This window comes from Sphaeramia orbicularis, chromosome 19 (genome assembly GCF_902148855.1).
Source record: "Sphaeramia orbicularis chromosome 19, fSphaOr1.1, whole genome shotgun sequence".
Taxonomy (NCBI): domain Eukaryota; kingdom Metazoa; phylum Chordata; class Actinopteri; order Kurtiformes; family Apogonidae; genus Sphaeramia; species Sphaeramia orbicularis.
In genome coordinates this window covers 46,730,875-46,802,963 of record NC_043975.1, presented here as the reverse complement: position 1 = coordinate 46,802,963, position 72,089 = coordinate 46,730,875, and the positions used below count along the sequence as shown (strand labels likewise).

The window sequence follows — 72,089 nt, the reverse complement described above, 5'->3', positions numbered from 1 at the left end:
ACACACACACACACGCAGTCAAACCTAGTCGCACACATATTGGAAAAATACCCATGACATCAGCATCACTTTACCTACCATTAACATGCTCCTATTTATGCGGCTCCTGCGTGCCACCGGGACATAAACACACACTTTTACCTACCACACCCTCACACACGCCTTCATAGACATTCAGCTACATACACACACACAATCACTCCACCCAATACACACCCATGCCACCACCTATATACCCACCCAACACCACAAATACACTCAGCGAGCCCTCCCCTCCTTCTGCAGAACACGTACACACACCTCTGAACCTGCATGACAAACACACTGCAAACTAAACACTAGTGTGTGTGTGTGTGTGTGTGTGTGTGTGTGTGTGTGTGTGTGTGTGTAGTGGAAAATGTGATTGGTCCAGAGGTGTCGCCCTCCAGACTGACGTCACACACTCGCTCTCCTGACATTTACTGGAGGTTTCCTACTTGTTGCTGGTCTTTCCCCTCCTCTTTCTGTCTAACACTTTCTCTTTTTCATTCTTTCCTGCTGTTATTCTCTCTGCTTACACCTCTCTCACACCAGGACCTTTTCCTTTTTTTTTTGTTCATTTTCTATTTTTAGATGCAGAATATCACAACACACACTAACCAAAATTAGAAACATATCCAACAGATTGCATTATATTCCTGGTTTATTAAATGATGTGGAAACCCAGAATAAAAATGCATCAAATGTCCAACATAATATCATGACACATGTAAATATTCACGTCACTTTTAATGGGTGTGTTATCTGTACGCATTATAAGCTTTCCACATGTATGTTCATGCTGTTATTAGCCTCCTGTCCAACCTGAATCGATGCGTCAAATATCACGCACTGAGGGTTAGAGTTAGGGTTCCACATCTGAATGAGATAAACTGACTTGAATTTGGAATGTTAATCTGATAGATCATTTTTTAGATTTATTTACTTATTGAGACTTAACCCTTTCAGGCACGAATTATGAGAACCTTAATCAATTTTTTTTCCTGAGTGTTTTTATTCCTCTTTAGGCATGAAAAAAACAATGTGATTGAAAAATTTCCTATGAAAAATAAATTTTAAAAAAATTGATAAAATAAAAATAATTGTTATTTTTTGAATACATAAAAAAAAATAATAATGAAAAAATAAATTCTTATGAACTTATTTTTCATGAAGTTGCAAAAATGTTCACTCAGCAGGACACCACACGTTTAATTTTTGACGCACAGAAACATGAATTTACTGATGAATTGTGTGAAAACTATGGGGAGGGCTTGTGATTCTGGGGGTTTATGCTCAGGAGAGATCTACATAATGTTACCAATTCATGTCAGAAAAGATATGTAGTGTCTTAAAACTTTAATAAAGATATGTTAAAAAAAACAACAACAACAAAAAGAACAACAAAATCCATGAATATACAAGAGAACAGCTGTAGAATAACTGTCCACTGTAGTGACCACTGTGCATGAAAGAGTTAATCTTGTTAAGATTATTTGACTTGTTCCAAGAATTTTCATCTTGAGCCACTTAGATATTTCAACTAATTTTAAGCAATATTTATACAAAACAAGCTCCATTCTTGGAGGATGAGGATGGAGGAACTGTTTACCCTCAAGAAATTTTGAATTGTTTTATGTAGTTTTGTCTATACATATATATTGAGTCATTACATCTTCATATGGTCATATACGCCATAGTTTTTAAAAAAAAGTCTTACTATGAAGACTTGAAACAAGTATATTCTGCTGAAAATAAGAATTTATCATTCTATAATCCTTAGAATTTTTCTTTTTTATTTTAAGAAAACTTGAAAAGTGCAGTTTTCTTACTGCACTGGCAGATAATTTTACTTAAAATAATGCATTTTAACCCAATAATGAGTTTAATTCTTCTTTTTGTACAGGCCTTTTTTGCAGTGTAGGGGTTAGGGTTATGTGAACCGGAGATCTTGGGGTAAATTCACACTTGATCAGATGGCTCTGAATAACATGTGGAAGGTCGAAAGTCTGTACCTATAGCACACCAAATACCATAAGAACTGATGTGACATACACCTCCTTTACATGGGATCAGTCTCAAATGTCCAGTATGACAGCTTTAGAGCAGGGGATCTTATTGGTCTGAATGTGGAACCTGAACTAAAATGATTTAGCATCCTTCATTGTTAATACCTTCAGTGTCATTTTTGCATTTCACAAATTCAGCCCACAAGCCAGACTGGACTCTTAGATGGGCCTTTTTTTCCCCACAGGCCGTATGTTTGACACCTGTGCTGTAGAGGGAATTTGGAGGACCTCGTAACAGAACTGGAATACAATATTCATAATAAGGTTTTCATTAGAGTACACTCACATAGAATGATGAGAATGATGCATCTGATGCCTTCAGAGTGATTTGTTCATGCCTCCATGTTGCGTTGTCATGAACAGACTTCTGGCAAACTATCTGGCAAAACAGGGGACTCCTGTTTTTTTGGGGCATTTCATGTTTGATGTGGGTTCCTGTGTTGGTGTGGTGTCATAATCCGATTATCCCCTAACCCTAAGAGGTAGGATTTAACCCCGGACTGGGCAAAATGTCCCCAAAAATAGGAGTGCCGGCAAAATGAATATTTTTCTCTGTGTTTGAGCCTTTGGCTTACATGACAACAATGGCCATGCCCACCAAAAACAATGGTTTCTGAAAACTCTGGCCAAAGTGGAGATTTCAGCAAATCTCAGTTTGCATGTAAATGGAAACAAAGTTTTCAGAAAGGACACCAAGTGTCACTTGTGTCACATGTGCGAAGTGATAGAAGTAACATTTTTTTGTGATTCTTTTCAGGATTCTGATTGGTTAATGGTACTCCACGGTGTCACCACACTGCCATCTACAGGCTTGGTGTGTAGATCTACGGGACCACAGAAACCAAGATTTTTCTGAAAACGGTCACATGTGCATGAGGGTTTTTTGAAAATGGACAGGGGGAAATATCTGTTTTCCAAAATACCCGACTTATTGTTTTCCAAAATTAGGTGATGATGTCATTAACCCTTTCATGCACAGTGGTCACTACAGTGGACAGTTATTCTACAGTTATTCAAGGATTTTGTTGTTCTTTTCGTTGTTGTTGTTGTTTTTTTTAACACATATCTTTATTAAAGTTTTAAGACACTACATATCTTTTCTGACATGAATTAGTAACATTATGTAGATCTCTCCTGAGCATAAACCCCAGAATCACAAGCCTTCCCCATAGTTTTCACACAATTTATCACTAAATTCATGTTTCTATGCATCAAAAATTAAACGTGTGGTTCCAGCTGAGTGGACATTTTTGCAATTTAATGAAAAATTGGTTCATAAGATTTTTTTTTTTTTCATTATTATTATTTTTTAAATGTATTTTGGGATTTTTAAAAAAATATATATTTTTATTTTATTTTATTTTATTTATCTTTTTTTATTTTTCAGAAGAAATTTTTCAATTGCATTGTTTTTTTCATGCCTAAAGAGGAATAAAAACACTTAGGAAAAAAAAAAAATCTTTATTAAGGTTCTCATAATTCATCCATGAAAGGGTTAAGTAACTTCCAGAGACTTTTGGGACAGACAGTAGATACTTTTCTTCCTGAAGAGTTGGAATCACTGATCTGCTGCTTTGACCATGTTTAATATAGACTTCCTCAATCACAACATAGTTATTCTTTACACAAGTCTGAGTAAATATAATAAAAACCATAACATGTGACTTGTGATTCTTCTTCTATGGTGGACTCTTCCACAGGTCCAGGCGGTGTGCTTCCTGTCTGACTGGTTTGTGTCTGCTTCTCTTTCTCCTTCTCTTTCTACCTGGGCTGGAGCTTTATTGGTGTCCTGGTTTTGGGCCAACCGCTGTGCGTTTTTTAAAGTGCGGTCAGCAAAGTTCACAATAAAGTAGGAACATGTGTAGAGACAAACACTCCCCCCATCTACTCCCTGCTACTGTTGCCGCACACTGACGCCGTCTAATTAAATTGAAAGCGTCAACATTGATTCATGTCAAAACCAAGTTTACTGTGCAGTAAATGTTTTTGACGCTTTCCAAATATCACAGAGAAATGTGTTTCGCTTTAACTGGGTTTCAGTGACAAGCAATTGATGTGCTGTAGCAAACCCATATCGTAACAGCAAGAACTAATGCAAATATTAATTCATTCAATCATTCAAACATTCATTTATTCATTCAATCATTCAAACATTCATTTATTCATTCAGCCATTCACTCATTCATTCATTCATTCATTCAATATCCTTAAATGCAGTTTGTGGAGAGTATTTAAGTTTAGAAACATCTTACAAGTCACTTTTACTCTGAAACCTCTGCATAATAATTCCTATGTAGCTGAATATGTACAAATAAAAAAATCTTATCTTATCATAGATAGATAGATAGATAGATAGATAGATAGATAGATAGATAGATAGATAGATAGACTGCATGATGGTTTGTTTTTTGTTTTTTTTTCCTAATTGTTTTTAAATTACCACACACACACACACACACACACACACACACACACACTTGTTAAATGTGGAATAGTACTTAATTCTTGCACCAATTTTACCATCTTTTGATTGTGATTAATTATTAATATTAATGTTTCTGTGTCAAATCCTCATGAACAGGACATCTTACAATGTGTCCCAATATTTTTGTCCATATAGTTTAGAAACATCAATATTTCCTTAAAGTTTAAGGGCAGATTTTTCTTCCTCAGTGAGATGTGAAGAAAGTAGATGGTTAGATGTGGTAGGAAATGATTAGTCAGAGCATGAAAAAATATTTTAGAAATTTAGAGGTAGAACATTTAAAATCATAGTTGTAAAAAATAAAATAAATCAGTGTTGAGTGAAATTAAGTAAAAGCCATCTCTGAGGCATTTTGGAAGCAAAGATAACAATTTAACCCAAACTAACCAATGCAATGATATTTATCCTAATATAAAACTATATTATGACATTAGTCATTATTGTTTTTTTATCCCAAACCCCTGTTAGAAAAGAAACACCTGAATTCAACGTGTCCACATACTTTTGTCCATTTGTGTATGACTTAGGCAATTACGCTATGAGGCTAACGTTATGTAGTGTAAAGTCAAATTAATGCAGATTTTAACAAAAAGAGCATCGCATCACTTTGTAGCCTTTGAGGCTCCATTCAGACTGCGGGCAAATGTGGTTCAAATCCGATTTTTGGCCCATATGTCACCAGTATCCGATCTGTTAGAGACAGTTTGAACAGCACTAAACCAACCCAGGCCACTTTCATATGTGGTCCTAAATCCGATACATATCTAATATTTTGCAATACGACTTCAGTCTGAACGGCAAGGTCGCATTTATCTGACCTTTACGTCATTCAAAGGCGACAAACGTCACAATTCTGCGTCCTAAGAGGAGCAGCGGAAGAAAACCATATTTACCTCCATAAACACAGTGTGTGTCTGTGTGGTCACGTATTACGTCAGGACCTCTTTTTTGCATGCGGGTCACTTCAGGGTCACATTCAGTTCATACTCAGAACCAGTGGCGGCTGCTCGTCTTTCAGACAGGGGAAGCTCATTGTCGGCTTACATCAAAAAAAAAAAAAAAAATTGTCAAGTTATTTAAGTATAAATTTGGCCCTCCGTTCCTTTTTAAGAAAATGCTCAGTGACCTTATCGTACCAAGTAGGCGTCTTTTCCAGGGACTGGACCAGTGTCCTCTGAATGTCCAGCAGAGCTGGGCTGCTTAGGTTGCCTTGGCCCATTGTGTTGTGGGTGTAAGACTTCAGCCTTTTTAAACTACAGATGCTCCTTTCACTCCGACCTAGCCGACAGTTTGATTAATTTAACTATCTACAAAATGATATTAAACTCGAACAAGAAATAATTATGTAACTGAAACAAGAAAACGCTGAAATTATGTTAAACTGAAACAAGGAAGTACAATGAGTGTGTTTTATTTACAGTGCAAGAAATGAATGAATAATTTGGTAGTGGTTTCTCTGATTTCACAGCAGAATGTGTGACGGTATTAAACTGAACTGTGTCAGTGAAGGAGCAGATTTCAAACTAGCTGTCAGTCAAATGGGATTCAGCCTTCTGACTGATCCTCCAATCAGCATGTGGGATTCTGGCGTCCAGCCCAGCCGAGCTCCGCCCACAGCTCCATTCACCCCCAGAGACGCCCGGCGTCCGGGGGCGGGACAACATCGTAGCATTTATCCAATTACCGTCCAGTTTTGACGCAATGAAAAAAACTGTTCCACTCAGTCCTATTGAAGCCCAGAGACGCCCACAGTCTACGGACAAATGCACTGAGCAGAGATCGAATGAGGAAACAGAGACACGGGAATGTATGAGAAGTGAACAACATCGAGTCCGTTGATTTGTGATAAAGCTGATTCTGAACGAACTCGTCTGTGAGATGAACATGTTCTAACACATTTGGAGTCAATGAAATGTCAACACAACCAAACAGATTTAACCATTTAATTTTCATAATTTTAGGGGAAGCAGGGCTTCCCTTGCAGTCTATGAGAAATCGCCACTGCTCAAAACTGATAGAAGTCGAATTTAATGTGTAATATGAACAAACACACAAAAAAATCGTATTTCACCCAAAAAATTGCTGCTGTGTGAACATGGCCTTTACAGAAGTAATGCTCGACCACAAGTCAGACACAAGGCTTAACTCCACCAGCCTTAAAAACAATCAGTGCTCGATCATGTGTATGTTTTGGACTGTGGACTTCTACAGCCCTCTGCATTCTAAGGGAAGAAGGCATGGGAGGAGCTAGAAAGCGGGGGGGTGGGGGGGGCACTGGAGTCATCACTCATAACCTCGGGGCAGACGGATGTGTGATGTGATTGACAAGGTTGATTCTTTCCGACAGTACATCGATGCAGATTTAAAAAAAAAAAAACCTCGGCCACAAGTGGACATTTATTTAGACAAGGCTCCTTCTGGACTGAGAATAGAATGGAAACCAGCAGATGTCTGACACACAAGTATTAACCGTGTTGGGTCTGACATGTAAATATTCACAGTCCACCTTCTCAGAGGAGTTTGAAACAGCAAAGGATCAACAGGAGATGGCCAGAACAGATTAGGATCTCGTGAATATGCGCTGCTTCTGGTTTGGTTTGGTCCGGTCGTGATGATGGTGTGTGTTTGTGTGTGCTTTGGACATGGATGAAAAGTCAACTAAGATGTAATAAACTAGCTGTGAGAGAGTCTTAAAGTCTTTGGTGGCGAGCCGGGGTCTTGTTTCAAAGTGCAGAATCTGCTGTAAGCCTCCGCAGACGCAGACTAAACACAGCATCGGCCCTATTGTTGTTCTGCACTGTTACAGCCCTCCCCGGAGATTTAGCAGGAGCCATAACCTTCTGCTGCTGCCACGGCCCAGCCAATAGCCACACTGCTTCGTTACGACCCCAACGCCGAGGTCACGCCACAGCCTGATCGGGAGCATTTATACAGCACTAGATTGGAAAATAATGGGATTTGGGTTGTTGTTTTTTTTTTTTTTTCCCGACAGTTCAGATATGACAGTGAAACCAAACCTGACTGACTTCAATTCCCAGCATTAATACGACTGAGGCCTGATTATGGCACTGCCTCCTCATGTGGCAGAACTACAATTGGTGATAATCAATTCAACATGTTCAGCATTTCAAACCATTGTATTTTAAGACTCGGGCAAAATGTTTCTCATGTAATTTTTTTTCCAGTTAATACATGACTAGTCACTCCATCTTCAATTTTTTTTTCTTTTTCATCAGTTTCCGTCACGTGCCGTTCTGTGGTTTGAGGACCATGTATACACAAAGTAGCCATTCCGGGAAGGAAAAGGAGAGAGTTTACTGGAAGAGGAGGGCTTTGCTAAAACTGTGGAGGTAGATCAGCAGATAGGCTGAAGGTCATGCAAACTTTACACATTTGTTCCATCCATTACGGTGAAGGTACAGCACGGTTGCATATGGATTTGGACTTGTTTGCATTTGTATGTATGCTCGGTGTGTGTGTCATCTCCACCTAGCTCTGGTGTTTCCTCGCCATCCACTGGCGCCTGTGATTCATGTTAACTCAGTGATTACCTATCATTACATGGAGAGGTCCGGTTTCAGCGACACGTTTCAATCCAACGTCCAGAAATGGTGTTTGCAACGTGTCAGCGCCGACTTCTCTTTTCCGTGCACCAAGCGAAGATGAAAATAAACATGTTCTATTTACCCAGAGGACAAAGTAACATTGACTTCAGGCCCAGGCAGATAGTGGACATGGGATAGGGACAGTTTATTGGTCAGAATGAGGCTTTACGTTGACCAGACAGTCAATGGTGCATTTTTTAACTTGTGTAACTTCATGTATGGTTGGGACAAATTATTGTAAAAACCTGTTTGGAGTCAAGAAAAATCTGCATTAATGTGCAAGATTTTAAAAAAATATTCCAAGGCACACTGTAGGATTTGTGTAAAAATAAAATGCCTTTCTTTCTCCATGGTGCTCATTTAATCTACAGCCAACGCATTGCGACCTCTGGGCTTCATCAGGGCTTTCTTCACCAGTGAGTTACACACCTTCACACAATCAATCAATCAATCAATCAATCTTTATTTATATAACACTTTTCATACATTAAGGCTGTAGCACAAAGTGCTTTACATATAAGTTTAAAAATCAGTACCACCCCACCCCACACACACACACATGCAAGCCCACAAGCTTACACATACTTAAAAAGACACAATCACTTTAATGAACTGAAGGAGGGAGGTGTGTGTGTGTGTGTGTGTGTGTGTGTGTGTGTGTGTGTGTGTGTGTGTGTGTGTGTGGGATTTAAAAAGAGAGAAAAAAAAAAAATCATACATTTAAAAAAAAAAGTCACACTTCTGAAGTTAGGTCTTACTATTAGTGCCACATGTTCAGATACAGTATACTTTAAATTCTTATTTAATTTTTGTTTTCATGCTTACTCATTATTAGTCCCACATAACAAAATACCCCTCATGAAATATCTACAAAAACACTTTGAGAGCCCCCCCCATCACCACCAAAGTTTAACCATTTGTTCCTTGTGCCAGTATCAACATTTCCTGAAAATTTCATCCAAATCGTTCCATAACTTTTTGAGTTATCTTGTTAACAGACAGACAGACAGACAGACAGACAGACAAACCCTGATGAAAACACAACCTCCTTGGCGGAGGTAAACATGAGAGACATCCACATCTACACTGAGGCCTGATGAGTCCTGGTGTTGTCACCCTGGAATATACCGACGTCATCAGGGAAGAACAAACCCACTGATTAATTCATTGATTATTTTCAGGTTCAGCTGATCTCATTTATGGACACCAGTGTTGTGCAGGTTACTTCCAATCTGTAATCCATTACAGATTACTTGTTACTGTTATTTAAAAGTAATTCCTTACCTTACAATATTCCTGTATCAGAATTGTAATGTATTACATGACTCCTGTATTACTTTGTTACGTACAGACCCCCCCCCATGAATTTGTGTCCTGAAGTACATGTGGACAGATAGCTCAGTCAGTAATGCTATGGTCTATAATGTTTGAATCCCAGCAGGAGCGCTTGCATTTTTTAAAACATTTTACATGTTCAAACAGGGGGCGGGGCCGAGGATGCCGGTAGATAAATCCGCAATTGGTAAAGAATTCTAACTAGTCCTAGAAACGTTAGCTTACCTTGTCATTGCTGACCACAGGGCTCATGCTAACTAGCTTCTGTGAAGCAGGGTTAGGGTTAGTAATGAGCATACGTCCATGTGGACAATGGACTGTCTTCTGCCGTCTTCACCCATTGGCTGAACACCAACAGGAAATAGAACTTTACATAAGCATTTTTGATTCCTTAAGGTCTCAGGGTCTTGCTTTTTTTTTTTTTTTCATTTGAGCAATTAAATTATGGATGAAAAGTGTGTTGTAATGCAAGCACTATTGAACATGTACCGAGTAAAATATTTCTGAAAATGGATCAGTAATGCCTTACACTAGTGCGTTACAGCAAAAAGTAATCAGTTACTGTAATGCATTACTTTTGTAACACGCTTCTCCCAACACTGATGGACTCATAACCTGACCAACTAAATCAACCCCAGATGAAAACACTGCCCTCCCAAGCTTGTACTGTAGGCCCTAGGCATGATGGGTAATCACTTCATTCACCTCTCTTCTCACACTGATGCCCCCGTCAGTCTGTAACAGGGTCAATCTGAACTCATCAGGCCACATGAGCTGTGTCCATTAGTTTATTTATTTATTTATTTATTTTATTATTTTAGTTGAGTTTATTTCAGACACAAAGATAATACAAAACACAAGGAAAAAAAACAAAAAAAACAAAACAGAAACAAAAAATAGAATTAGAATAATAGAAAAAAGAACAACTGTTGTGCCTGAAAGGGAGTAGGAGGAAGCCAACACTTATCCAGTCCTACCCCTGATTCCAGTCCTCAAACTGCTGGTGCTGAATCACTTGATATACAACATAAGATTATGATTACCCATAAACACACCCCTACCAACCTGGACACCCATACACATACAGTCACATACACATATACATACACACCAGTTTTTATCTACATCTGTACACCAACCTACGTCTGCACCCTCATGTATACACACACACACACACACACACACAATACAATATAACAATCCATCGACACAATCCATTGAAACACAGTCCAGTCTTTATGCTCTTGATCTGAAACATATTATTTATATATACATATTATCATATCACCTCCAGAGTAAACTGACTGAATGTCTTAAAATTTGGCACAAACTTTCACTTAGATGGGAGGAAGATCTGGTGGCTGAAGGTCAAGATCACTGTTAGGGATGGGAATCGAGAACCGGTTCTTTTTTGAGAACCGGTTCCCAGTAGCTCGATTCCTTGGAATCGTTTGCCTGCCTGCTTAACGATTCTGCTTATCGATTCTGCCTTCGTTGTGCATGCGCGATGACGTCAAACGTACGTTGCATTGTTTAGGTCAGAACGTAGCCAACATGGCATTGAGGCAGAAACGGTCTAAACAGACCACACCAGGTCCACTTACTTGGAACACTGTTAAAGCTTCCATGTCTTCAAAAGGGTGGAATCCCTCCGATATCCTCAAACATTTGTCCACAGCATGTGAATCATTTACAGGAATGTCACATATTTGATACTCAGCGGCGCTTGTGAATGTAGCGGCAGAGTGAATGCCGGGCCGGTTCCGGTGTGGGCAACAAACATCGTAACTCCTCAAATACAAGTTTCCGAAGGTAAGAAGGGAAAGGAAATGAGGTGCACAACAACGGGAGACAAGCCGAGCCGAGTCGAACCGGTTCCACGTAGTAGAAATGCAGCAATAGATGAATTAGTAAAGCGTCTTTAGTTTCACTTTCACTGCACCTCCCCCCCACCCCCCCAACAGGGCTGCCGTCATCCGTTATTATTTGTTCATACTGTATATGTTATATTTTCTGTGCAGATGGAAATATAAAAGACAGTTAATGCAAACACACCTGTTTGTACTCTTTTATTCCCTCACCCAATGAGAATCGATAAGGAATCGGATCGATAAGCAATATCGACAATGGAATCGGAATTGTTAAATTCTTAACGATTCCCATCCCCAATCACTGTGACATCTAATGAATGTAATATCTGAGGAGGGCTTTGAGGTGGAACCAGCGTTGACTTGTGGACTTACAGATGAACTGGTTAGCTTTTTGTGGCCAAAGGTTAAATGTTAAGGTTGTCACTTAGAAGTCTGTTACTGATTGTTGGTAGATGGTTATAGAAAGAACTACAGGAAAAGATTATGATGAAAAGATGTTTGAGGTATCTGATTGAATTCATGGTACTTCACACAAGTCCACAGTTCAAGCCAACATGCTTTGAAGATGGACAGTTTAACTGGAAACACATGTCTTATATTTCTGTGTAACTTTATTTCTTCAAATTTATTCCAAGTTTGGGGAACATGATTTTACAAGATCAAAATGCAGAATTTCTATTAAATAAAATTCCATGTAACTCATTTTCTGTCCTATATCTACAAGAGATATTGAGTTTACAAATGACCTTGGATTGGAGTTTTTATTGAAATCAATTACAGTATGTCAGTTTTTCCCCCCTGGCAATTTCTGTAATCCCTGGAAATAATAATGCTTTGAATGGCCCTTAGGTCAAGTGCTGTAACTTGTCGTGAAATTTAATGAAATGCCTGCTGGAAGGGAGTGCAGCTCGGAATGTTTCTAAAGGATTTAGTTGGGTCAAACCGGTCCAATCTGAGTAGAATTTGTCATGGAATAAAGGAACAAGTGGACTTTTACAGCAGATGAATGGTGAATATTTACTTACAGTAAATGTAGATGTGTAATATTGGACAGTTTGTTTTTGAGGTTTGCTTTTCCCAGATCAGTATTGGCGATGATAAAAGAGCATATGTGCGTATATTATTGGACGACCAGCTAGGCCTTATGCAGGAGTCTGAACATAGCTGTTACCAGAAACGGTATTTGACTGAGAACGTCATACCTGCTCGGGTTTCTGGCTCTAGCGGGTGGTCGCTTGTCTGGATCCTCTTTAATACTCTGCGATATCCTGCCAGCTTATGTTCCACATGTGCGTGCACACTCCAATTAACAAACGTTAGAATAAAACACACATGCGCCCCCTGCTTCATTCAAGGTGTGAGTCAGTTATCGCTGAAAAAAATCATCAGGGGAAATCTGTACGTCTGCCACAAAATCCACTGCAGCCCCTCATGGCATGAAACCCACAACCCAGCACGAAGTAACAATATGAGTCAAAGGACGGATGGAGTTACAGCAGCAGACAGCGGATGGACACAGTGGTGATGTGTCGGACCTGTGTTAGAGGACGTACTTCCATGCATGGGTTTGCTCTGCAGTAGATTAAACATGGATGAAAAACTGAGCAAAGGAGCAGAGAGGTTCAGGTTGAGCTGCAGCTATTGACTATTTTCTTTGATTCAATTCAATTAAGTGATCGTTTGAATAGGAAAAAAAGTAGTAAAAATGTGAAAATAATAAAATCGTGAAAAAGACATGAAAATGAAAAACTTCATCCTTTGTTTCAGAACCAGCTGATACAATAACCACAAAAACTAAAACAGTAAAAGGATATAGAAAGTATAGTACAGTATGGTACAGTATAATATATACTGTACTTTCCGGGCTATTGAGGTTTTGCACACACGTCACATGATCATGTGGTTTTCTGTTTACAGCACCATATTGATAAGCAAGCTTTCCTTGGATCGTACAATTGCCCACTGTTGGTGATATTTATCTTTCTCCTGTGTAGATCTACAATAAGGTAAAGCTTTAAGCAGTGTGATCATGGTAACCACATAGATGAGTTTCATGTGACGTACACATACATTAAGTCTTGGAGGCGGAAATCCCGCCGAGTTCGTAGCGTGTTAAACGATGGACCTGCTAAACTCCTGTGTGCTGTTTATTACTTAGTTTTCACTAAGTATAAGTTTGGCATACAGACCACTCGGTTCCATTGGTGGCAGCGGTGGTTCTGTTCTGCCAACCGCTGTTTATAGTTATTACTGCGGTTAGCGTAGCTTCTCAGTATAGTTAGTCTGCGTGCCTGTTGCGCTTAGCGGCATGGAAAAAAAGAATTGTCATCTATCACCCTATAGAGACAGAGTGATTGTGGATCTACCTGCTCCCTTTGCTGGCGATGGCAGCCAGAGTTTCTTCAGCTGGGTGAAGCAGATGGAAGTGGCAGTCGGAGCTACGGCAGGTGACACTGGTGAGTTCAGCTGGAGCTGGTGACAATACTCCCCACCCATCTGTGCAAGTGTGCTTTTCTACTATGGGACAGCCTTCCCGACATGGTCAAGTCAAATTATGTGGCCGTGAAAGAGAAGATGGGATCGGCTTTTGGACCGTTCTAGAGCTAACATATCGGTACGTTCACAAGTTCCGGGGAAAGCCTGGAGGTGTAGGTGGCTGATGTGAGCCGGCTGGTAGCTGGTACTCGTGTTTTTGCCTCCGAGTTGCGCACATCACCGTTGTTAGTAAACACTGAAACTCATCTATGGTGCCTTTATCACAAGCAGACATACTCGCAAATAACAAAACACGCAAACACGAGTCCAAAGAAAAAACACAATATAAAGCAACAGTTCTGACTTTCTGGATCCAGATAGCGTGCCTACCAATATGGCGGTGTAAACAACAATCACATGACCAGTGACGTCAGCTGCAAGTCCTCAATAAGCCGCACCTGAATATAAGCCGCACCCACCAAATTTTAAAAGAAAAAAATATTTGTACATATATAGGCCGCACCTGACTATAAGCCACAGGTGTTCACGTTGTAACATGAGATATTTACACAGAAATATGGTAAACAGATAGATTATTTAAATATTTATTTCCATAGCTTAACTGCTTTTTTCCAAACAGTGCCTGTAACGCGGCAGTAAAACGGCAGGAACACGGCTGGTTCAAAAACCCAGAAAAGTCATTGATCGCTATCGTCATCCTCCTCCTGCTCACTGAAACCACTGCAGTCGTCTTCTTCAGTGTCGGAGTTGAACAGCCTCAGAAAGGCTCCGTCACACACCTTCTACGTCTCTCTTCTCACTTCCGTGCTGCAGCTCTATTTCCTTCTTAGACAGACACATCGAATGGTTTGAACTTAAAAGCTGCATCATATGCATTTCTTTGTGTGTTTTCCATGATAAGGGTTTGTGCAAAATGATTAAGTTGAGCTTAAAACTTCTCCTCTTCATCACCTCTTCCACCTGTCTGTCTAGCTTTTGCGCTTCCTGCTAGAGCGCCCCCTGGAGGCCGTTCTACACTCGAGCCGCATCATTGTATAAGCCGCAGGGTTCAAAGCATGAGAAAAAAGTAATGGCTTATAGTCCGGAAAGTACAGTGGATATACATATGAAAGCTTTAAAGTTTAATGGAGAAAATGATGCTGACAATGGAAAAAAAGTGAACATACAGACATTTACAACTTACTAACAACTTAAAGGTGGGGTCTGAGATCTTAGAAAAACAGTTCCAGCAGCTGCATTTTGAAAATACTCAGTTCAAAAGTCCAAGCCCCTTTCTTCAGACGTCCCTCCGAAGCCACGCCTCCAGAGTACTGGCACGCGCAATGCTTGTTCCCTAGGGTTCATGAGCACTGCACAGCAACAATTGGCCGGCTGAGGCTCTGCTCTGCTCCGTACCCGGGTTGGGCTCCAACGTCGTCTACGGTCCAGTCTGGTCCGGCTGAACCGTCTCCGACACCGGTTGAGGCTCTGTCCCCTGCTTCGCTCCCGTACACCTCGGGCTCCTACCACGACTACGGCCCCGGCTGAGGCTCCGGCTGACATATCCATGCATACCTCATTCAGTTTCCTCTAACACCCCCGCTCTTCCAGAACAGCCCCAGTTCAGACCTATGTGACTAATGTTACATTTCCTAGTGGTTTATGTTAGTGACTAAACAGTTTACCAGTGAACTTTCCATCCTAATATAACTGATACAACCAGGTTCTGGATACGCTTCCTGTACAAGTGCTCCAGCCTCTGGGAACGCGAAGGGGGGGAGGGGTGAATGGCAGTTGAGTTTGATAGACATATCACCATTCAATCATTTCGAGTGGGCGCTCAGAATGATTGGATGGTGTTTTTTCAGTCCTGTCCGTTCCACAGATGACTGATTTTTTAAATTGTTTTAGAGCATTTAATTGATTAGTTGTAATCAGGGTGTGAAGGGGATTTTAAGGAATATAATAAAAAGTGCTCCAGAAAAACATCTCAGACCCCACCTTTAAGTAGGAATTAACATACAACTGTGTGTTGATCCTGGCATCATATGTGTCACAATAAGCATCTGTGTGAAAACTTTTACCTGTCCATCAATGTCTCCAAAACCAAGGATATGACTATTGATTTCTGTAGGTCTCCGCACAGTGTATTACAAACTGTTATTCAAAATAACATTGTTGAAAATGTTGATGAAAACAAATACTTAGGGACCATTACTGACAGGAAATTACCCTTCGAGAGTAGTATAGAGGCGGTGTGTAAAAAGGCCCAACAGAGACCTTTCTTTTTCAGGAAGATGACATCATTTAATGTGTGCAGGACTCTGGTGACTTTGTTTTACCAGTGTTTTATTGAATCTGTTTTGACATTTTGTGTTGTGGTGTAGTATGGTGGTCTTTCAGTGGTCAGCAAGCATAAGATAACAAGGCTGGTAAATGTAGCGTCAGAGGTGTTTGGGGCACAGCTAACCCAGCCGCAGGACATACATGTTAAACGGGTCAGCAGTAAGGACAAACACATTTTAAAGTGCCCTGATCACTGACTCTTTGTGGAGTTTAATTTGCTCCCCTCTGGTCACCGTTTTAGGCTTCCTCAAATGAGAACTGGACGGGCTAGGGATTCTTTTTTTCCTGTGGGTATTGGGAATCTGAATTCACTGAGCTGATATCTACACATTTTTATGATGTGATTATTTATTCATCTTTTAATGCTCATGGTCGTTATGGGAATTAACTTGTGTACTGTCCCATTGGACCTTTGTCATTTGTGTTGGGGAGGCAGTGGCTCCAGTGTGTGTTGTCCTGTGTTGTGTAATTTTATTGCGATGGCATCTGGTGGTGCTGTTTCTGTGGATGTGTTTATGACAGTGTTGGGCAGTAGTGTCGCTACTTGTAGCGACGCTAGTAACTTACTACAATTTTCAGTAGCTTGGCGGTAACGTCACTATTTCCTGAATCAAGTAACGTTTCAGTAGCTTAACTCTTTTTTTGATCAAGTAGCATGGTAACGACCACAGACGCTATTTTTATATGGCTTAACACAGTGGAAAAGCAGTTTGCAGACTAGATAATGTAATTATATTATCCACAACACAACCACTGAAGATCGATCAGAACGGGACACACACACTGTCTGCACAGGATTCACTATGAACCAGGCATGTCTTACTGGAACGTCGTCGTGCACGTTCTTGGAAGCGCCGTGCCCGCACTTTTAAACCGCAGTGCAAACTCTGGGCAGTGATGGAGCTTTTCCCCACTTCCTGTTCTCCAACATCCTCCCCCGTCGTTGCTGGTGGTACCAGTGAGTGGACAGCAGATAGGGTATGGAGCGGACCAGGAGCATCATTTTCATGGCGGAGTTGGAGATGAGACCCGCACTCGCACCTGGTCTCACCTGGAGCACCTGTCAGATGACGGCGTCCACTTGAATGCAGAGGGAGCCGGTGTTCTGCAGAACATCCGATGGTTGTTGGCTGAGGTATGTGGACAGTGATCACCACAAAGGCTCTTTTCAGAGCCGCCAAACCTACAGTACAGAGCACTACAGCCGGTTTCCCTCTGAAAAATAATTTAGATTTTTGCTAAATAAACTCAACCAGACTGCTCACTGAGACGATATTTTTTCCAAATAAAAATGGGAAATGCACAATTATCTACAACTATGACAATAAAGCTACTTTTTTTAGACCAACAAACACATGTTGGTTCCACAGATGAACATGTGACCAATATCAGTGGGTCAGTGAGGCCGTTTCCATTGGACATCTGAGAACATTAAAGTCCAAACTGGTCCAAAACAGAAGCATGTCCCATGTGTCTTTTCCAGTCCAGTCCTTGTCCAGTGTCCAAACCTAAACTCTTTGTCTAGAGACAGATCACCATGGCAGTAGATTGGTTTGGTGTACGTCCCTAAAATGAGTCCTGGGTGCTCCAACGATCAAACATTAGTTCCACCTGATACATGTTCTAACCTGAAGAACAAAAAAAAACACCCAGGAGTGAACCCATGATCCCCCTAGAAAGACTTCACACCCCCAGTTTGACAAACACTGCATTAAAGGAACCAGTTTGTCAGTGGTGTAGTGGTCCCTGGAAAAGTGGGTATACTCTCAACTTTTGCTTTCTTTCTTTTCTAAACACATGTTTTAGAAATAGTGACATGTCAGACTACTCTATTTAGTTTGCCCAAAAATCTATTTGTGGTATTTCCTCACTATTATAAAATGATCCTGAATTAATCAGCAGTTTGTAGGTTTTACTGGTCACACAAGCAGCTGCATGAATGTAAATGTATTCAACATGTGGCGAACATAGGGTTACAGTTATTTTTGAACATTTGTTTAAATAAATTCTTAAATCTGAAGCAGACAATGCCTCCTCATTCATATTTCACCTGAAATAAATTATTCTGTTCTACACTTCAAACCCAATCAGATAAACTCAGAAGTGCCCTGTCCACGATGTCCACGATGTGTGTGACGCAGGATGTAGAGCCCCACCCCTGGGTGAAACGCCTGGTTTTTAGTCAGTCCCCTGCCTGCACAGCCATCCAAAGTATTCTGTTTACTGCCTTCCACTTCCACGTGACTTTAAACTCCAATTGGACCATATTGAGCATTGTTAATTACATCCTGGTCTGCAGATGTCAGTAACTGGCCAGTAATTGTTGGTCTTTCATTATAGTTACTCTGGCATATTGATAACCCAATGGAATTGACTTTGCATGTATTTGATAATTTAAACATGTAGTTTCTTCTGTTTATCGCCATGTAAGTTAGCGCAACTTAAAGTAGCTTCACATGTAGTGAGCTACTACTGTGGTGTTTGTGTAACTTAGCTTCCTACATTTGACTGGGTGGTAGCTTCTGTGTAGTGAAGCTTCATTTATAGCAGAGTAACTGGTAGCTTAACTCACTACATTTTCCAAGTAGCTTGCCCATCACTGGTTTATGACCTCTGCTGCAGACATAATTTCTTTTTCTAAGGATAAAAAAAGTTGAAAGTTGAACTTGAATCAATGTTTGGCAGCAGCGAGATTAGGGAAACGAACCTTTGATTCAGGAAAATTGTAATTTGAATTATTTTTGTAATCAATTTGAGCAGATTAATATTTTCAGCTGTAGTTTTGAGGAATCCTGATGTGCGCAGCTATAACGGATAAAAACACAATAAATTTAGATGCTTCTATCGCGTCTTCCCAGATAAATGTGGACCTGCCTGTGCCCTCAGCTCCTCACTGACTTCATTTCCAAACTCCTCCAGACCTGGATTCCCACCTCATATAATAGTATTTACACCGTCAGGAAGTTTTAGCTTTAATCTCCACTGGCCGCTCTTTTCTTGAGGCATGTCTGAAGTAGCCTTCTGGACTGTTCCTGCTGCTGCTGCTGCTGTTGTTGCCAAGCAAATATTGAAAGCTGCCTGAATGTGGTGCAGCACTTTCTTCCTCTCATTTCTTTTTTAAACATTGAAATATTTTTAACTAGTGCTTGGCTGGAAATAGCTGTAACTGAGTGCTATTTCCATTGAAAATAATGAGGCAAAATGAAGCCAGGGCTACAAAAACAAGGACAGGAATCAGTGTAAGAGGTTCAATACGTTTCAGGATTAGCTGTGACTTCCTACGTACAACTAATTTAACAGAGGTTGTAGCAGAGTTTACTGCAGTGTGACTTTACATCATCATGAGATAACATTCACTTCTGACAAGCGCTTTTTCTGCTGATCAAATTTGATCTGTATTAACCCATAAAGACCCAGTGGTACATTTGTGGCAGCTCCCAAATGAATGATTCTCTCTATCCAACCTATCTTAAGCTATTTCTCACCATTTATTATAATGTTATCCTTTGTATTTTGCCATTTTAAAGTGAAAATCAGGTATTTTCTTATATTTTATTTGCTGATCATGTAAATTTTCTTAAAAGCTCCGAATGATGTTGAAAGTTTTTGTATCAGAAACAGAAAAAAGTGGAGAAAAAGGGACTTTTTTTTTTTTTGCAAATATATCAATAACTGAATGTAAAACCATGTGTGTCCATCCACTGTCACTGATCCAACTCCATGGGTTTTACTGGTGAATCAATGTTGTAGAAGATGACGGTGTTTCCAGATTAGATAGAACTGTATTGATCCTTTGGACAGAGCCCTCAGGAAATTGAGGTTCCAAAAGCAGCGCAAACACAGAATATACATGCAAGAAATACCACAAACAAAAAAAAGCAATACAATAACATAAGTAAAAAAATTAATTAATTAATTAATTAATAGTGGGCGACACGGTGGTGCAGTGGTTAGCACTCGTGCCTCACAGCAAGAAGGTCCTGGGTTCAATTCCAACACCAGTCGACGGGAAGTGGGACCTTTCTGTGTGGAGTTTGCATGTTCTCCCCGTGTCTGCGTGGGTTCTCTCCGGGTACTCCGGCTTCCTCCCACCATCCAAACACATGCACTAATAGGTTAATTGGTTAATCTAAATTGCCCATAGGTGTGAATGTGAGAGTGATTGTTTGTCTCTATATGTTCAGCCCTGAGATGAACCGGTGACTTGTCCAGGGTGTACCCCGCCTTCGCCCCTATGTAGCTGGGACAGGCTCCAAGCGACCCCCGTGACCCTAGTGAGGATAAAGCAGGTTCAGAAAATGAATGAATAAATAAATAACAGTAGTGAAAAAAAACCCACAATTGCACATTGGAAAGTACTAGTACAAACAAGTGGCAAAGTAATAAATAAATACATACATACATACATACATAAAAATAAGTAGCTTAGTATGTTCTAATATTATAATATAGAATATTATAATCTATCTATCTATCTAGAAATAATTCATGTAAAATACAGTTTACGGCCTTTTCAGCAGCATCACGTCTTTTTCATACAGATCCACAGTCTCTGTACTGAAGATGGAAACACCACTGTCTCCTGCAAGACTGGTTCACCGATGAAATGCATGTAGTTTAACAAATGACAGTGATTGTAGATGCTAGTTGTTATGGAGAATTAATGATGTATTTTGAACAAACCTTAATGAGGAACATGTCATGGACCTCCAGGCAGTAATGAAAAATAGTAATGAAAAATGGTAAAAGAGGTGCTCTTTGGTGAAGGGACCGTCAATGCACAAAATTTTACAAAAAACAAGGCACTCTTACAATTATAAAATGCCTTTATTAATTAATAAATGTTGTCCCCCTGATGAAAGCCAGCAGGCTGAAATCCGTTAGGCCTCAGTGAGGTCCATTGAGACATGTTGTGATTAATAAAGGCATTTTAAAATTATAAGAGAGTACCTTGGTTTTCGGATTTTTGTGTAATGATATATTTTGCTGGAAAAGTAAAGTTTTCTTCAGTTTTGTCTGTTTTGATGTGATATCCTTTGACATTACTGAGCGTGTATCGACACCTTTAACACCCAAATTAAATGTAGGAATATACTTGATCATTGAAAAAATACAAAGGATAACACTGGGTTACAAAAAAATGTTTTTTGCAAGTTGTCTAGGTTTTTTTTCACTGAATTAGGACCATTTTGCACCGCTAAATCCAAAACTGACGTCTGTTTTTCTCAATCAGGTCAGGGTTTTTTTGCTAATTTGATTTTGAAAAATTTGATCTTCCCACAAAATATAATTATTAATACCAAAATAAGATTGGTAAGCACACTTATGAAACTTGTGACTTGATTCCTGTTAGGTACAATGGTGTATTCACCGCAGATGTAGCAGAATACGTCAGGCTTATTTTTGCAAGATCTTCTAGTCCAGTGGTTCTTAACCTGGGTTCGATCGAACTCTAGGGGTTCGGTGAGTCAGTCTCAGGGGTTCGGCGGAGGTCAAGACACACACTCGACTCATTAGTCGGGGGGGTGTGTCGGGCTAGGTCCGTGTATGTAAACAAACGGCTTCGGAGACTCTTTCTCTGATTGACATCCAATATACGCGCGTATTGTTGTTGCTTATAGCACTACAACACATCCGAACGTGTTTATAATCTCTTCCACTCGTCTGACGATGAATTATTTGAGTATTTTCCACATCGTTATGACTTTTGCTACTTCCTGTTAACCACAGAGGCAGCCATGTGTAGCGTTTGTTTGCATTTTTCGGCCACCGCACTGGTCAGTTACAATCATGTGACGACCGACACACTGTCACGGATGGAGAAATCGTAGTACACTAAAGCCGAGCTAGTGCCGAAATAAAACAACAATCACAAAAATACTGAAGGAGTACGATGAGAACTCTTTTTTTGATACACTACATGCAATTATCTTTTTTTTTATGTCAAAATCACGTGGTTCGGAAAGTTCAGAGCGAGATGAAACGAAAACCGGGTTGACCTTACGGCCTACATATGATTCGTGATGTCACGCCCCACGTGGCCATCACTAAAGAATGGTTCGGTGAATGCGCATATGAAACTGGTGGGGTTCAGTACCTCCAACAAGGTTAAGAACCACTGTTCTAGTCGAAGCCATTTCATTCACCTGTAATATTAAAAAAAAAACATTAATCATAAATTGGCAAAAGTAAAATCTTCAGAACTCGGTTATTGCGAGAAATATGAAAGAATTTTGTATCATATCATGTGAAAATGCCCATAAATGTAAGCAAAAATGTAAAAAGCCAATATGTAGCATAGTTCAGAAAGCTGACCTGATTGAGCAAAATTAATGTGATTTTTGGATTCAGCACACCAAAATTATCCTAAATCAGCTCAAAAAACTTAAACAATGAATTTGCTGTTGACCAGTGTAATAGTCTAATAAATGGTGATGAAACACTTGGTAATGGTTAAATATAGAGAGGGAAAAAAACTGTTGTGAGTCTTTATGGGATAAATTCAGATGCACATGTTGACCATCATGGCTGTGGTACTGGATGTGTTACCCATTTGTTTGACAGGTTGAATGGATTTCATTTGACTTTGGTGCTTAAGCTTTGAAATGTACAATGTTCACTTTTTAACTGCAATTTCCATTCTAAGCAAGAACACAAACAGTAAGGTATAATGATGTTGAAACTGAATGTTGTTAATAAAAAAATTCTGCTGTTTCTGCCTCCTCCAAAAAGAGAAATAGTACAACAGTTAATTTATTTGTCTCCATCTGAAACCTAAACCAACAGCCTTGTAGCAGATATTAAGCACTGTCTCTATCACAGGAAAAAAAAACAGATTAAAACAGTAAATCACACATTTACAGTTGAAGTCATTGTACTGGGGGTAATCCCCACTTTGTCTTTATTCGTCATTTACTGTAAATTATTAAAACACACACTGTGCTCTGGTTTCCAACACACATTCATAGTTGCACAACCACAGAATAAAGAATAGCAGCGAGGTCTCCTTTGGTTTCCTGAAGCTTCTGCAGAGAACAGTATTAATAATAATCCCATTAATGTTTGTATGTTTTGCCAAAGCAGGACGATTTAAAAGAAAACAGTTCCCGTCATAGTAACTTTAATTTGCATGAGGATTAAACTCTGCGTCAGGACAGTCCAATGTACTGTTTTACAAATGTGTGGAATTTAACCTTACCTGTACCAGAGGAAACTATGGTTTTTGTGAAATGATTAAAGTTCCAATTAACCTTAACACCACTAGGGAATCTGTTTATTAAAGCCCTTCTGAAATATAGGAGGGCATGAGATTAAAGTCATAAATCAACAGATGAACCTGGAGGTAAACTCTTATAGGACAGCATTATTAAGACAAAGGGGATGGAAATGAAGGCAAGAGGAAGAGTGAGACGACTTACATGTACAATAATTAAGTATGAGCCGGTAGTTCAGCTGTATTTTAGTGCAGTCGAACTGTTCACTGGCTGAGGTGTGATTATTTAACCCATAAAGACCCAGTGCTGCTTTTGTGTCAGTTCCCAAATGAATTTTTCTCTATTTTTAACCTTTCTTAAGTGATTTATCACCACTTACTCTACTATTATCCGCTGTATTTCGCAAATTTTAAGTGAAAATCTGGTATTGTTTTTTACTTTTCGCCCCCTCACCCCCTTCCCCTCAAGGAGCCATTGCTCTTTGATCAGGCTGCATTTGTAAATAAGATTGCTTAAATAATAATAATAATAATAATAATAATAATAATAATAATAATAATAATAATAAAAAATAATTGCTTAAATAAGATTGATTTCTTAATTGCTTGCCTGGGTAAATAAAGGTTAAATTAAAAGAAATAAAACACATTTTTTTTTTTTTTTTTATAAAAATAAATAAACAAATAAATAAAATAAAAAATAAAGTGAATAAAAATTAAATTAAATTAAATGTTAAAAAAAAAATTAAATTTAAAATAATAAATAAATAAATAAATAAATAAATAAATAAATAAATAATTAAATAAAATTTGAAATTAAAAAAAAATATTTCGTTTACTGAACCGATTTTATTATTTTATTGATTTATGTATGGTAGTAGAACTGACTTTTATTAGTATTATTTTATTTATTTATGTATTTATTCCGAATATGGAAATGGTACAAGCTTCCTGATTGCTACTAATTGACTTCTTTGCAGAACATAATATAGAAATGACAATTCAAGGAAGCAAAAATAATAATACACACAAAAAAAGAAAAGAGTCATATTTGAAAAGGAGTGAGAAGAAGCATAGTTTATTAACACTCACTCCTTTGTCTAAACCAGCAATATAGACATATAAATAATCTCAACCTGGCTTTTCTGCCTCCATCTATGATAATATACATTATATAGCCTAAATGTATAATAAAATTAACATGTATTTGCAACATAGTATAGCAAACTATTACATGATCAAAAACAAATAAATTTTTAGCAAAAAAAATGTCTCCGTTTTGAATGTTTGTGAAGTTAAAATGGAGTTATGAGCCAAAAAAGATTGGAACCACTGGGTTAGACTAAACAGTGCAGGACTGAACACAGCAGATGCAAAAAAAAAAAAAAAAGCCCAGCTCTCCAGTACGATGCTAATGTGTAATTATTTACAAGAGAATGCAGTTAAAATCAGACTGTTTGTCGACCCTTTTTTTTCTTTGTAAACTGAACGTGGCTCCATGCTATGTCCTGGCTCAAATCTGTCAGTACTGGACCACCACTGTGTTATATTTAGTGTGTGGAGCTGCTGGCTGCAGGCCAGTCACATTTACATCGCCAACGTTTGGTTCCATAAGCTACCGTCTGCATGTTTGCATATGTATTTACAGTCAGTGTAGCAACGCCAAGTTTTCAATGTATTTTCACCACAGAGTTTGGCTGTTGGCACCACTATTGTCTTTGATTTGGGCAAGAGATGCTGAAATGGTTGTGAAGTAAAAATTAATGATTAGTCTTTTTTTTTTTAACCCATAAAGACCCAAACCTCCACTGGCGACCAAAACCATCTACTGATCTAAAATACTGAATAACTTCTGAACCATTAATCCTTTCAATCCATGTAAATAATTGGTGTAAATACAGTTCTTCATCTTTTCATGGTCATCAGATATGACCCATTTGGATGTTCAGAGGCTCTGTAGTTACCATGGAAACACTGTCATCTTCTACAACATTGATTCACCAGTAAAACCCAAGGAGTTGGATCAATGACAGTGGATGGACACACTGCGTTTATGTTCAGTTATGGATATCTTTGCTGAAAAAGTCACTTTTTCTTCAGTTTTCTCTGTTTCTGATATAACTCTCAACTTGCTTTCATGTAGATGTGTAGTTTTTTTTTTTTGTGATTTCTTACTATCCGTTTTATTTCTAAAGACTAAGTAAGATTACTTTGTTTTGTTGCATATTTGAAATAAACTAAACTAAAAAAAAAAAACAAAAAAAAATGGTATCTAAGCTTCTATGCACATCTACATGATCAATGAATTAAATACAATTAAATAAAACATTTCATTGAAAAAAACACAAATACAGAGGATGGTATTATAATAAACAGTGATAATTTAAGAAAAGTGAAATCTAAAGAAACAAATTTTGGGGACTGACACAAAAGTAACACTGGGTCTTTATGGGTTAACATAAATATTACTGAATATGAATATGTATCTACTTTATCTACTGCATGTGTTGGATTTGTTAGTAAAAAATTAATTCTGTATACATTCAACAGTAGCTTAGTGAAGTGGCCAAGATTGTTCATTTGATCACTTTACTGGACATATCATACAATACAATAAATTCATGTGGAGAAACCGTCTGGACTAGTGCGCACACATAAAGCACCAGTAGTTGCCAGGATCTCTCTTGGATCCATGTAGAAATAAACTCATTTGATGACTTTATGAACCTTTAACTCTGTGTTTTATATCCAGGAAAGGTCTGATCAGGTAGTAAATAACAGATGAATGATGCAGTTAAATCCCACCACTGCACCTCAAGTGCCTCCTCCACAACTGGGGATCAAAGCCAGGTATGTGCAGAGCTTAGCCCCCGTCCATCCAAAAGCATTCACAGCTTGATATTTTTATGCTTCAGCGACTGGGATCCAGCCTAGATTTGTGCCGGTTAAGCCATAACTATGCGTCATTACAGGATGATAGTCCCTCAGCTGTTACTGTCTGTGCAACTGCTGGGGTAATATTCAAGACTTTCAAAACACTATGAAACTCAACTTAGCATATCTGAGTATCCACTGGTGGATGAGTGGGTCTGTGGGAAGGGGAGTCTGCTGGTGTTTCTGATGCCGTCTCGTCACTGTATTTGAGATGTGGTCTGTGTCTGCAGACACAAAGCCTCTGTCACCTTCAGTTTACAGCAAGGTTCTAATAGTTTTGGATTTTTCATTATAGTTTAGTTTTATTTAGTTTTGACTTTTTTTTCTCTCATTCAGTTAGTTTTAATTAGTTTTAGAGCAGCTTTGCTAGTTTTTATTAGTTTTTGTTATTTTCCAAATGCTTAGTTTTAGTTTAGTTTTAGTTTTTTTTAAAATATATTTTCTCTTCTTCTCCGTTGTATTCAAATAAATCCCAGACAGGACTCTGCTGCTTTCTCCCACCTTTAGTCTCCATGTTTCCAGGTAGAGCGGGGACCGGAAGACGACTGGAAACCACAAGTGAAAAGAACTGACGCACCGTTAAATATCATATGGTGTCAGCAGCTAAAACTGCCTGAGGGAAATAAATCGATTTTATATCAATCCGACACTGACAAAGACGAAAACGAAGGGAATTTTATCCAGAATTTTTAAGTGTTTTAGTTGTAAACACACAATACAGTTTCAGTTAGTTATGTTTTTTTTCTTTTAATTATAGTTTTTATTTATTTCAGTTAACGAAAATGTTTTTACAATCCTAGTTTTCGTCACGTCGTTAATTTTCGTTAATGATAATAACCTTGCATTGAACCCGTTTACATGACCATATGAATGATGATGATGATGATGATGATGATGACATCACATAATACAACCAGTGTCAACACTACAAAAAACATTATTACCATCAGTTTAGTGACTGAAAAGGCCCAGGCAGAAGCAGAATGCTTATATTAATGCTCATTCTACAAAACAAATTAAGCTACCCAGCGTTCAATATAGGAAAAAGAAAAATACAAAAATACAAACAAACAAACAAACAAGCAAAAACATAAAGAAGTGAAACTAAACCAGAAAAACAGAAAACATAACCAACCAAATTAATGATAATTTAATGTAGAGGAGAAAATAAATTATTTACTTTTATTAAATCTTAACAATTGTAGCCATCATAAATTGCTCTACATACCAGTTTTTTAAAAAAACAAAAATGAGCTCCACATTTTTAAATCCATGCTGGCCTCATTCCATAGTTGAACTCCAACAACACATATACATCTTCTTTTAGTCTCTTTTCTAGTTTTTTTGTTCAACACATTTACAAACATCTCGCAAATCATATTTAGACTCGTGTTCAGAAGAACCTTTGTGTACAGACAGGGAGGAACTTTAATTTTGCTTTATACATTATTTGTATTATTTTATAATAAACCAAATCATTAAATTTCATAAAATGGAATTTCATAAACAATTCATTAGTTTGTTCATAGTTACCGGCCTTATTAGTAATACGTATGCTCGTTTTTGTAGGAGGACTATAGTATTTACAGTTGTTTACAGTTTTTTTATACGTCTGATAACTGGGAGTAACCCGATAATCGCCATAATCAGATGTGACGAGTTTTCATGCACTTCAGAAATGCAATAATCGAAAAACCCTGATTTACATTTTTGAGTCCATTATTTGATTTCTTTCAGAGCACGTATGCACGTTATGACAGAAGACGTACACTTCCTGTCATTTTTAGAACATCTGGTCTTGTCTTGTTGCCCATGGCAACACCTACGGTGTCAGTATTAGGTGTCCTAATATGGGAGGAGCTAATAAGATGACAAAATAGGCCACATGTTGCTGCTATCCTTCATTCCATTTCATTATTTGTTTACCTTTTTTCTTAGGCTCATGTTGTTGCTGGTAACTTCTGTATATATAGATTTGTTTGGGTTTTTTACACATGCGCAGAAAAAAAAAAGTAAAATAAATAAATCAATAAATTAGATTAACCTGTATACATGTGTGAAGACATCAGAGTATTGGGGAGAAATCTAGGTGTGTTAATCCAATTTCCCATAATCAGATTACTGCCGGTATTGGATAAAACAGAACAGATTATCCTGTTTACAATATCAATAATAATCTGATAATTTAAGAAATCGGATAATAATGGAAATATCGGTGTGAATGTAAATGGGTTCACCATGATCAGGCCTGTTTTTATCTCAAACAGCCCCTGGCAAATAAAACCATCTACTGATCTAAAATGTGTAATAACTTCTGAACCACAAAACCTATTAATATGTTGAAATAATTAGTGTAAAATACAGTTATTCATCTTTTCATGGTCATCAGATATGACCCATTTGGATGTTCAGAGGCTCCGTAGTTACCGTGGAAACACTGTCATCTTCTACAACATTGATTCACCAGTAAAACCCATGGAGTTGGATCAGTGACAGTGGATGGACACACTTGTTTTTATGTTCAGTTAGTGATATCCTTGCTGAAAAAGTCACTTTTTCATCAGTTTTCTCTGTTTTTGATACAGTATCCCTCAGCTTTGAACTGGGCTTTTATGAACGTCTACATGATCAGGAAATTAAATATAGGAAAATACATGATTTTCACTGAGAAAATGCAAAATACAGAAGATAATATAATAGGAGATGGTGATAAATCACTCAGGAAAGGTTAAATATAGAGAAAACCCTACTTGGGAAGTACCACCAAAGTAGCTCTGGGTCTTTATGGGTTAATAAGTGCAAAAAACACACATGCAGTCCTCAGACGGGCTCAGATGTGAAAACAGGTTGGAGACGGTGGGGTCAGATTTTATACGCCGTCTAATGGCAAATCCAGCTGACAGTGAAACTGATCCACTTCACATAAATACCAACACACACTGCATGTTACATTATTAGATATAAACACATTACATAGTAGACTTATCTACACATACATGTACATGCATATAATTATACTGATGTTTGTCATCCTAACCCTAACTCCAATGCAGTCAAGAAAAAAAAGCACACTCTCATTGAATTCTGTGGTTTTATGTATCAGGACATTAACCCTTTCATGCATAGTGGTCACTACAGTGGACAGCTATTCTCCAGCTGTTCTATTGTTTATTCATGGGTTTTGTTGTTTTAGTTCCATATCAGCCAACACAGTGGACTCTTATGCATCATCCCAAACACTGCAATTCTGGAACTTTGCTGCTCTTGATAAACCTGATCTGCAATAACATGTTTTAGTGTAAATCAATTGCTAACTTTTATTAGACTGTCATTAATAGTTTTCTGAACCAAAAATTTTTTTCTTTTTTCTTTTTCTTTTATTTTTTTTGCATATCCTCCTGAGACCCAGCAATGCATTTTGTCCTCTATAGGGGACAAACGTTTGACAGTTTAACTTAAATGCTGTCCATTGCAAAGGACATTCCATTAAAAAAATCAATCAATAAATAAAAATGATTTTTAAAAATGTATCTGAAAAAACTTGCATAATGCAGTTTCCAATTAAGACAATTTTTTACTGTAAAAAAGCTAAAATGGTCAATTTCCTGGGTCTCAGGAGGATATTATCTTCATGAAATGAGTAATAACTAGTATTAGAGTATGATAAAATGTGTGAAAATGTCAGATTAGTGGCATTAAAACTGTTTTTATTTCATAGTTTTCACACAGTAGTAGTAGTTCTCACTTTCTGATGAGTTTTAAATACATGTTTCTTTGCTTAAAAAATAAACGCATGGTGTCCAGCTGAGTGGACATTTTTGGAACTCCACAAAAAATAGATTCATAAAAAAAACTTCAATTACATTGTTTTTTTTTTCATGCCTAAAGAGGAAGAAAAACACTTAGAAAAAAATATTGATTAAGGTTCTCATAATTCATGCATGAAAGGGTTAAAGAAAATCAACTGGGCCTAAAATGACTGAAATCCAATCCCAAGTCAAAAACAATACACAGCAGATTCCATCGTGCAATTATTTATTTAACCAGAGTGAAACATAAATGGAGTGTGAATGTGCGTGAAAAATTAAGTTATTGTTTCTGTAGGATTTAAGACGTAGCAGTCTGGTGTGTTTTTTATTTTTCATCTGGAAGTGTGATCAGCTCTGTAAAAGCAGAAATGGTAACAGTTTCCTGGTCTGGGGCTTTCAGGCATGTTCATACGACGGAGGAGATGGAGGAAAGACATGAACAGTGAGTTCAGAGAAGCAACCTGGGAATCTGTCCGTCAACCTGGGAATGGGTCTGAGGTCTTTTCAATTTGAAGTTCATCATCCTACAGTGACAATGTACATGTTAAATATTAAAGTTTATGAGAAATATGCCCTGTTTAGTCTTGTTTGGAAGGGTTGCCGGGAGAATGCCTCTTCTAAAAAAAACATGGACAGTTTAGATGTTTCTGAACAAACCACAAGACAACGTCCTTTGAATGGAGGAGACTAAAGCTTGGTTTGGTTTATTTTTTATTTCAAATATCAGCATTTAAACCAAAACAACAACTAGGGCTGTCAAAATTAACACATTAACACCAATTAATCTATTATCCTGATTAATCTGATTAAAAATTTTAACACAATTAACCCATCATATAAAGACACAAAGTATTATACACACTGTGCAGGAAGGAGTTTTCTTTTCACTGAAGCACTTCCATCTTAAAATACCACATTAACCCTTTCATGCATGAATTATGAGAACCTTAATCAAGATTTTTTTCCTGAGTGTTTTTATTCTTCTTTAGGCATGAAAAAAACAATGCGATTAATTTTTTTTTATTTTTTTAATGAATCTATTTTTCACAGAGTTACAAAAATGTCCACTCAGCTGGACACCATGTGTTTTAATTTTTGAAGCTCAGAAACATGCATTTACTGACAAACTGTGTGAAAACTATGACATAGAAGCATTTTTATCCTCCTGAGACCCAGCAATGCATTTTTGTCCTCTGTAGGGGACAAAAGTTTGACAGTTTTACTTGCTGTCCTTTGCAAAGAATATTCCATAAAAAAATAAAAATAATAATAATAATAAAAAAAATGTATCTGAAAAACAAACAAACAAAAAAAACCTGTTCCATTATGCAGTTTCCAATGAAGACAACTGTTTAATGGAAAAAAGCTAAAATATTCATTTCCCTGGGTCTCAGGAGGTTAATGCTGTTAATCTGACATTTTCTCACATTTTAACATACTATAATACTAGTTATTACTCACTCAGATAATATGCAAAAAAAACAAAAACAAAAAAACTTTTTGTTTAAAAAAAACAAAAACAAAACTCTGTTAATTACAGTCTAATAACAGTTAGTACTTGATTTAGATAAAAGAACAGGAAAGTTACAGGAATGTCAGCGTATGGGATGGTGCATTAGTGTCCACTGTAGTGGTTGATATTGAACTAAAACAACCAAACCCATGAATATACAAGAGTACAGGTGGAGAAGAACTGTCCACTGGAGTAACCACTGTGCATAAAAGGGTTAACATGAAGCATACGTGAGTTGGGGATTCTGCTAGCACTTTGGCTAATGCGTTGCTCAGTTTGAACAAAAACATTAAGCGCACATATAGTCCCTTCTTTCTTGAGTCTGTTTGCTCATGCAAAATGAAACATGACTAATATAGATTAAAAATGAATGATATTTAATTGTGGTTGATGGAAATTAATCCACAGCAACCCTGTGATTAATCTGATTGAACATTTTAATCATTTGACAGCCCTAAAAAAAAAAAACAGATTTGAAAAAAGGAGGCTGAAGTGCACCTTCTATACTCCCGCCCCCTTTTCTCCATCTAGTTCTACTGGACACAGAGTCCCATGTCAGCTCCACAAAATAATAAAAAAAATATGACACATATTAAAAATAAACTCTGTTCAAGCCTCCAGACAAAAGGCATATTATACATGTGTGCATACAAGCTACAGCAGGACAATAATGACACAAATACAACACAGTATAATAACCTCTGTCCTATCATGTTTCAGAGCAGTATTCTTGAAACTCTCCATTACTCCACATATTATATATTACGCTATATACATTGTATATCATAATACATTATTTATAATCATATAACCTACATGGTAACACTTTACTTGAAGGTCTAGTTTATTATCCATTAAGTGCACATTCATAAAACATTATAATGCATTTATAATGCATTATAAAAGTCATTACAACAGTTTATGATCACGTACAACAACTTCTACCATGGTTAATAAAGTATTATAAGTGTAGCATAATGTATTATAAATTCAGCTTTCATGTTTTATACATCCATACCAAAGCAGTGTGAAGGAATTTATTTTTTTAGGTGAGGAACTTTTGTTAGGTTTTGTCACTGGTCCATCCATCCATCCATCCATCCATCCATCCATCCATCCATCCATCCATCCATCCATCCATCCATCCATCCATCCATCCATCCATCCATTTTAGGGATTTCATATTTATTAAAAAAAAAAAAAAAGTATGTGAATTAACAAAGATTTAGAGCTGACACATTATTTTTTATTTATGTATAAAGCAACATGTAACACTTCTATTTACTGTCTCTGTTCTTTTAATGTTTTGTTTTTGCAAAATAAAGAGTTATTAAGAACACTCTGATGTATAATTTTTGACGTACACTTTAGTTAGAGCCAGCAGATACTGCTCGTAAATCATCATACTTGTGTTTTAATATCATCAGTCATCCTGTAACTTATTGATGTTTCTAAGGCATTATTCAGTTTCAGAAACTACATGTCAGAGCAGTTCTCTGTGTCTTTATAACTGGCTACAGTTATAATGGTTAGAATGCGTATTGTAACCCAGGACTTGAGATTCTTCCTTCAAACACTTGTCACTTTGGTCTGGATGTATAAAACATTATGAAAGCAGAATTTATAATACATTATGCCTACACTTATAATACTTTATTAACCTTGGTATAAGTTGTTTTACATGATCATAAACTGTTGTAATGACTTTTATAAATGCATTATAATGTCTTATGAATGTGCGCTTAATGCATTATAAACTAGACCTTCAAGTAAAGTGTTACCACATAGGGTTATATAATTATATCATAAGACATTATACAATGTTATAACAACATTATAAAATAATTATGTATACATTATATAATAATACACAGAATTTGGAGATGTTTAACCATAATGCACAGAAGCCAATGACAAACCAATGACATCATATCAGTACAAACACCTCATACCAATTTTCAAGGATGGTGGTGGTCGGGGTGATACTTCAGGCTTGTTCTGGGGACGCTGCAGTCACCAAGTCGACTGTGAAATCCTCTGTACACCACAGTATTTCAGTCAAATGTGAGAACATCTGTTTGATAGCTAAAAGTGTGTACTTTCTCATGGCTGTAGCTTACTTACTGATTGTTTACAATATTCCCTTTGCAATGAGAAAAATGTGCAAACCCCTAGTGGTATTGTGTGTACTGTTAATTTCATAGATGCTAATTAGCTGACCTTCCCAAAGTCTGAAGAACAGCAGTAGTTCCTATTTGAGTTTCTATATACAGTACTGCACAACAGCACAGAGCCACCTTTACCTTTGGTTTGTCTTTTTTTATTCTAAGGTGCAAAGACATTTATTTCTCAGTCTGTTTATAAAGATACAACAAGAATATACAGGAAACATGCTAACATGTAATAATGTTTGAAACGAATGAAACCCAAAGACTGGTGGATTAAACTGTAAGTCTCTCTGTTTACATGTTTAACATTATGTATTATATATGTAATATAATATTATAGTACATGTGGATGTATCTTGACATAATGTACTGTGATTCTAGGGGTGGAACAAAACTGATGGAGGTTTAAGGTGTTTGTACGATGGATGGATGGATGGATGGATGGATGGATGGATGGATGGATGGATGATAAATAATGGATGGATGGATGATAAATAATGGATGGATGGATGATGGACGGATGGATGGATGGATGGACAGATAGATATATGAATGGATGGATGAATGATAAATGATGGATGGATGGATGGATGATGGATGATAAATAATGGATGGATGGATGATAAATAATGGATGGATGGATGATGGACGGATGGATGGATGGATGGACAGATAGATATATGAATGGATGGATGAATGATAAATGATGGATGGATGGACGGATGGATGATAAATGATGGATGGATGGATGGATGGATGGATGGATGGATGGATGATGGATGATAAATGATGGATGGATGGATGGATGATAAAGGATGGATGGATGGACGGATGGATGGACGGACAGATGGATGATGGATGATGAATGATAAATGATGGATGGATGGACGGACGGACTGACGGATGGATGAATGGATGGATGGATGATAAATGATGGATGGACGGACGAACAGATGGATGATGGATGATGAATGTTAAATGATGGATGGACGGACGGACGGATGGACAGATGGATGACAGTGGAGCAGCAGGCTGACACAGTAAAATAAATGCCAGTCACTCTGTACAATAAACAGCACAAACAGACCTGGAAAAACCACCCTGATAATTAAACTGTAAGGTGAAAAAATTAACCTGTACTGTTCAACATGATGAAGGTGCAAAATGACATTTAATGACATTGGATGACATCGGTAATATGAACAGAACTGAACTGTATTAGACGTCATTTAAAAGCAAACCTCTAGTTTGTGTGTTTAACAGAACCTCCTAAACTGCATCAGCTTCAACATGGTTCAGATGAAACCCTAACCCTAACACGGGTCACCAGTGGACCGACGGGTGTATTTGGATTTACTTATCTGCTCTGTCTGTGGATGTGGATGACATTAGATGTGAGGGATCTTTGTTCCTTCCTTTACAGCTCTCCAGAAAACATAACAAAAAAAAAAAAAAAAGTAAAAAATATACTTTCCTGAACACTGTGACAAGCAGAATCCCGTTCATTTAACACTCATACTCACTTTCTGACACACACCGAAAAATCTACAGGGGCATTTAAACGTGACCACAGAAAAACACCAGCCATGTTGACGTGACAGATGGAAGCTAACTGATGTTGTCACTGGCCTCTACCGCCTGGACAAAGTGGTGTGTGTGACTGGGATTGTGTTTGTATTCATGTGTGTGTGTGTGTGAGCAGTAAGACCCATTAGTGTGCAGTAATGGGAGGGGATATTGGTGGTGTATAGGTGTAATTACCTCAAGCTAACATGGAGCTCAGGCCGCGTGGCGCCTCCAACACAAATATGAACTGCAGAACATAGATACCACTTTGTCCTCGTTCACCGCTTGACCTGGGGGAGAAAGTTCAACAGCGGCTGTGTTTCTGCAAGTGTGTGTGTGTGTGTGTGTGTGTGTGTATGTGTGTGTATGTGTGTGCGTGCAGGAGAAGAGGACCCTGGGAAATAAAGGTCTCTAAGAAAAAGCCAAAAGAGAAGCGAGACAGTGTAGGTGTGTTGGACAGTGTCTTCGCAGACCGTTATCGGCTGTTTCTGTTTTGACTGAACTCCCTCCTGTTGTTCTCTCTCGTCCGCGATAAACCACAGAGCTCACATTTTTCTAAATTGTCCGTTCCCATCATCTGTCCGTCCATCGATGTACTTCTCTGGCACTGCGCAGACGCCCCCCTCACTCTTCCTCCTCCTCCTCCGATCTTTTCCTTCCCTTCCACAATCCATCAATCTATCTCCACCTCCTCTCTGACAGAGGCTGGACATCTCACCATTGTGTTTGCTTTATGAGAACATCTGTTTAGCTTACTGGCTCAACCCCTGGCCTTGAAATCCTCCAGTAAAGCCTTAACTCAGCCTACATGTGGAGCTCCTACTACCACTCTGCTGACTGGGGACAGTTCACGCAATCGCTGGACACATGTGGGGGCGACCTTTAACCCTTTATAATGCACTCACTGAAATCCTACTATATAATGCACGTTGTCCGTCCAGTCGATGTTGCAGCACGGGAGGGCGTTTGTACGGATTTTCCTCAGCCTTCACAGGCCCGATCACCACCAAACTCGCCAAATGAATAGAAACATGACCTGACTATCTACTAGGCACAATTTTATGTGCCTATAGAGGGTATGCACGTGACGTCACCGCTAGCAGAAGTCACCACAGTTTCACCCACTGAGTGGCAGAAAGAGGGAGATGAGTAGTGGCTTTGGCTTGAATACTGCGAAAACTTTGGAACAGTCTAAAAAATGGGGAAGAGCTGTTGCGCCATTGATCGCATAAATAGCTTTAAAAAGCACTCGGAGCGTTCGTTTTAGCGGCGACCTAAAGCCAAAGACAGAAGAAGCAGATGGATCGCTGCAATTCGTAGAAATAACTGGAATCCAGACAACGAAACCTGGATTTGTGGTTGCCATTTCATGTCAGGTAATGTTAATTTATGCTGTATTCTCGTGTAAAATCATACCTTAAATTACATATTGTTTTGGCTAACGTTACTTCTTAGTAAAGCTCTTAATGTTAGCATCTGTCATTTAGTTCTATATTTCAGAACTGAAACGTTTTTGTCTTCAGTTGTGAGATTCTGAACCTTGTGCTCTACATGATTTAAAAACTAGCTTAAACTGAGGCTAACCTAGTTTTCCAAATAAGGGGGTACTCTAGCACAAAGCTGTTGTAGCTGTGTTGTATCAAGTATTTGATGTGAACTCTCCTTAAATCTCCACAGTACCAGTAGATCATCCACTCACTTGGGTCAGTACTAAGGGTTCAACTCCAGTAAATCAGTAGTGAACTGTGAGCACTACTGCTGGGCCTTTACCTTGGAAATCACCGCCAAGAAAATTCGTCTTCACTGACAGAAAACCTCAAAAACAATAGTATGTTGAATTGAAAGCACTCACCAGCTGGAATCCTCTAATTAACGATGACGAGGATGTCAACAACTCTTTGTCTTTTGGATGCTTTCAGCCTTTGCATTGTGGATTTTCCCGGTGTTGAAATCAGGTTCATATAAATGTCAGGATACGTGATTTCTGTCACAGATCAGTGTTCGTAGACCACTTGTTGTTTGGTAGCTTGTATGGATCCATGTCCAGTCCAGTTGTCTTTAAGTTCATGTTCTATTCCACATTTTTCCGGGTCTCGCTGTAGTTACTGCTATGCTCCGCCATGTTGAGCCGATTTGTTTTTGCCACTCAGTCTGACTTAGAGGGGCGTGGCCCAGGGGGGAAGTGACGTAGTGCATTCCCTCTATATTCAAATGTTGTGAGGTATTCTGTGCGATTTTAGCCTCTCATGCTATTGTACAATGACACCACGGGTACATTGCCGCTGTTGCACCACAGGGGGGAGTTTTAGCCTCTCATGCTATCTTACAATGGCGTCATGGGTACAATGCTGCTAGTACTCTGAAATCCAAAATTTGAAGGTCAGTGTCTAATTGGACATCATCATCTACCTCCTTGTCAGTTGCCATGACAACAGTCTCCCTCCTTTTGCCATAAAACATCCAATCTGCACTTTCTATCAAGTTTTTTCACTTTTATTAAATACTAGCGCGTTGACCAGTGGGGATCCACAGGTTGTTGATATGGTCATTTTTATGCTGTTGTGTATTTGTGCATGCTGTACCGCATTTGTCCAGCAGTCACCGCCAAAGTGTTCTGGCCATAGCAACGTGATTGTTTTTTTGGGTTTTTTTTTTTATTGTTATTTAAGATTTTATTGATTTTATCATATTTTCATGGATTTCATGCATCATATTTTCTAGTGAAAAAAAACAAAAACAAAAAAAAAACAACCCACAACTTAAATAGGCAGCCACCCCCCCCCCAACCCCCCCACAATTCTTATACTCATATATACACACATTTACAGCATGTACATAAACACAAACATATACACATACTGTCCACCAGCCCCCCTCCCACACCTTCTCTTTCTTAGAGAAACCAAAATGAATGTAAGGCGATTGTATTCCAAAATAACTAATATCTCCCAAAATATTGGTCCTATCAACTTGCAGTTTTCGCTACTGCCTTATTTGACCAAAAATACATTAGAATGCCAAACTGCAGCAGTCAGCTTTTTCTTGATTTTGTCTGAATCCCTGGACACACACACACACACACACACACACACACACACACACACACACACATAGAAGGCTTTTATAATATAGATTGAACCACTTGTATCATGCCTTCATTGGCTCTTGATAAATTATAAATTATTCCAAATTATTTTCCTGGTTTAATTTATTTATTTATTTATTTATTTATTTGCGGGGGGGGGGGGGGGGTAACCTGAATATTGAGGGGGACAGCATTTATAGACAACAGACTAGTGTCAAATAGAATCAAATAAGTCGCATCGCTGCACCTGCCACAAATTTGGAGCACTTCCGTTGTAGTCAGTGGTTCTGCAGCGTTTTTCATTTGCAGATGTTTTCTTGCTTTGAATCGTTTTTTTATTTGCAGAGCATTTGATGATTATGCATTTGTTTTTGTCTCTTGCAGTGCATTTTTTTCATTTGCACCACATTCCTCTTTTAGTACCTCATTTAGACTTGTGTTTGAGTTTGTGAGTTTGCATCGTTTCTGTACTTGCAGCTGTTTTCTTTAACTGAAATGCATTGGGCCGTTGAAATGTGTTTGGTCCTTGTCGGCCACCGTACGTTACTCCCACCACTGAATGTAAGTGAAATCAATAATTATGTTGAAGGTGACCCTCATATCTTAACAAATATGACATGATGGACACAGATGCTATACCTGTTTGAAAGATGCTTGAACCACTATCTTGCTGTTTTTTTATACAATGATAAAAAAGTTTTGAATTGAACTGAACTGGAATGAAAAACCAAATCGTTAAATATCCTGGTCCAGATGTAATTTTTACCGTAAGTGGGACATGACGTAAACATGTTCTGGGTCTTTGCGCAAGACACAAATACTGTAAAGGATGAAGTTTACGCAAAAAATCTTGCCAAATAACAACTACTACAATAACAACTACGAGAAAAGGCATGTGTTCTTGGCTCTGAGTCAGTGTTACCAGAGACTGAAGCCAAACGGTTACTGTAAGCTTCATTAAAACAGCTGTTTACGTCTGTACAGAGAACACTGACGACCAGTGCTTGTTCCTTCATCAGCTGGAGCTCATTGGATGTTTCTGCGTTCACATTGACGCATATGTTTAACAGGATGTACTGCTGCATCTCTGGCTGCTTAATCTGATGCTAATTGGTTCCACTCCAAGACAACGTGGCCTGTTACCAGGTGTGAAACTACGCAACCGTGATGCAGCAAAATATAGACGGTGAACATGTGCACAGAGCAGCCGGGTTTGGTGAGAGAGGAGGAAAGAGGGGAAGTGGTCCAGAGATTTTCTGCATCTCTTAGAGTCTGGTGATGTCATGCTGTGGGTCTGGGACGGTTTATCGCACATGTTTCTGTAGCTGTGGGCCACAACTTGGGTCAAATTATCAGAGTGGAAGAGATAAGCCACAACCTCCACCAGGAATCACATCTGCACATACTGACCACAGGCTGCTGGGAGGTGTTTACTGCTCACAGGAATTACAACAATGTGTGTACATTTGAATTTTTATTTGCACATCGTTAGCCTCATAGGATAATTACCGAATTCATATACATACGAACAAAAGTTTGTGGACATGTTGAATTCAGGTGTTTCTTTTTTAACAGGGGTCTGGGATACAAAACAATAATGACTAATGTCAGAATATAGTTTTATATTGGGATATATATCATATTGATTATTAATATTGATGTTTCTATTAGTGATGTCCTGATCTGGATTTTTTGGCTTCCGATCCGATCCGATTTTTTTAGGATTAGTTTTGCCGATACTGATCTGATACAGACTTTTTACAATAAAATTTTGATTTAAATTTGACTCATTCATAGGTTATACGATTATTTTACATTCATTGTTTGTTTATTTTGAGCATTTATAGAATACAAACAAATTCACACTCAAAAAAAGAAAAAAAAAATCATTCATTTATTCTCGAAAAGGAGTGGGAAGAAGAAAAACTTATTTAATCCCACCCCCATTCTCATCATCAAATAACTGAACATAATATTTTAAAAACTCACTCCTGTCCTTCGACTTCACTACATGAGATCACAGTTGGGCTGAATGTGGAACCTGAACTAAAACAAGTATGACACCTCTGACTCTTCATAACTTTAGAAGAATTTTTTCACTCTCCAAATTCATACTGTGGCCAAATTAGAACCTTTGGTGGGCCGGTTTAGGCCTGTGGGCCAAATGTTTACCACTGCTGTAGTACGTCTATGGACAGGTCCGTCCAGGGATTATATGGGGGTGCATTCTGCACTGTACGTTCGTGATGTGCAGATCAGTGGGTTACTTGCGGGTCAGGTTGGGGCAGGTCAAAAGAATGTAAGTTTATTTGTCCCTAGTATATCCCTAGTTTCCCTAGTTTCTATGTTAAATCATCATGAACAGGACATCTTACTGCTGTAGACATGATTTGTCCCAATATTTTTGTCCATATAGTTTATAACAGCCAAACAGCCACTGGTGACCGAACCTATCTACTGATCAAAAATGTTTAATACCTGGTGATCCACTAATTCTATCAATACATGTAAATAATTGGTGTAAAATACAGTTCGTCATCTTTTCATGGTCATCAGATATGACCATTTGGATGTTCTGTAGTTAGGTAGACTCCGTAGTTACCGTGGAAACACCATCATCTTCTACAACATGGATTCACAAGTAAAACCCATGGAGTTGGATCAATGACAGTGGATGGACACACTGAGTTTGTGTGTGTCTGAGGATTCACACAAAATCTGTCCAGAGCTGACTCCTGCAGATTGTCAGACTTATGTATTTTTGGTCAAGGAACACACAACTGAAAATGGCTAATTGATGGACCAATATTTTGTGAGATATTAGTAATTTTGGAATACAATAGCCTTATGATCACGTTGCTATGCCCATGACAGTTGACGGGAAGCGCAGTACCACACTGCATGATGGGAAAGGAAGTTAAAAACAGGAATGACGCATTTTTTAACTTCAGTGCCTACATATCGGTACTAATATATTAATTGTCATTTAAATTTTGAAGAATGATTTACCAAACAATTTTTATGCCAGTACTAATAAAATATAAACTAACGTCTTTTCCCAAATGTCAGCTCTTCCCAGCATAAAACACTACCACATTTAGAATTGTCAACATGCTGGTCAGCCTTTATTCCCTCTTAGTTCACATCTTCAACAACAATAATAATAATAATAATAATAATAATAATAATAATAATACATTTTATTTATAAGCACCTTTCAGGACACCCAAGGACACTATATAGCAGAGGATAAAACAGACAATGCACAAAATACTACGAAGAAAACAAGTAGATAAAAGAAAAATTCTAAATACACTTCCATGTCAGTCTAATTAAAGACAGTGATAGCATCTGAAATTCTGGGTTTTTCCAAACATATAATAAAAACGTACAGGTTCAACAAAACCATAAAGTCTTGTTGGTGGCCCTTAATATAAACCAGGCTTGGAAAACACTCCTGTTTACTAATTGGACCAGTAGCCGTGGCAACATCACGTCATCATTAACAGGTGCCTCATCCGGTGGGTGTTCATGGGAAAGTTTTAATTAAAACTTCCCAGTCACCCGTCCACACCAGCGGAGGACGGCATTAAGCTGCCAGTTAAAGGCTGTTGTCAATGTTTATGACGTGTTGGAGCGAAGGGAGGCAGGACCGCTGCTGCTTCAGGGGTCAAAGTCCGAGGTCAGCGAGAGGGGGATGACCAGAGAACAGCCCAGTAAACAGGAGGAAATGATGCTAACTACGCTAATTACTGTTTACCTGGGTTTTTTATATTTGGAACTTGTGTTTTCAATCATATGTGGAAAAAAATAAGGCAAGGAGACAAGAAGGAGCCCAGGAGTTCTTAGTCATTGTTGTCTGTGGAATATTCACTACTGAAAATAGGGGTTTTTTTTTTAATCAGAGAACTATCGTTTTTTTTATACTTCACACATAATTTTTATAATTATTCTATGTATATCTAGTGCCAGTTTTATTTGGTGCTTCTCCCTGCTGAGCCAAATGCATCGAAATTTCCTTTTTGATGTAAAATCTGGAATGACAAATAAAGTATGTGTCTGGTGCTACTGTGTGAAGTTTTTTTTTTTTTTCCTGGAATCATCAATCCCACAACCAACCTAAGAAATTATTAATATTCTACATATTTAGAACAGTCAATTCCTTATCAAATACTTAATAACTGTTTATGTTTATCATGTCTAAGCATGTTATACTATTGATTAATTCTATTTGTCCAACTGTGGAGCTTTACCCTCTCTCTTTCTCACTGGTGTTATGCTTTTCTGTTGTTTCTTTTTTTTCCTTTTAATTTTTTTCACTTATAAATTGAACGGATTAAACAATAATCAGAAAAAAAGATCAATATTTTCTTAAAGTTTAATGGTAGATTTTTCTTCCTCAGTGAGATGCGAAGAAATTAGATGTTTAATTGTGGTAGAAAATTGTTATTTACAGTCAGAGTACAAAAAGTATTGTTGAAATTTAGAGGAAGAACATTAAATATCATAGTCATGGATAAAAAAAAAATGAAAAATCAGTGTTGAGAGAAATTAAGTCCAAACCATCTCTGAGGCATTTTGGAAGCAAAGATAACAATTTAAACCAAAATGCAATGATATTTATCCCATAATATAAAACTTTATTCTGACCTTAGTCATTATTGTTTTATATCCCAGACCCCTGTTAGAAAAGAAACACCTGAATTAATGACTTAGATCACAGGTGTCAAACATGCAGCCCGGCCCACTAGAGGGTCCAATCCGGCCCCTGGGATGAATTTGTGAAATGCAAAAATTACACTGAAGATATTAACAATCAGGGAAGTTAAAATCATTTTAATTCAGGTTCCACATATGACCAATTAGATCTCAATTGGGTCAGACCAGGAAAATAATATCATAATAACCTAGAAATAATGAAAACTGCAGAGTTCATCATTGTTTTAGTGTTAAAAAGGAAAATTACATGAAAAGGTTTGTATTAAAAAACTACCCTTTTACAAAAAATGCAAATAACCTGAACAAATATGAACAACCTGAAATGTCTTAAGAGAAGTAAATGCTATTTTACCAATATTATACCTGTTATTAAATGTTATTTGTAATTGTAATGTAAGTTGTAATGCACATGTGTAAAGGATGAACTGAGGCAGAATATCGTTAAAATTGCACTTGTTTTTCTTAAGACATTTCAAGTTGTTCATGTTATTTGTTATTTTTAAGGAAACTTTATAGATGTAAATATTATCATAATGTCATTTTTCTTTTCTCAGTTATTCCTTTACTGGTCCAGCCCTCCTGAGATCATGTTGGGGTGAATGTGGCCCCTGAAATAAAATGAGTTTGACACCCCTGACTTAGGCAATTATGCTATGAGGATAACAATGTATAAAAATATATAAAATAATGACTTTACATAGAACTAACATACAACTGAAAAAAATACTGACTAATATTTGTAATGTTTGTGTTAAAGCTTCAAAGTTTAAAGGAGTGATGGTTCCACTGTAGAAAAGTCAACATATAGATATTTTCTGCCTTTTTGTCCTTGTTTCTTATGTTGTTTGTGTTGATCTTGGCATCATGTGCGTCATAATAAGCGTCCGTGTGAAACACAACAGTGGAACCAATGTTTAACGGCAGCAAAATTAACCCTTTCATGCATGAATTACGAGAACTATAGTAAAGATCTTTTTTTTCCTGAGTGTTTTTATTCCTCTTTTGGCATGAAAAAAACCCAATGTGATTTTTGTATTTATTTATTTTTAATTAACCTATTTTTCATGGAGTTACAAAAATGTCCACTCAGCTGGACACCATCTGTCTAATTTTTGAAGCAAAGACACATGTATTTAAAATACAATATCAGAAAGTGATAAACTGTGGGAAAACTATGAAATAAAAACATTTTTAATGCAGCTAATATGATGTTTTTTTTCTCCACATTTTTTCCTACTCTAATACTAGTTACTACTCACTTCATGCAAATAATATACAAAAAAAATCTGATGTCTTCTCACATTCTATCATACTCTAATACTAGTTATTACTCACTTCATGCAGATGATAGATAGATAGATAGATAGATAGATAGATAGATAGATAGATAGATAGATAGATAGATAGATAGATAGATAGATAGATAGATAGATAGATAGATAGATAGATAGATAGATAGATAGATAGATAGATAGATAGATAGATAGAAACCCTTTTTGTTTCAGAAAATGTTAATTGCAGTCTAATAACCACCAGCAATTGGTATGATAGGTTTCTGAAGAACAGCAAAGTTACAGTAATGGTCTGAATGTCAGTGTTTAGGATGATGCATGAGTGTCCACTGTGTTGGCTGATATGGAACTAAAACAGAAAACCCATGAACATACAAGAGAACAGCTGGAGAGTAGATGTCCACTGTAGTGACCACTATGCATGAAAGGGTTAAGGAAAAGAAGTTTCAGTTCGGGAAAATTGTAATCATTTTTTTAATCACTTCAGTTCAGTTAATCAGTTATCATAAATTTCAGTTCTAATTTGCTTAGGTCCAGATAGGTGTGCATTCACATGGTTTTATTTCGCTCAAACAACCGTCAGCAGACTTTGAAGCTGCCATGAAAAGCCTTGTGCGATGCAAAATCAGCAAATGGTACCGCGCTGAAAGACTTTAAAGAGCCTCTGCAACCAGCACAGCGGTTTAAACCATCTACAGTGAATGGGGCATCCTCGGGGATCTATTTGGCAACACGTCTGTCCACAACGAAGCAGAAGAGAAAGCATATTTTCTCTGTAATTTGTCCTCTCGCTGTCCGTCTTTCTTTCAGTCTGCATCTTAGTTTACTCTGAACTGCAGTCTAGACAGAGAAGAGAACAGAGGAGGAAGAGACGCTGCTGCCAAGTCATGTGCTGTCGAGAGTGGAGGTGACATACACACACACACACACACACGCACACACACACACACACCCAGAGCTGCAGAGGTCTGCTGGAGTAGTAGAAACAAACAAAGGTGGATTATGACAATTAGTGGCCTGGTCCGAACCCCATGTTTCCAGAGCTTAGTGGATATAAGACAAATTAATCAGAACTCAAATGTCTCAAACACACACACACACACACACACACACAGCTAATGAACACACTAATATTCAGACATGTGGGAACCATTTGTCCACCTACCTCCTGCTTTCTCTATGACAACAGAGAGGAACACAGCAACAATTTGAGAAGGAAAACATGCCACTGAACTGACTGTGATTAGCGAGAAACCCACGGCTGCACTGACGGCTGTAATGAGTCTACGAGGTAAACGTCAAAAAAGACAGGAAGGAACAGAAATGGTAAAAGTGCACGCTTTCTTTAGTCAAGCACAAAGACTTGTGTTTGATGGGTAACAGTGGAAATACTCGTTTAACTTTAACTGCGGTGAAATTGAAGTTTGTTTTATTATAAAACACAACAAGGACATGGAAGTCATTTAGAATAGAAAAGTCAAAGAATGGTAAGGACAGACCTGCGTGGGGCTCTAGCAGCCCTCCTACCCAAACTTACAAATACAAGCTTTTTCTTTAAAGGTGCCGTATGTAGGATTGTGGCCAAAACTGGTACTGCAATCACATTCAAATACTGTAGAGCATGGTATCCTCTCCTCCTCCCCCCAGACTAGGGGTTGCCAGATCCAACATGAGCGTCTACTAATAGTGTTTCCAGTAATCCTTACCACCACACCATAAATTTCACACAAAAAAATCATCACCAGACTGACTCTACATAAGTATAATAAATAATAGAACAGAACAAATGTCCTGCCCCCTCCAATGAACGTTTGCGAAGATTCAGGAGATAGAGAAAAGGGAATTGAGCCTTAAGTTTACCTTTTACTTCTGCAAAGTACAAGCAGTATGGACCACAAACCTGGATACTGAAAAGCTACTGACTCTGTGATTGGCAGACAGGTGATGGGCGGAGCATCAGACCAAAACACACAATGACAACAGAAACATCATTTTGGGGCTGACACTGAGCTTTTCAAACGTGAATATTCTGTCTGGACTACTGCTGTCAGTGAGATCAGGATTTGAAATGAACATGACTTTTCAAAGTCCTAAATTATTTATCCATTGTGGGTTTATCTGGAAGGAAACCACGCAGTTAGTATCAGGAAAGATTGAATTTAATGTATGCCAAGTTTCATTGCTGTGCAATAACTCCTTCTTAGTCAGGCTATGAACTTTTCAGCCCCCCCTCATATTGTTTTGTCCTGTTTTCTATGGTCTATTATAACCTGAACTCTTTATCAGTAACTTCATGCTGACCTGTTCGTTTTTATGGACTGTATATATTAGTTATGTAAAACTGGGGTAGGACAATATAAGCTTCTTCCCACTCCACTTCGGACATAAAGTGTTGTTGAGGAGCCACAATGTGGCAGTTATACATTGTGTTCTTTTTTTTGGTTGGCTTATTCCCTTTGATATTCTACAATATTCTGTTTAAATTATTGGTTTCTCTTCTCCTTTCGTTCACCTTTGTATTTTGTTCCTACTTATGTTCGAAATAAAGTCCATCATAAAAAACCTTACAGATGTGTTCTACCTATTTACAGTGAAATCAGTGCTGATAATGTGAGGGCCAACAATGAAAAACAAACGAACAAACAAAAAAAAAAGAAGTATCAAGGTACACCAAATCCAGATTTGCACCAGGAACCATGACTGACAGTGTAGGCCAAGCATCTCCTCTTATATTATTATTACACCTTACCTCATCCCTTTGTAAAACTGGTTGTCATCAGTGAATTTGTTCTAAAACTTTTTTTCTTTTGGTATCAATCATTTGTTGGCCTGTCCTTTTAAAAATGATCAAACACTGGGATCTTTGTCTTTTCCCTGTCACTGCTTATCTGTACAGCTACAGCTCTCTTCATATATATATCAAACATTAAGACGTTTAGTGTCCTTGGACTCCTGCTCTCATTTCCCTCAGCTTTCATCTATCATTTCATTCTAAGATCGATATGACGTATCAGAACATTTATTATCTCTGAGTATCTCCAGCAAGTATCACCTCAAATGCTCTTTATTCAACTGAACTCACAGCAGTTGGATAGGCAGTGTTTCCAACTCCTCCGTAGTGAAAGTATCTATTGTTTGTCCTAAAAGTCACCAGAAGTTGCTAAATGACATCATCACCCAATTTGCATAATTGTAAATGTTCATATCATTTTAATGAACGATGTAGGACAGAGGAATAACACTGTGTTAGAGACAAAAAGTGAGAATAAAAACAGCCTAAATATGTTTAAAACTACAAATGAACTATAGTCTGTCTATTCTAGCTTTTTTTTTTTTAATGTTCCAATTCCAACCGTCCTCCTTTATCTGGGCTTGGTGACCGGCTAAAGTGACCCAAAAGAGACACTCTGGACCAATTTCTGAGGTTAGTTATTTATTGGTTTGTTTAGTTTTTCTCTTCATTTTCTTCAGTTTGGTTTAGTTTTTAACCTTACGGTCCATTTAGGAGATGACAACAAGTCACAGTAAAACAGGAACATTTAGAACCAGAGCATTTTGTAATTTTCAGTCTACATGAACAATCGAAGTGAACCAAAAAGAGACAATAGAGAAAACTGTCAATGTCAATGGAACTGATTTATATTCAGTGATTTGTTTCAGACAAACAACGATATGTGTTTTAACATCAGAGTCTCCAAAAGTCTCCAATAACACCAGAAAAAGGGGATGGATTTGTCACTATTGACATTTTTGATAAAGAGTCTGTAGAGGGGTCTGAAAAATCATTAAGTTGGAAACACTAGTCGCTTCTCTGTTGACCCACGAATTGCACAAATAGAACTTGAGCATAAAAATTGGAAATGGAAAAAAATGGAAAAACAACAATTTCACCAAAACACTTGTTTTTCAATTAAAAGCTTTTGCTGTGGCAAGAGGTGGTTTTTCAGGCATAGCGCAAATAGTATTTCACACAAAACTGCAATGGAAAGACCTTTTTTCACAACTAGTCATGTGAATAAAAAAAACGAATGTTGACGGACATTACAACAAGTGAAGATGAAGAGTTTTAAAAGAAACATGGTGCGGTATGTGTGGACACACCAGGAAACCTAATCATTTTTTAATTTAGTACGAGATAGAGGAGTAATATATTATTATATATTACTCCTCTATCTCGTACTAAAAGATGAATATATCTGTAAATCAACATGATATTTACGTTCATCGCCGTGTTTATGGAATGACTTCTCATGTCATCTCACAATAATAAATAAACAAATCATCGCATTTGTGATTTAATGGAAAAACTGACATTACGCACTTCTGTTTTTTCAACAATTAGTAAATTTCGGTAAAGTTTTGCGCAGATGTCCAATGGAAAAGTGACTACTGACTTTTCTAGCTACAGACAGACCATGGGTTTACATGACTGGGACACAGGAAATTATTTGGTGTCATTTAGAGGGAAAATGTGTGTGTTTAAACATTTGAGTCACTTTTCAAATGTTGCTAAAAGTTTCTGAGCAAATTTTTTAAAAGTGGGTATTTGTTGCTTGGTACATTATGGGGAAAAAAGAAGCTAGGGTAGTCTGCAAAATTGGCAAATACAGCAACAAAAGTACTAAGTTAGCATCAGTGATCCTGCATAACCAGGTCTGGACACCAGTGGATTAGTGGCGGCTGCTCGTCTTTCAGACAGGGGAAGCTCATTGTTGGCTTACATAAAAAAAAATAAAAATAAAAAATAAGTAAATAAAAATTGTCAAGCTATTTAAACATAAATTCGGCCCTCCGTTCCTTTTTAAGAAAATGGTCAGTGACCTTATCGTACCAAGTAGGCGTCTTTTCCAGGGACTGGACCAGTGTCCTCTGAATGTCCAGCAGAGCTGGGCTGCTTAGGTTGCCTTGGCCCATTGTGTTGTGGGTGTAAGACTTCAGCCTTTTTAAACTAGAGATGCTCCTTTCACTCCGACCTAGCCAACAGTATGATTGATTTAACTATCTACAAAATGATATTAAACTCGAACAAGAAATGATTAAATTATGGAACTGAAACAAGAAAACGCTGAAATTATGTTAAATTGAAACTAGGAAGTACAATGAGTGTGTTTTATTTACAGTGCAAGAAATGAATGAGTCATTTCGTAGTGGTTTCTCTGATTTCACAGCAGAATGCGTGACGGTATTAAACTGAACTGTGTCAGTGAAGGAGGGGATCTGAAACTAGCTGTCAATCAAATGGGATTCTCCAATCAGCACGTGAGATTGTGGCGTCCAGCCCGGCCGAGCTCCGCCCACAGCTCCATTCACCCCCAGAGACACCCGGCGTCCGGGGGCGGGACAACATCGTGGCATTTATCCAATTACCGTCCAGTTTTGACGCAATGAAAAAAACTGTTCCACTCAGTCCTATTGAAGCCCAGAGACGCCCACAGTCTACGGACAAATGCACTGAGCAGAGATGGAGGAGAAAACAGCGCAACGGGAATGGAGGAGAGGTGAACAACATCGCGTCTGTTCATTTGTGATAAAGCTGATTCTGAACAAACTCATCTTTGAGATGAACGTGTTCTAACACATTTGTAGCCAATAAAATGTCAACACAGCCATACATATTTAACCATTTAATTTTCATAATTTTAGGGGAAGCCAGGCTTCCCTTGCAGTCTATGAGAAATCGCCACTGCAGTGGATTTCTTCCAAGAGTCATTGGGCTCAAGTTTTTAGAAAGTTGTTCAAGAAATATGAGACATCATTTTCACACATGTACTGACTAGACCTGAACCCCACTGAGAATCTTTGGGACATGATGGATAAGACTTTACATAGTGGTCTGACTCTCCAACATCAATAGGAGATCTGGTGCAAAAATTCATCCAACTCTGGACAGAAATAAATGTGACATTTAACGTGACGCTGCATAAACATTGCATGGCATAAACAACGCAGTGCTAGTGCATCCTATGATTAAGGCTAAAGGAAGTTCAGTGAAATGCTGTGTGTGACTTGTTATTTAGCCATGTGTATATTAAAATAGTGAGTACATTAAACATTGATTAATGATAAAATAAATTAGTAGATATTCCCAGAGCTTTTAGCAGCAGCATATGCACTTAAATATGTGACTGTTTCTATCGGCTCTCATTGTTTTAAATACTTTACCCTTAGCAGCTGTGGTTTAATGTCCCTTCCCTGAGGTCGAGTCCATTTATTTCTCAGAGCCTGCCTCACCCGACTTCCTAATAGTTCAGCCTACTAATGCAATAATCCATAATTCAAAAGCTTTTGAGGGAAATAACTACTACAGTTGCATATTCAAAACCATGCGAAGGCACACACAGATGCACACCCACATGATTGATTTGTTCTGCCGCAGATAAAGCGTGCTGGGGAGGTTTTGTGGTCTCAGTGATTACACATAAATGAACCTATGAATATGTTGGATATGTAAACACTGGTAGCCAAGGAAACAGAGGGTCAGTCAGTTTTGCTAACCTTTCTCTCTGCATGCTGTAAAGTTCCCAACCCTACCTCTGATGTAAGAATAAAAGAATAGGTTATTCATATGCACGGCCATGTGTTTGCAGAGTTTTAGTTGTGGCGGTGCAACACGTCAGCTGGTTTGAGAAGTCACCCCAAACAACCTCTGTCCTCATGTGACCCATATGGCAAAGGGCAGCGGCACCCACTTTAGAGGCCTCAATGGATGCCCTGAAAATGCATTAGTTGCTAAATAAATTGTGTAGCATATAAGGAGAACCTCCACCTCAGGCCAAGACTCTGTAGTCCATCTTCAACTAGAAGACAAAGGACACTCCTCTGAAGACAGGAGTGTCAGGATATAGAGGGTATGCACGTGATGTCACCGCTAGCGGACGTCACTGTGGTTCCGCCCACTGAGTGGCAGAAAGAGGGAGATGAGTGACAGCGCTGGCTTCAATACTGTCTGAACTGAAGAACAATATTGAATAAAAAAAATGGGGAAGAGCTGTTGTGAGATTGATTGTATGAACAGGTTTGAAAAGCAGTGGGAGCTATCGTTTTACAGACACCGAAAGACAAAGAAAAGAGAAGGAGATGGATCCACAAATCCAGGAAACCCAACCTAGATCTGTGGATCCTGTTTGGTGTCAGCTAACATTCATTTATGCTGTATTTTTGGGTCCAGTCAGACCTTAAATTAAGTATTGTTTGGGCTACCGTTACTTCTTAGTGCAGCTCTTGTTTTCATGATCAGATCTTTCATGGTTTTTGTCTTCATTTTGTGATTCTGAACCTTGTGCTCCTACATGATTAGTAAACTAACTGAAACTGAGGCTAACCTAGTTTTTCAAATACGGGGAACTGGAGAATAAAGCTACGACGGAGTATTAGGGCCTCATAAGAAAATAAAAACACTTGTCACTATGAGAATAAAGTCACAAAATATCGATATAAAACCCGTAATTTTATGAGAATAAAGTCGAATACAAAAAGAATCACAATGTTATGAGAATAAAGTCGTAGTTATAAAAAAAACCTCACAATTTAACAAAAATGTCATTTGTTTATGAGAGCAAAGTCATCATATTCTGACAATAAAGCCATAATATTACAAGAATAATGTGGTAATTTAAAAACAGGTGGGAAAAATTTCCTAATTTCCTAGAATCCAGTGGTGCCCTGCTGGTCCACAGCAGTAGTATCTGTGTTGTATAAAGTACTTGATCTGAACTAGACTCAGTAAATCTCCTCAGTCCCAGTAGATCATGCATATATTCACTGGGGTCAGTACATGGTCTACTGGAAATGCACTTTGGATCAGCTGGTTCTGGGCCCTAGTTTTGGACCCTGGTTGTCGGTGATGACGAAACCATGTATATTTGGTTCTTTGGTAGCTCGTACAGATCCATGTCCAGTCCACTTGTCCTTCATTTAATTTCATATTTCACATTTTCCCTTTTCTCTGGCTGTGTTTACTGCTATACTCCATCATGTTGAGCAGGTTGGTTTTGTGTGCATACCCTCTATTGGCCAGAGAAGACGTGGTTTGAGAGAGGAGTCAAAGAAGCCATTTTTGTGAAAGTGGAAAATCCTAGTTTTTTGGTAACACCTCTGCTGAGGTTCCAGGACTGGGGACCAGATACTAAAATGTGACATGTAAACACTGCAGACCACTGATTGGTCAGACAGTCATCTCTGTGACCCGCCGTTTTACAAAAAACAGATGCAGAAGTTTACAGTAAATATAACGGTAGGTTAATCCACATGATGACAGCCCATAAAACTACATCATGGTTTGTTGAGGAGGTTCAGACGTAAAAATTCAGCATGAGCTTGATGAGACAACACTCAACGAGCAAATTTATCAGCAACTCTGAGCAGACGACACGGAAGTAACGCACCGCATCGCTATGACGTCCAGGTACTGTAAAGTCAGTAGTATCCTGTCATGGAAACGGTCTCCAGGAATAGGACCTGGTACCCGAGTCGAGTCGAGCCGAGCTGAATTGAGCCAGTTCCACGTAGTGGAAATGCCGCAATAGAGGACCTGTAAAGGAAGAGTTTTCTGAAAACGGTCACGTGTACACAAAGTTTTTTTTTTTTTTTAACCCTTTCATGCATTAATTGTGAGAACCTTAGTCAAGATTTTTTTCTTCAGTGTTTTTATTCCTCCTTCGGCATGAAAAAAACAATGCAATCAAGTTTTTTTTTCTGTGGAGTTACAAAAATATCCATGCATTTAATTTTTGAAGTAAAGAAACGTGTTTAAAACCCAATATCAGAAAACAATGAAATAAAAACATGTTTAATGCAGCTAATCTGATGTCGTCTCACATTTTAACATATTCTAATGCTATTAATTCTTCACTTCATCCTTCTTGTCTAACAAATAATTGATTTACACTCAAACATGTTAGTGCAGATCAGGTTTATCAAGAACAGCAAAGTTACAGTAATGGTATGAATGTCAGGATATGAGATGATGCGTAAGTGTCCACTGTGTTGGCTGATATGGAACTAAAACAACTAAACCCATTAATATACAAGAGAACAGGTGTGGAATAACTGTCCACTGGAGTGACTTATGCATGAAAAGGTTAAACAGAGAGTGGGAAATATCCATTTACATGGCTACGTGTAAATGTAACCTTGCACACAATACCCATGGCCACTCCCCCTCTACGACCCTAACACCTAAACTCATTAGCATATGGATTAACACCTACACAGACCACTGCCCCCACCAGTTATTAGAACTGAAGAAGTCTTGGATGAGAGACGAAACATTTTCAAAAGAGCGAAACCAGTCTATTTGAACCTAGAACTGCCATGAAGTAGTGTATTAGTAACTTTGTTTTATTGGCATCTGTAATTCTAATCGTCAGCTCACCAGGTACTCCATATTGACTGGATTAGTCCATATCAAACCTTAATCTTACCAATAGTTCACATATTTCAGTTCTTCCTCTGTGTCACATTAAAAACACAAGCTCCTGTGGTCGTTCCATCCGTCTGACTCACCTCATATATCTTCCTCTGCAGCGCTCTCTTTGTCCGAAGTTTTTTTTTTTTTTTAATGTTATATGATCAACATCACCAATCATTTTCCTGAATCTCTAAAGGCATGAAATAACCTCTGTTGGAGCCTCATCTTTATGAATATGAATTACAGGCACACAAGTAGAGGCAAATGGAGTAATGACATGATGTGATGACAAAAACAGACGCAGGAGTAACAGAGATCACATGAGGGGGTGATTAGAAACAGCCTGGCTCATCCCTGTGTCTCTGCTTTTTGTCTGCAGGTTCAGTAGTTTGTGACACCAGAATAAAAGTGGATGGGAAGAACTCAAAGACGTGTCTTGCATGAAGGTAATAAGGTCAATAACGTGTTGAAGAATTCAAAAAAGGGATAAAAGGATATTAAATGAAAAAGAAAATGTTTAGATCTGCCTTTGCCAAAAGAGTCACACACTTTTTTTGTTTGTGGAAAATTAAATTCTTTATTATAGTTGCATGTGTCACAAACTGCACTCACATGTTTGAGTAATTGACATTGTATAGTGGAGGAAGAATGTGCCATTGGCTATACAAGTTTGTTAGCATTTATAATCTCATAGAACTGGAGTTACGTTGTATTTTCTATTGTGCATGTGCAACACTATACATTTTTGTTTTCTGTACAGGGTGGGGAAGCAAAATTTACTATGAACATTTAGTTGTTTTTTCTCAGCAGGCACTACGTCAATTGTTTTGAAACCAAACATATATTGATGTCATAATCATACCTAACACTATTATCCATACCTTTTCACAAACTTTTGCCCATATGAGTAATCAGGAAAGCAAACGTCAAAGAGTGTGTGATTTGCTGAATGCACTCGTCACACCAAAGGAGATTTCAAAAATAGTTGGAGTGTCCATAAAGACTGTTTATAATGGAAAGAAGAGAATGACTATGAGCAAAACTATTACAAGAAAGTCTGGAAGATACTATTAAAGAAGAATGGGAGAAGTTGTCACCCCAATATTTGAGGAACACTTGCGCAAGTTTCAGGAAGAGTGTGAAGGCAGTTATTGAGAAAGAAGGAGGACACATAGAATAAAAACATTTTCTCTTATGTAAATTTTCTTGTGGCAAATAAATTCTCATGACTTTCAATAAACTAATTGGTCATACACTGTCTTTCAATCCCTGCCTCAAAATATTGTAAATTTTGCTTCCCCACCCTGTAGGTGACAGGAGTTTCCAAGTTTTACTGTGAGGAAATAAAAATAAAATAAAATTAAAAACTGTCCACAACAAAGCACATTCCATACAACAAAAATTTAAAAATCTATCTGAAAAAACTGTTGCATCACCAGCCTTTTGACTATGAAAAATAATGACTTCTACCATATCGTCCTGAGGCCTGGGTTAAAAGTAAAAGTTTTGGCTTTTTTTTTTTTTTTTTTTTTTTTTTTTTTACATTAAATAATCTTCTTGATTGGAAACAGTATAATGTAACAGTTTTTTCAGACACATTTTTATATTCAGTTTTTTTTTATTGGGATGTCCTTTGCAGCGGACAGCATTTTTTTCTTCTTCTTCTTGTTTTTTTTTTTTTTTTAGTAAAGCAGCTTTTTAGGAAAGCTGTGAAAGTCTTTTACCCTACAGAAGACAAAAATGATTTGCTGGGTCTCAAGAGGAAATGTAGACAGTTATTTAGTCTGAAACACAACCGTGGGTTAGAGAAGTGGAGGAGATGGATAAGCAAATAGGTGCATCTTCAGGGTTTTAGGTGAACTCATAATGAATTACTATTGTTTATAGGGAGACATCAACTAGTGTTCAGTTAGTGTTCAATTAGTGTTCAGCACAAAAAACCTTTGGAAGTCAGAACAGGTTCTTTCTGAATCCAAATGTTCTTGGAATATTTTGATATTAGGAACTGTTTAGGTTCAGAGTTAGTTTCATAAGATCCTTGCCCATATTTAAAAAGACCTCAGGTCTATATATTATATTTGTTAGTGGGGGTTGGGCCCCTGTCAGGGCTGAGGCCAAACCTTTGCCCCTTAACTAAATCCTCAGTTGACAAGACAAGTTGATATTTACTGTTAAGACACTGCGTAGGGTTTCAGTTATTGTTGGGTAACAGAAGGCTGAACTTGCTTTATGATTCATGCCCCTGTTCTAATTTGGACACCAGCGTCATTCGATACCTTTGCTTCACTTTAAACGACCCCCTCCTTCCACTGCCCTGGAGGTTACTCTAAGAAAACACTTCTGTGAAACTACAAAAAGCAACTAAACGTCAAGAAACCATTTGCACACATTGTTCTAATGTCAGGCCTCAAGGTTCACTAGCAGTTCACTGCCCGCTATCCGCAGATCGAGTGTTAAATAAGGCATTATAATCTCACCCTGGACCTTAGTCGGCCTCTAAAACCACCCAGCCCATTCCCTGCTTATTGCACTGCCCCAATAAAACCCACCCCCATTTTGTACAATAATCAGCCATTTTAATCATGCATATTAGTTCTCCAATAACTTAAAACGTCATCTAATCCCCTAAAACAGACTGTGAGAGAAAGCCGACCCTCATGCCTAATTTTACCCAAGTGGTTTTAGTCGGGCGCCTGGTCTAATTCAAACTTTACGTGGCCCCGACACGTCTCAGAACAATGTGGGGGTCTTAAGGGAGCAACTACAGTGACAAATTTGCTCAAATGGACTTTGTGCTCTGTGACTGTCGCTGGACCTAAAGTGGCTAATCTCTCACAGTTTAATGTGTTTGTGTGATTGTGTGTTGGGTGTATTTGTGGTTGGTTTTGGACTTTATCAGCCATTGCAATGCAATGCAAATCCCCAAGGTAAATCCAAAATGTCAGCTTTGTTCTCTCTTTCCTGATGACCTTTTGAGATGAACTAAGTGTTCATTGCGTATGGAAATAAATGGTTTTAGTATGTGAGCTTGTGTGTTTGCGCTGTCGTACACCGGCAGCAGTCGGCGTTAGAGAAAAGCATTTAACCTGTGTTTAGTTGGAGGAAATAAGAGAGCAGAGCCCAGCGCTTCTGTCTGACTTCAATGTGCTCACTCTTTTCCTATCCTCGGCCGGTCCAGAAGTTGATGTATTCCCTGTGTGTGATGTAAGCGCTGTCTGTCATACCAAGGCACTGATGCAGCCTCATACGTCTCCGAAACAGGAAGCACAAATCACACATATAAATCTACATAGGCAAACACACATTTATTAGTAATGTCGCATAAAGCATTTTGTAATTTAAGTTATTACCATTAAACCAAAGAAACCATCGTTGAGCAGTTATTTGGCATCTGTAAATGGGAGGCTGGGTGTCCTCCACAGTTTGACTGTTTCTCTGTGCAGTCTAACTTTACTGGGAACACTGAGGCCTCCTTGTTGAACACGTGCACTTGTTGGGATGGAACGGCACTTTTGCTACATGTTAAAAAGACTCTGTGTTGGATTCTTTGTGGAGCGCAGACACCCCAGCTCATCTATACCTGGTTCATTCTATTGTCAGGGACTGTCTAGTACAGGAGTGGGCAGTTAAGTTTCCTATGGGGCCACATGCGAAACTTTGACAGTTGTTATGGGCCGCATCAATACACTTACAGCTCTCCTTAATATCTCTCTCTCTCTCTCTCTCTCTCTCTCTCTCTCTCTCTCTCTCTATATATATATATATATATATATATATATATATATATATATATATATATACATATATATACATATATATACATACAGGGTGGGGAAGCAAAATTTACAATGAACATTTAGTTGTTTTTTCTCAGCAGGCACTACGTCAATTGTTTTGAAACCAAACATGTATTGATGTCATAATCATACCTAACACTATTATCCATACCTTTTCAGAAACTTTTGCCCATATGAGTAATCAGGAAAGCAAACGTCAAAGAGTGTGTGATTTGCTGAATGCACTCGTCACACCAAAGGAGATTTCAAAAATAGTTGGAGTGTCCATAAAGACTGTTTATAATGGAAAGAAGAGAATGACTATGAGCAAAACTATTACCAGAAAGTCTGGAAGATACTATTAAAGAAGAATGGGAGAAGTTGTCACCCCAATATTTGAGGAACACTTGCGCAAGTTTCAGGAAGCGTGTGAAGGCAGTTATTGAGAAAGAAGGAGGACACATAGAATAAAAACATTTTCTATTATGTCAATTTTCTTGTGGCAAATAAATTCTCATGACTTTCAATAAACTAATTGGTCATACACTGTCTTTCAATCCCTGCCTCAAAATATTGTAAATTTTGCTTCCCCACCCTGTGTGTGTGTATATATATATATATATATATATATATATATATATATATATATATATATATATATATATATATATATATATATATATATATATACTTTCCTCTTAATCATGTTAATTTACAAATATATTTATCATTATTATGTATTACTCCTCTATCCCATACTAAAAAAAAATTACAAAATTATTCCATTTCCTGGTTTGTCCACACATACAGCGCCATGTTTCTTTTAAAACTCTTCTTTTTTCCCCAAAATGTACAGAGCAACAAATACCTACTTTTCAAATGTTGCTAAAAGTTTCTGAGCAAATTTTTAAAAAGTGACTCAAATGTTAAAACACACACATTTTTCTTCTAAATGACACCAAATGATTTCCTGTGTCCCAGTCATATAAACCCATGGTCTGTCTGTGGATGGAAAAGTCAGTAGTCGCTTTTCCATCAGACATCTGCGCAAAACTTTACCGATATTTACTAATTGTTGAAAAAAACAGAAGAGCGTAATGTCAGTTTTTTTTCATTAAATCTCAAATGTGATGATTTATTTATTATTGTGAGGTGACATGAGAAGTCATTCCATAAACATGGCGACGAATGTAAATATCATGTTGATTTACAGATATATTCATTGTTATTATATATTCCCCCTCTATCCCATACTAAATTAAAACATTTTTCCATTTCCTGGTGTGTCCACACATACCGCACCATGTTTCTTTTAAAACTCTTCTTCTTCGCTTGTTGTAACATCTGTCAACATCCATTTTTTTTTTTTATTCATGTGACTCTAGTTGTGAAAAAAGGTCTTGCCATTGCGGTTTTGCGTGAAATACCATTTGCACTATGCCTGGAAAACCACCTCTTGCCACCGCAAAAACTTTTAATTGAAAAACAAAAGTTTTGTCGAAATTGTCATTTTTTCATTAGGTAAATTTTTATGGGCAAGCTATATTTGTGCAATTTGAGGGTCAATGGAAAAGAGACTATTGAAAGTATCGATTGTTTGTTCTAAAAGTAACTAGAAGTTGCTAAGTTGCTATCATTACCTAATTTGTATAATTGTAAATGTTCATGTAATTGTAATGAAAGATGTAGGACTGAGGAATAACATTGTGTTAGAGACAAAATGTGAGAATAAAAACAGCCTAAGTATGTTTAGAACGACAAATGAACTACACTCTGTCTATTCTACTTTTTTTAATGTTCCAGTTCCAACCGTCCTTTATCTGGGCTTGGGGACCGGCTAAAGTGACCAAAAAGAGACACTCTGGACCAGTTATTGAGGTTAGTTATTTATTGGTTTGTTTAGTTTTTCTCTTCATTTTCTTCAGTTTGGTTTGGTTTATAACCTTACGGTCCACTCAGGAGATGACAACAAGTCACAGTAAAACAGGAACATTTAGAACCAGAACATTTTTAATTTTCAGTCTACATGAACAATTGAAATGGACTAAAAAGAGACAATAGAGAAAACTGTCAATGTCAATGGAACTGATTTATATTCAGTGATTTGTTTTAGACAATAAACAATATGTGTTTTAACGTCAGAGTCTCCAAAAGTCTCCAGTAACACCAGAAAAAGGTGTTTGATTTGTCACTAGTGACTTTTTGGACAAAGAGTCAGTAGAGGGGTCTGAAAAATCACTAAATATACCAACAAAGTGTCTAAGTGTGAAACACTGACTTTTCCATTTACACAGAGACCGTGAGTTTGTATGACTGGGACACAGGAAATCATTTGGTGTCATTTAGAGAAAAAATATGTGTTTGAGTGACTTTTTAAAAGTTGCTAAAAAATTCCAAACAAATTTTAAAAGCAGCTAAATTTGCTGATAGCGGCTTTTTGAGAAAAAAAAAAAAAGTTCCAAGGAAAAAGTTGCTAAATCTAAGTTGTTATCATTGAATGAGTCATGAGTCAGAGACTGACTGTGTTTCCACGACATGAAACACAATGTTATAGTTGCTGTAAGTAATGAAACAACTACATAGTTTTTGAGAGAACTTCAGTTTTACACAAAACATACATCCTGTTTAAAGAGCTGTTCCCACTCCCAAGTTGTCACATTGTGCCTCTTGATCATGCATCATTGGTGTGTGCTTTAGGGCTTCCTATGGCTTTAATGTTTGACACTATATAGAAGTTGATATAAGTCCTCAGGTGTCGGACATTGACAACATGGGCCAGATGGCTTTTGGTAGTAAAACCCAGTTTGTAGACTTCCACACAGGAGACCAGGGGTTATTTTCTCTGTCTCATCTTTCGTAGCTTAACCCTTCCCATGACCGCTTTCCTTAACCTCCACCAAGTTGTTTTTAAGCATAAACCAATTATCTGTCAGAGCAACCCATAAACCCGTGTATAATCACATAACAGTCCATCTACATGTGATGCCATGGCTCAGCATTGGTACATGAGGAGTTGATATTTGGTTGACATGACACTGAGATGTTGGTACTTAATCAATAGTTCAAATGGTGGGACCTAAAGAGATATGGACCCTTTTAAGACTGCCAAGATAACAGGCCAGCACACAATCAATGGGGGCCTCTGGGGTAAAGTGTTATAAAGGGTCAAAAAGTTCAAAATCTCAGCTTTCTAATGCTGTTTGAATTTTGTGGACTGTGCAAACAGTTCAGGAATTACAGTAATTTGAAGGCTGTGGACAGGGTGTTTGCTCTTTATCCAAATAAAAATTCCAGACTTTTTCAAAACTGCAATTTTTTCCCCAGACATTGACATTATGTACTTTAATACTTATGTGCCTGTTTTTGTGGTTGATACTGTACCTGTTGTGTGTAGCAGAAAAGTTCATTTTAATAAATGTATGAATCAACGCATAATTCACAGGAAATTATGTTTTACAGACAGACACATTTTCAAAAACATATGAAAATCACAAAAGTGTATGGATATTGCACAAACAAGTTTCACTAGAATCACTGCAGCACTGACCGGTAAGGGAAATCATACCAAGATTTTAATATGTTTTATAAGTGTTAGAAGTCATACTTCCTCCCACTCCTTTTCAAATATGTAGTCAAATTTTGTTTTCACGTGTGTGTGTGTGTGTGTGTGTGTGTGTGTGTATATATATGTTTTCTTGTAATCTGTTTTATTTCTAAGGACTGAAGTAGGATCACTTTGTTTTGTTGCATATTCAAAATAAACTGAAACTAACCAACTGAATAGGCGACGCAGTGGTGCAGTGGTTAGCACTTGTGCCTCACAGCAAGAAGGTCCTGGATTCGATTCCAACACCAGCCAACGGGGGGTGGGACCTTTCTGTGTGGAGTTTGCATGTTCTCCTCGTGTCTGCGTGGGTTCTCTCTGGGTACTCCGGCTTCCTCCCACCATCCAAAGACATGCACTAATAGGTTAATTGGTTAATCTAAATTGCCCATTGGTGTGAATGTCAGAGTGATTGTTTGTCTCTATATGTTCAGCCCTGTGATGAACTGGCGACTTGTCCAGGGTGTACCCCGCCTTCACCCCTATGTAGCTGGGATAGGCTCCAAGCGACCCCCGTGACCCTAGTGAGGATAAAGCGGGTTCAGAAAATGAATGAATGAATGAATAACCAACTGAATAATATGCTTTACTTATGAATTCCTTATTTTACAAGATTATGTGCCTTTGTGCATACTCTAAAATTCGACTATGAGAGAAACGTTTTTCCATACTTTATTAAGACTTTCCACACAAAATTACAGACTTTTCAAGGTCTGTAAAACAGCATTTTAAAATTCCATACTTTTTAAAGGAGTGATATTTTGCTTTTTTTAATGGAATTGTGCATTTTCCAACATTTCGCTGTGGTCTACATAAACTGTGAATGCTCTGCTTGGGTCTGAATTCTTCATTAATTCGACTCCACAGGTCCATCTAAAACCCTATTTGTTTTATATTTGAGCACTGGCCCTTTAAATGCACATGACCCCACCCTAGTGCTGCCCAACCTTTTTTGGCTCGTGACCCCATTTTAACAAATTTCTGGCCACCCAGACATTCAACAGAGACTTTTTTTTTTTTTTTTTTTTTTTTTTTGCTAAAATCAATTTGTTTTTGATCATGTAATAGTTTGCTATACTATATTGCAAATAAACATTAATTTTAGAGGACATTTAGTCTATATCATATATATTATTGTGGACGGAGGCAGTAAATCCAGGTGTAGATTACTGCACAAAGTGAGAATTAGATTTTCCTTGGTCAGGATATGTACAGTCAGTCCAGCTTGGATTTAGAAGGCTGACAATTAATACTGAACAAACAAGAACTGAAACTATGAATTATGAAAGAGCTGCAGCATCTGAAACCGACCACAATGAACATTTGACAGATAAACAGAACCACAGTGCTGCAGTTTCAGACTCATAGTTTGTCATGTCTGTTATGGACAGAGATTATCTCTACCAACTCACCAAATATTTTTTATTAGTACATTGTTTTGGTTTGTTTTGTTTTTTTATCAATCAAAATTTCAGGCGACCCCATTTGAATTCCAGGCGACCCCACACAGGGTCCCGACCCCGAGGTTGAAAAACACTGCCCTACCCCCTTCCGGGTTGTTGACATTGCTTTCTGTCCCGTTCAACCACTTGTGTTTGTTAACAACCAACAACTGAACATTTTAGGTAATCGACTCCATGTTTGGACATATTTTCAGTATGGACTACAACCGCTGCTGCTGGTAAACAATTATGGCATACTCTGAGGAATATTCGTCAGAAGTCTGGACCTTATAAGTGCAAATGTCATGAGGTAACTAGTTAGATGTGTAACAAATTAAACAGGAATTAAAATGGGTTGTAGAAATCCACTTGATTTTTGTCCAAATGAATATAAAGGTAGTTTTGCAGCAGCTGGAGGGTTCCAATTAAAGCTTTCTGAACTATTAGGGTCCAAATACATAAATAAATGAACCAATGACTAATAAACGTGGGTTTAGACAAATACGAGCCCTTTAAGACTTTCAAGACCTGCATAAGGATCTTGTGTAAAGTGCAAAATGTAGCACCAGAGCGACTGCTGTCATTAAAGGGTTAAAAATAAAGTCATTTTGTTGCAGAAGTAGAGGGGCTGTAAGCACAAAAATCACATTTTTTTTTTTTTTATCCTCATGTGGTCATAAATGCTGACATCTGATTGGCTAATGTGTTTCCTCCAGGGCTTCTTCCTTTATCCAGGCACTGATAGCTCACGCTGTGTCGGGGCTCATGTATTTCATTGTGCCTGCTTTCACATCCAGATGTGTAAAGCACCCACATCCCTCATACAGCCACACTTCCTCACAGATCTTGTTTCCATCTTACCTCCTCTCTTTTCCCTGGGAAATCATTAAAGATCCCTGCTGCTCTCACTGATACTGCCCTGCTGACCTGCTGAGGCCGAGCGCGGAGGCTTTTACTTTATGTGCTTGTAAGGTCTCTGCATTAAGAGGAAGACCTGGTTTGCAGGGGTAGATCTATCTGTGTCTCTTAAACCACATCCATGTCAGTGCATCTGTGGTTCATGCATTAATCAGAGATCCATCCCAGATTATTACCTCAGACAGTAAGGGAAAAAAAAGAAAAGTTTATTGTAGCATTTATGGCTTCCTACAAAGAGTGTCCTAGTTTTAAATATAATTACACCCGTATGTATTTATTTATTGTATTTATTTATTCTATTTTATCTTTTTTATTTCATTAAACTGTAATGTTCTGTTTGATGAAGATGCCAAAGACATTCAAGCGTAATATGGACTAACCTTTGGACCAAAAATCTATTTATCATCTACATTGCAATTTTGTCTCGATTTTCTGATGTGTAACTTTTGTCATTCTTGTCCTGAAACTTCTCTACACTTATTCTTTCTGTGTGAACACTCTTCTAACTTCTGGTCTAAAATTGAAAAATATATCATATCTAAAAGTAATGAAAAAATAACTATAACATCTCAAAATGTAATTACATATTTTGAACATGACATTCGTAATTTAGAATTTGTTGTAATTTGATCATCTTATTTGGAAAATTTCATATACACAAAAATAAATATACCAAAACACACCCCACATTTTAAAATCTTCCTGGTGGAATTTGAAAAATATATTAAATCTTTAGAATTTATCTTTAACAAGAAAAGCAGTAGCACTCTGGCAATTTAGAGAGAATTCTCTGATGTATTTATTTATTTAGTTTTGTTGGATATGTCGGGGTTTTTTGTATTATTTGTCTATTCTACTTTGTGTCTTTAAATCTATGCATTTTTTTCTTAAATTCATTTGTTCAAATGCTTTTTCTTTTTGACATCTTGATGTTTGTTTGTTCAAAATTTATATGTCTTGTATACCTACATATTTTCAATAAAGTTGAGAAAAAAAAATCATCTACATTGCAATAAGTGACAGTGCTTGGTCATGTAGATTGTAAATAATATATGTGGTAAAATACATTACTTCTAACCACCTCCTCAGTTTCATGGCAGTTGTGGAACTATTTCTGAAATAAAATACTGGATAAAATCCATTTGTTCCAGTCAGTTAAAAGATTTTGTTCACATAATCTATATAATATAATCTGTTATCTCAGTTTAATTAAGCAAATGTGTGTATTAATACTGAAATGATCCAAGATTTTGGGTTTAGATCACTTCATGTCACTTCAATTATTCATCAGAATAAAGGACCATTTTACTGTTTGTCATAAACACTGATCACAGAATAAATTAACTTGAAAAACATCAGCGTTTTCAGTCCAACAAACTGGTCGTCAAGCTTCCCCAGATGTTCGGTCTTTGTTGAGGAAGTGAATGGTCTTCCAGCGATGTGTCTCTTGCGTGACGTCCTAAATACGAGGCCACACACACAGACGTCGGTGCAGTCTTGGCTTTTCATTTGCCCAGTTTAAGCTCATTTATGGTGGATCCGGGCCGTCTCTTCCCAGTTACTCAGTTCTGCAGGATGAGCTCATGCTAAGCCAGACTAAAGCACTTAAACATGCTCTTATAAAAGATAACGATTCTCTGGAAACCTCGGGGCCAAACTGACGGCGTCTTCAGGGACCTCAGTCGAGGATCGTCAACATGTCAGACACAGATTATGTTTTCTACTGCTTTCTTTTCAGTACATTTTCTTTTTTTTTTTATTGAAGTTGCTGCACAGAGACTGTAAAGTGCTTTTACTATAGTTTAACTAGACGTAGGTTTTTCTCCTTTTCTATGTTTTATTATTATTATCTAACACAAGATGAAAACCTAACATAATGTACTCTTCTGACTGCTGTTCGTTTTAATCTTAGCCACTGCAAAAAATGCCCTTCTAGAAATAAACCTAATATTCCTAAATTTGGTCAAATTGCCTTATATTGAGCAAAATATCTGCCAATGGGGTCAGAAACAAATTCTTGGCTCGAATTCTTTAAACAAGCCAAAAAAGTCTATCAACTAAAACACCATTATGCGTCTTAAAACTAGACAAAATGCTAGAATTTTAGCAAACAGTACTTAGTACAAGAAATAAAATCACACTAATTTAAGACAGAATTACTTTAAATGAGGAGTTTTCATCTCTGACTGAACTGGATATAGGAATTGAAGTCTTAAAATAAAGGTAACAAGTAGAAAAAAAATCTTTAAAAAAAACCATTTGATTCTCTTGATTGAGCTGAAAATGACCACTTTGACCGGGAATCAATCCCAGGTCTTCCACATTCAAATACGGGGGGAACTGGAGAATAAAGCTACGATGGAGTATTAGGACCACATAAGAAAATAAAAACACTTGTCACTACGAGTATAAAGTCATAAAATATTAATATAAAACCTGTAATTTTCTGATAATAAAGTGAAATACAAAAAGAATCACAATGTTATGAGAATCAAGTCATAGTTATAAAAAAAACCTCATAATTTAACAAAAATGCCGTTCGTTGATGAGATTAAAGTCGTCATATTCTGACAATAAAGCCATAATATTAAGAGAATAATGTGGTAATTTAAAAACAGGTGGAAAAATATAATTTCCCAGAATCCAGTGGTCCCCTGCTGGTCCACAGCAGTAGTATCTGTTGTATAAAGTACTTGATCTGAACTAGACTCAGTAAATCTCCTCAGTCCCAGTAGATCATGCATATATTCACTGGGGTCAGTCCACGGTCTAGTGTAAATGCACTTTGGATCAGCTGGTTCTGGGCCCTAGTTTTGGACCCTGGTTGTCAGTAATGATGAAACCATGCATATTTGTTTCAGGTAAAAATAGCGATGATCCCCTCCACCCTGGATCAGGTCTGGATCCTTCATTTCAGGTCACATGTCAATGTTTGTGATCCATGTCCAGTCCACTTGTCCTTCATTTAATTTCATATTTCACATTTTCCCGCTCTGGCTGTGTTTACTGCTATACTCCGTCATGTTGAGCAGGTTGGTTTTTGACACTCAGTCTGACTTACAGGGGCGTGGCCCAGGGGGGAAGTGACGTATGTGCATACCCTCTACAGGGGTTGGACAAAATAATGGAAACACCTTAAAAAATCAATTTAATTTAATTTAATATGGTGTAGGTCCGCCTTTTGCGGCAATTACAGCCTCAATTCTCCGAGGTATTGATTCATACAACTTGTGAATTGTTTCCAAAGGAATTTTAAGCCATTCTTCAGTTAGAATACCCTCCAACTCTTTTAGAGATGATGGCGGTGGAAATCGACGTCTTACTTGAATCTCTAAAACTGACCATAAATGCTCAATAATGTTGAGGTCCTGGGACTGTGCCGGCCATACGAGATGCTCAACTTCATTAGAATGTTCCTCATGCCATTCTTTAACAATTCTAGCTGTATGGATTGGGGCATTATCATCTTGAGGTGAAGGTGTTTCCATTATTTTGTCCAACCCCTGTATAGGCACAAATGCAGAGAAAAGTGTCCGTTTTGCCAGATACCAACTACATGTAAACGCAGCCTTAGTATCAGTGGAAAAAGAAGATTCTCAACCAGACGCTTCAGTTCCTACAAGAGTGAGAAGATATTTTAGCATCTGTATCTGGACGTGACAAACATGCATGAGAAACTGAGACAAACCCAGCCTCAGGTTCAGTTTGTGGTGAATGTAAATGCAGCCGGGCATGAGTGTTTGTGTGGGCATGGAAGTGAATGTGTGTGTGGATTTAATGAGAGCCACGCTGCTGTGGTGCTCCAGGGGTGGAGCTGCCCCATTCTGTGTTCACTTTGAACTCTAATTTACACCACGGCGAGGACTCATGTGGGATTTACAGATTCAGTGTGTGTGATTCTCTGGGGATCTTGAATTTCAGAGTCAGAGGGCAGATAAACATGGAGAAGTGATCTTTTTGGAAAAGTTTCCTTTTCCATGGCATCTTTGCTCTACTTTGTTTCCTTCCGAGTTCCAAACATAAGCTGAATTGCAGATCATGCTCAGTTGTTTCAGCTTGTTGGTGCTAAAGTACCTTAAGTCCAAATTAAAGCCAGGCTCAGACAGGCTCTGATTTTTTTGTCTTGATGCCATCACCTTCCAAAATCTGTCAACCAAACTGAATTCAAGTCCAGGTGAATATGAGAGAACGTGAACACAGCAGGTTTTGCTGCAGAATTAGTAATATTTCAGTCCATAAAATAAATGGAGGTGTAATGTTCTGAACAGGACTAAACTTTGTTACCTGTGACGTTCAGACATGTTTAATCATCTGCTTTATGTTCACTCTGCGGCCTGAAAGCATTTTTATTACACTCAAGGCAACATTATCAAAGTAGCATCAATGGTGGATTTACCTGCCCACCCCCCCACCCCCATTTGAAAATGTGCAGAATAAAAAAGACAGATTCACGCAGGAGTCAGTCCCAGGTCTTCTGCATTGGAGTCCAATACATATCTACTGAACTACACACTCACTGTGCTGCCATGCGACCAATTTGCTAAAGTCTAATAATCATAAAGAGACAACCGTCTATTTAGCAGCATTTCTGTTTGCATAAAAAACAAACAGGCTGTCACAGAAGGTATGGAATGTATAGTCAGAACTGTATGGCATTTACTACAGAACACAGCCAGTGATGGAATAGACCACACAATGTAGTCAAACATAGGCTTACATCTAACTGGTGTGAGTAGATAAATCAGTGTTTTTCAACCTTTTTTGGCTTGTGAACTCATTTTAACATCTCAAATTTCTGGCCACCCCAGACATTCAAAACAGAGACTTTTTTGTTGTTGTTGCTAGAATTAATTTGTTTTTGATCATGTAATAGTTTGCTATACTATGTTGCAAATAAACATTAATTTTAGAGGATATTTAGTCTATATAATGTATAATATTATGGACGGAGGCAGAAAATCCAGGTGTAGATTACTGCACAAAAGGAGAATTGGATTTTCCTTGGTCAGGATATGTACAGTCAGTCCAGCTGTGATTTACAAGGCTGACAATTAATACTGAACAAACAAGAACTCAAACTATGAATTATGAAAGAACTTAAACCGACCACAATGAACATTTGACAGATAAACAGAACCACAGTGCTGCAGTTTCAGCTTCACAGTTTGTCATGTCTTTTATGGATTGTGATTGTCTCTCTCAACTCACCATATATTTTTTATTAGTAATTTTATTTTTATTTATCAATTATTGGAAATTTCAGGTGACCCCACATGGGGTCCCGACCCCAAGGTTGAAAAACACGGAGATAAACAGTATTTTAAAAATATTAGATGGCCTTTAAACACCAGAGCTACTCAGTCTGCACCACTCTGTCACCTTTATGAAGTCACTTGGTAACATCTTTACACAAAATTCAGAACAAAGAGGAAAAATTCTGCTAAATATAATCAAATATAATATAATCAAATATAATATAATGAAATATAATATTGTCTTTAGCCATATAATATGGGACATGGAAGAAACAGCTGGATTCGTGTGTGTGTGTGTGTGTGTGTTTGTGTGTGTGTGTGTGTGTGTGTGTGTGTGTGTGTGTGTGTATAAACCGTTCTATTTGGCTCTAGGGTATAAAAAATAGTGTCCTGAAATGATTAATCCTCATATCAAACAGCCTCATATAACGTGCTTGGTAAAGGTTTTCAGTTTCAATAAACAGATTGGTTTGTCTGGTGTCTTCTGGCCAAGGCATGAATGTATTCACACAGAAAACAATCCTTCAGATACATTAGTCATTATTGTTTTGTATCCCAGACCTCTGTTAGAAAAGAAACACCTGAATTCAACGTGTCCACATACTTGTGTCCATATAGGGTATGACTTATTATCACACCTTCTTATTTCCCCACACACTGTATTTTTTCAAATAGGTAAAAGCTCAAGAAAGAAACAAAAATGCTACAGTTTTTGAGTAGGAAGGAAAAATGTCTTAAATTGGTGCTGGAAGAACAGTAGCATGGAGCTGACAGCCACACCTTGGTCCATTTTCTTACCTTAGCTCTGCTTTTTGGTCAAAAGGAGGTGAAATTATGGGGGGAAATACCAAAGCAGTAATGATTTTGAATGGACAGACTATTTTTCTTGGTTAAGTCTTGTGCCTGCGACCCGGTTCTGTGTCTGCTGCTTCACAAAGTCCGTTTTTCACTTCAACGTCTGTGCTTTCGCTAACGTTTGATTGTTCCTCTGTGTTAGCTCGACTCGAACAGTTTGGCTCCACCATTCAGAAATAATGAGAAGCCACTGCCAAAAGCCTGTGGTCGGCTCCACCAGACAGGAGTGACCATGTGACACCAGAGCCCCAGAACCGGATCAGAGGGGTCTGATCCGAGATGGCACGACGCCGGCTAACCGTGTTCTACAATCTGAGCTTAGTCTTGGGGATTATTAGAGGATGTAATTATTACAGAAAAATATAAACACTCCCAAAGGATTCATGTTGTTATTATCCAAGACATGTAGGCTACGTTCAGACTGCAGGCAAATGTGGCCCAGATCCGATTTTTCTGCCCATATGTGGCCTGTACCTGATCTGTTAAAGACAGTTTGAACAGCACAAACCAAGGCCACTTTCATATGTGGTCCTAAATCTGATAAGTATCTGATATTTTCATGTGACTTCAGTCTGAACGGCCAGGTCGCATTTATCTGATGTTTACACCATTGAAATGTGACAAACATCACAATTCTGCATCCCAGGGGCAGCAGAAAAAGTGTATTTACTTCCGTATACACAGTGTGTGTCTGCGTGGTCACATATTCCATCAGGACTTTTACTCAAGTGGGTCATTTCAGGGTCACATTCAGTTCATACTCAAAACTAATAAAAGTCGCATTTGATGTGTAATATGAACGAGGACACAAAAAAAAAAAAATCAGATTTCACCCAAAAATCCAAACTGTACATTAAGACCTGCTGTGTGAACGTAGCCTTAGAGGACTGCAGTCTTTATTGTCCTAGTGTTTGCAGCATAAGAAACAGTAAATGCCACAATAAAAACAACAAAACATACATCCAATTGCATATTCCCAAAATGTGCACATTTAAAATGATGGAGATAAAGAACAAATGTAAGCGCTATGTACACAAAAAGATTACACTGAATATATTAACAATCAAGGATGTCAACATGGTTTTAGTCCAGGGGCCACCTACAGACCAATGTGATCTCCAGTGGGTATGATCAGTGATATAATAACAGTGGAAAAAGTAAAATTACATTAGGAAAATATTTACATCTACAGTAAAAATGTGAATAATATAAACAAACATGAACAACCTGAAATTTGACAAGAAAAATATGTGTAGTTTGTACAATATTTTGCCTCAGTTTATCATTTACACATCTATATTATATTATAAAAGCCAAGTGGCCTGTGCGTGTGTGTGTTTTATGTTTAGTGTGATTACACCAGAAATCCCCAAAAATTGGATTTCAACAAAAAATCCCTAAAAATTGGATTTCACCAAAAAATCCGAATAGTGCACTAAGACCTGCTGTGTGAACGTGGTCTCAGTAAAAGTCCAGTATGAGCCACATGTGCTTCACCCACATCGACAACAACAAGAGCTTCCTTTTTGTTGAGTCAGAGCTTCACCCACTTCAGAAAATAGCCAACTTGTATGAGGACACAGTTGGACGAGAAGAGTTGAAAAATACATTTTCACAACAGAAGTGATCAGTGATCGATGAGGCTGACGCTCCAGAGACATTTGACCATCCAAGAAAGAGGATAATCGGGAAAACGATAAAAAGAAAGCATGCACTTTTTCAGTTTGTCACTGATTGAACACGGGACACAGATTAGTCGATATGGAATCTACCACTGATGTTTTCAGGTGAAAAATGGGCCTGGATCATGAGCTTGTTTTTGTGGCTTGAAGCCACTAATGAGTCTGTGTTTCAGTAAAAACTCAGCTGTAATCACCGATGTGCCAAGTGTAAAACATTAAACAGGCTTCCAATTTTCTTGTTTCTGGCTTGACTTCTGTGGGAACTCTATAAGCCCATGCACATACCGCTTGTTCTAATAACTTAAAAGAGAGCAGGAGTGTAAAAATATAAAGGTAGTGACATTTATGACGGGACGAATCAACCTTTTTGACCTGCAATGTCTGAAAATAAACACTTTCCACTGAAAAAAGCCCCTGAACAAATCATTTGATTTTCCTAAGTAGAAATACTAGAAGTGATCTTAGGGGTGTGTTTTAAACTTTTGAAGCTTTCACACAAACATTACATATATTTGTCTTTATTGTTATTTTTTTGTTTTGTTTTCAGACATGTCTCAGACATTAAAATAAATCAAGTAATCAAAAACAAATCGAAGAAAATAATTGTCACATTAATCGATTACAAATATAATCGATAGCTGCAGC

General features: G+C 37.8%; 1 long non-coding RNA gene across 1 annotated transcript; it reads left to right on the top strand.

The window, feature by feature from the left end:
* The first annotated feature begins 53,131 nt into the window (after positions 1–53,131).
* LOC115410102 (uncharacterized) lies at positions 53,132–70,304 on the top strand. The gene is made up of 3 exons (XR_003934056.1): positions 53,132–53,143; positions 60,685–60,689; positions 70,172–70,304. It is a non-coding gene; the product is annotated as an uncharacterized LOC115410102 (long non-coding RNA).
* The last annotated feature ends 1,785 nt before the right edge of the window (positions 70,305–72,089 follow it).